This window comes from Pinus tabuliformis, chromosome 6, assembly GCF_031772625.1.
Source record: "Pinus tabuliformis cultivar Carrire ecotype Pingquan chromosome 6, CPIR1, whole genome shotgun sequence".
Lineage (NCBI taxonomy): Eukaryota > Viridiplantae > Streptophyta > Pinopsida > Pinales > Pinaceae > Pinus > Pinus tabuliformis.
Genome location: NC_142292.1, coordinates 1629892167 through 1629964255, shown reverse-complemented (window position 1 = coordinate 1629964255; position 72089 = coordinate 1629892167). Strand labels below are relative to the sequence as shown.

General features: G+C 34.4%; 2 pseudogenes; both read left to right on the top strand.

Moving 5' to 3' along the window:
• Positions 1 to 24897: 24897 nt before the first annotated feature.
• LOC149265155 (uncharacterized) lies at positions 24898 to 26037 on the top strand (annotated as a pseudogene).
• Positions 26038 to 39208: 13171 nt separating this feature from the next.
• LOC149265154 (uncharacterized) lies at positions 39209 to 55255 on the top strand (annotated as a pseudogene).
• Positions 55256 to 72089: the final 16834 nt, after the last annotated feature.

Below are 72089 nucleotides of genomic sequence, written 5' to 3'. Positions count from 1 at the left end.
TAAGAAAGACCACAGGGAAGACAAAGGTGACCACTCCACTAAAAATCCACAAGGAAAAAAGGAGAAGGACCAAAAATCACCCTGTTGTTCAAAACCCTGTTGAAAATTCAGCTGTTGTTCCAAATGATGCTGAAGAACAGACTGTTGTTCCATTTGAAAAGGAACAACAACAAACTGATATTCATGTTAAAATAGAAATGATGATATGATGACTTGTGACAAGGAAATCTAGGCGGAGGCACCACCCTCAGGGGCTGATAAGGGTTTTGAACTCAAAGAAACGCAATAATAAAGTTCAGGTAAAACTCCCGGCCTCCAATGCTACATGGAGAAGAGATCCAAAGACAGTAACCTTGCACAAGGGGTTGAAACAGGCTCAGCAAGAAGTAGAAAATCTTAGAGAGCAAATGGTCCTTCTCGAGAAGTATGAAGAACTACAGCAGCAACTTAGGAACGTCAACCAATCTGAAAGCCAGGCCTTTGAAGGTTAGCGGAAGGAACAAGAGAAAGTTGCAAAGGTAACTCGTAGACTAGATACTGTTATCAAGCAGATGGATACCTTGTGTTCTTTATACAATGACGTTTTAGCATGTAGGGCCCCTGCCAAAAATTATGCTCTGTTTTTACTAGAACGATATTTACAATTAAAAATAAAAGTTGTTAAAGCAGGCACCCCCATTCAAATTAACACTGTCAATGACTTTATAGACTGCTGTAAACACTACGGGGTGAAGGTCCAAAGATTGCTCTGCGAATTCTATTTGCATAACCTTGTTCTAGATCAGGAGACTAAGCTAAACCCTGGCCCTTTTGTTGGAGACATCCAATTGCAAGCATTCATCTCATTCGGGGTTAATAAGATTAAATGGCTCAAAGCCTATAATACTTTCCGGAGGCAGGAAAATGGCCTAGATTTGTGGGTAAGGGCTGAGCCTAGGAACCCAGTGCAGTTATGGAAAGCACATAGAAACCTCATGAGGACTCTGGGTGTCATTGAAACATTAGGACCCATGCATGAGGCACTCATTCGACAAGGTTTAGAATATTTTCTTGCTATCAAAGACCTTTTCATTGATGCAACCAAATTTTGGTACCAAATCTCTAATCCGAATATCCAACTTAGGGAACCGTTTAAGTATGAGAATTTTGAATTAGCTGCCAACCGTTTGAACCTCTATGGCGAAAGCATTTTGAGAGCAGGGCCATCCTGGTTAGGATATAGATTCCGCAGTCCAATTGTTTGGCACCTTGCACCCGGATACCAAGCCATGTATGAGATGCCTAAGGGTCAAACAAGCCAGTTCTTTGACTACCTAATTACTCATCATGGCTGTAGGCCTCCACATGAGATTCCTTCTCGAGCCTATTCTCTCACTGCCTTGCATGTCAACTACAACGGTTTCATGAGGGAATGAAACAGGGTAAGTAGGGGGGTGTGTGGAGTACTAAAAAGGTATGTTTTTGATGATCATTTCAGTGGCTTTTCAGTAGAACTTGTAAAACTTTTTGCATCATGAACTTGGAAAATAATAAAGAATTATAACAAAGCATGTGAGATTAATATGCAAGACTTAACCGCTAATAATTGTCATTCTCTCGTGCAGGAAAGGGTGAAAACAAGGAGTTTCTGTTCCAAAGAAAAAGACAAGGACAAGGTAACTGTTGTCCCTTTGACGAGAGACCGAGTGCAAACAAGGCTAAGCAAATCAAAGCAAATCGGCCTTGAAAAGGAGGAGAAGACACCAGCTCGGTGCAGGAGGAAAGAGATGATTAAGAATTAATGGTTTGGCAAATCCCTCAAGATCCTTGATCCTGAGGGATCGCTGCTTTATCTATCTTGTTACTTAGACATCTCCGACATCACCCTTATATAAAGGGACAACACTGTTAGCTTTAGGGGATTATGCTTTTATGTAATTTCTGCTAAGATACAAACTTTGATCATCGAGTCTCGATAAGAACTGGTTCATTGTACTTTTGTTTCATGCATTAATACAAACTTGGTGATTATCTTATCTCTACGTCTGGATTAACCTAAAGCGGTGTACCCTTGGAGGCTAAGGGCCCAGCCCCAGAGGACACTTGCTTCTGTATTACTACGATTTGATTTCTGCGTGATTTGTTTATCGACGTTATTTGGTAATCTGATATGCTTTATAAGTTTACATCACATGCTCTGTTAAGATTAATTCATTAATATTTTTACAGATAAGATTGTTGTATTGACTCTGCATTATATTACTGATCATTTCAGAGTTGATTGAATATTATTAGTCTTGACCGAATATTGTTACTATTTCGTTACAGAGCTTTGGTGCTGTACATTCATGTTATAGAATTCATCTGAAAGTTCTGTTCCTTAGGATTGTTGGATTCAGAAGTAATGTTGTTCTATTTTGAAACGCAGTCATATTCCTGTTAATTAAGATTGATGCTAGATCATATTACTATTCAAGCGTGTTGTGTGCGTATATGATTTCCAAGCGCCGTTCCATAACTTATCAGTAGTTAGTGCTGTTCTATTAGTGTGTGCTGCTTGAATTGCCTTAAGAGTGAAAGATTGTCGTTTGATTACGATGAGTGCATTTGAGTTAGTAGATTAAGTTTGATTACTGCTCGCGAGACTTAGTTGTTTAGTTGCTATTCCATTTCAGAATTTCCGTTCCATTTTAGAATTGTTGTTCCATCCCAGATTTGCTGTTTGATTTCTTATTTGTTGTTCCATTTTTCTATCTGACGTTCCATTTACTAGCATTTGTTGTTTTGGTGTGAGAGACGATCTAAGGCTGTAGTGAGCCCCGACATTTACTGTCTAGCTCCCAAACCCGTGGTCCATGCTCTAATTTCCTTTCCATCAGTTTCCAAAGGGATGGGTTATCGTTGTCGAACCCTTGACTGATAAGTTGCCTAGTTTTCTGAGTGTGTGATTTATTCCTTTGAAGTAACTTAGTTATAGACAAGCATCCATTTAATCTTGTATTTTTGAATGCTGTACTACTAGCATTACTCTGACAAATGATAACCTCAGACTGAGACACTCTTTGAAATAACAAAACACTCCTAGATTGACATATTAATGTGAGGTAATTAGAGGTGAAAGAGACCTTTTTTATAGCTCTACAAAACCTACATTTACCATAATTATTTACCATTTGGTCAACTATATATTGATAAAATTACATTTCCATTTATGCATTTAAATTATTCTTTATGCTTTTAAAGTCACTAACAATGACGTTTTTCCACAGTAAATTGTTTCACTATTCGTGACCATGTTTAACTATAGGAAACTATGGTTCAAATTAGTGTTACTGCATCAATGATTGATGCTACTAAATCATTAATTTCCTAACCCATAACCTAATAACATTGTTTTTTATTCTTAGCTCTGAAACCTTAGCCACTGATTGGAATGCCCTGACCATGATCCCACACTTAACCAAGGGTGTGGTTGGTAGATATGATTTCTTGCAGGGGTTTTATCTCCATTATAATGTCTTAGATACGAAATATGGAACCATAGATCCAAGTAAATACCCTTTGCACTATCATGGGATCATCTTAGCTATCTATAGGTATGATGAGATAACTCACCCCATCACGAATCATGATGGATTTTCCTTCCATCTTAATTTTTACTTCTAGCTAATAGGGGAGCATGAGGCCTTGAACTTTCTTCTAAGGAGTGCCACCACCATGGATGGTTACAATAAGGTTTGAAATCTTGATATTCAGATAGTTTTGAAACAATGTCACTTCTTCCAATTTATTATGGATAAGACTCTGGAAGTAGACGTCATGGCTTAGGCAAGTCAGTGTCATGAACCTACTTACATACACATTTTTTTTCCTTTACTACAAGGGTGATAAAAGTGAGTTAGACCCTTTTATTAATTTCTTACATGGAGTTTCCCTTCGTCCTCTTTTAACATTAAGGTGACCCCTATTAAGAAATGGTTATGACTAAATGATCAACCTCCCAACACATGAGTTGCTATAGGTATCATTCCAACTATATAGTTTTGTGCATTATCATTTTAATTTGCATTATATATATATATATATATATATAGGAATTCATACTATATTAATTCTATTACCACCATGGATATAAGTGATGGCCATTAATAAAATCGTTTTGTATCACTATTTGAAATCCCCAATCGATGGTTTAATTATTGATAGGCTAAAACTTTATGTTACCTTGCGCATTTTTGGCTAGCTATTATGGTGATTTAACTTATATTATGTCTCAAGGGATTAAGTATTAACGCCTTCATTAATGACCATTTACTACCCAGTAGGCATTGGTACCCACCAGGTCTTCACTGGATGCTGCTTCTTGTGACACTTGTACCCTCGTCGTCACCACCTACCTCCAGCGTGCTCCACGTACCCTGTTCTGTATGCCACTGCACTTAGGTACATGGATATTTTGCTTGCCAGGGAGATGGGATTTCAATGGTTCTGATTTAGTTTACGAGATCTACTGTGCTCCTCATCTCACTCGAACCCTAAGCACAACCAACACCGCTAGAGTATGGAAGCTTGATCTTGATGGTTTATGACATACCACAAGTTTTATGTGACCTAAACGTGACCATTGTCACTCCATCCTTTGTCAGCTACGGTTTCCCATGTCCACATCAGAGTTTATGAACCCTTATGGCATTTTTCTCTAGGGAAATGGATGAGTTAACAAGTATGTTGATGAGCCATGTTGCTTCCTCCCAGGGAAAAGCCTACAAGAAGCAACACAACAACACAACAAGTCCTTCCTATCCGGTTCAGGTATCCCTTGCTTAGAATATAAATCTTTCTTCTCTTTTTATTTGTATTATTGCGTATATATTAACCCTACAAGGTTGACTCTGCCATGAATATGTAGGGATCTGGACACATTTTTGTTAAAGGCGTAGGCAGGGGCTTCAAAAGTTCTTTTCATGGCTACGGTCCTCTCTCTGAAACCCACATTATGTGTCTTTCTAGGCACCTAGGGGATTTTAGTAGTGGTTCTCTATAACAGTACCAAACTTTCTTCCCTCATTAACCCTTTTTCTCATGATCTGTAATGCACAATTTCATTCATATCCAACCAACTTCTGTCATGTGCCCTAGTGCAGTATGGTGAGTCTTCCCGTGACTTTATTTCTAGAGGTAAGAGGTATTATCTAATGATTATTATCAAACACTAGTTTTTTCTAATTTATTTATTTGTATCTCGATTTGGAGTGGTACATGTACAGCTCAACCTCCTATCCCTCCTATGTACCGCTCATCCCCACTACTTATGTCTTAAACTCACACTCGACTTCTTCCAAGTTCGTTCTATGGCTCAAACCCCTTTCCTCTTCGTGTCTCCATTAAACAATACGGTTGGAAAAAGGATGTTCTTATGCTTGATGAACTTATTCGAGGTTTAATGGTTTTGTTTTTCTTTGTCTGTTATGAAACCAGCTCAAGAAAAGATAGAAAAGATAGATCAACACCTTAGAATTCAGCCTCTTTGAGGGGGGAACCTCCTTTACATTACATAAATGAACAATTCTTGGATGATACAAATGAAAAGACCTCCTTTCTATATATAGGAGTCTAAGGGGTCATAACATAATCAGAGCCGACATAACAATAATAATGTAAGGGCACAATAATAACAATAGTGGGCTTCCATGGGGCACAATAGTAACAATATGGGCACTACATGGGTACATCAATATAATAAGTGGGTTATACTAATACCAATAAGGGGTTACACTAGTAGTATAGGGGCCTAACATGCCCCTCTCCTTCAAAAAGCGTTGTCCTCAACGCTTGAGTAGTTCTTGATGCTTCTGTATAAAATTCTTGTCCTCCCATGTGGAATATTCAGTGGGTAAGTTCTTCCACTTGATGAGATACTTTGAAATTGATCTATTTCGTAGCTGTCGGGTTCTTGTTTCTATTACTGCTCCAGGTTGCAATATGATTTTTCCTTCATCTTTAATGTCTGCAAATATTGTTCGACTTGGGATCTTTTGCAACTTTTGAATAAGTGGCCATACTTCTTCGTCCTTCTTCCATTCATCCCTTGCTTCATTTATCCAATCTGGTTGGATAATATAAATAGCACAAAACAATGCTTCCACATCCTCATCCTTGAAGAGTCTTCCCATTCGGTAAGGTCGCCATTTTTTAAGTGCTTGTTGTTTCGCTTGATTTTGCACCGAAGTGGCGCTTTCCTTTAAAAGTTGGAGAACTTGTTGTTGATGCTCGATGTGATCTTTCACTGCTTGTACCTTTTTATTCTTGATATGTCCTTCTATCTCTAGAGTTTGAGGAGTGGTAATTTCTTGCAATCCTTTACAAGCTATGGTCGGATTTATTTGTTGATACTCGATGTGATCTTTCACTTCTTGAACATTTTTCTTCTTTATATGTCCTTCTATCTTGATAGTTTGAGGAGTGGTAATTTCGAACAATGAATTACAAGATATGGTTGGATTCATTTCTTCTTTCTCAATGTGATCCTTCACTTCTTGCAGCTTTTTCTTCTTGATATGTCCTTCTATCTTGAGAGTTTGAGGAGTGGTAATTCTTGCCAATGCTTTACAAGATATGGTCTAATTCATTTCTTCTTTCTCTAGGGTGGGCTCCTGACGTATATCTTCTTCTTTTGTTGTTTCTTGATCATTTTCTTCCTCCTCTTCATATTCTATGTACAATAATTTCTTCTCAACACACTTATGACCTTTAGTGCATTTGCTCTCACAATTGTAACAAAGCCCTCTTTCTCTTTTTTCTTCCAATTGTTGTGGTGTAACCCTTGTAGGTTGTGGAAGGCTAGGAAAAACAACACTTCCATCTTTATAGTTGTGAGGGGTACACTACATGGTTTCCATAGTTTCGCTTTCCGCTATGTCACAAAGCCCTTTTACTCTTTCCAATTGTTGTGGTGTTGCTCTAAAGAAGGTGTTGCTCTTTGTATCCTCATAATGTGCTATCATTTCCTCCGTAAAAATTGACCACATAACAAGTTGTTTACGAGAACAAATCCCTTTGCACCATAAAAATTGATCTGGTTGTAAATATGAAGATGAAATACATACCTTTTGTAAAAATTGTACACCATGTATATCAAAATATTGCTCCATCTGAAGTATCCAATTTACGGGATCCTTGCCATCAAACTTCCTCATCTTTCTTTTTCTTGATTTTAGGAGCTCTACCTTGAAACGACTGTAACTATGTACTTTCGGATCTTTAAGTTCTGAAATTGCGACCTATAGTAGCCCTCTGTGTCCTCTTTCCAATGCCACCAGTCTGATCCAAATTGGATTCTCCAAGAAATATTTATGCACAATCTCCCAAGATGACATGATTATAGACTAGTTCAGTAGAGCAAACTTGTACGATGTGCCACGAGTCACTGTTTCAACCTTTGGATCTAAAAAATGCATACACGAAACTACAGTCTGTCCTCTTTCTATACCTTCTTACACAATTTCAATCCGATCCCTAGAGAGAAAGTTATGACGATTTTCCCCAGGTCACCTGTTTTGAATGTAATTCAGGAGTCTGCAAAAATACCAACTTCCTTAGATCATATCTCCGCAAATATCGTGTGAAACGCTCTGAAATTCGAACAAAAAGTTCAAAGTGATTTCTTCTCAAATGGGTTTGTTTTGTGACTTCTGAAACGTCGCAGAAAAAAAGTTATAGTGAAAATTCCACGATGACCTGTTTGGAGCAGCGAAACCATAGAATCCAAAGCTCTGATACCAAATGTTATGAAACCAGCTCAAGAAAAGATGGAAAAGATAGCTCAACGCCTTAGAATTCAACCTCTTCGAGGGGGCAACCTCCTTTACCTTACATAAATGAACAATTCTTGGATGATACAAATGAAAAGACCTCCTTTCTATATATAGGAGTCTAAGGGGTCATAACATAATCAGAGTCGACATAACAATAATAATGTAAGGGCACAATAATAACAATTGTGGGCTTCTATGGGGCACAATAGTAACAATATGGGCACTACATGGGTACATCAATATAATAAGTGGGTTATACTAATAACAATAAGGGGTTACACTAGTAGTATAGGGGCCTAACATTGTCGTTGATACAAGATTTTTCGTGACATGTTACTGGCTTCCTAAGGGGATAAAATCTTGACCCCATCAAATTTTTTACTTTGCCTCTAGGACTTGAGTCTCCCCTTATCTTCATGCGTCTTCTAATTTAACAGGTCTCCATTTAAGGAGTTATAGTTCTGTTGGCCTGGCTTTATCTTGACAATGGTTTACTTTTGTTCCCTTGGAATATTGTTTGCAGCACACTACTTAATTTATGAATTTATAATTTATTCATATGCTCCAGAGGACATATTTATCTTTGTTATGATATCTATACTATTTAGGACATCTAACTCATGCTCTAGTCGTGACTGTGTTGCTGTATTTGACTTTTTGATTCATTATGCTGAAACAATCTTGTGTAAATGATTTGGGGTTATTACTTCTCATTGATGGGAATATTTTTATATCAACACTCTAGATAATCGATCATGTTTAGTTTTAGTGAGATGATCATTATATTTAAGGCAAATTCTGCCGAAATTTTCTTTTCTTATTACAGTATTTCAGATTTTAATGTATAATTTGAGCTCATGATGAATGATTTCCACAGGTGGTCCTCTATAACCATGTTCATCCCAAATACTTCTATTAACATCATTTTATTTTTGCATTTCTTTACTCAGGGCTTATCATGCTTCTTGGCCTTTGTTCCTATTTTTTTCTATCACATCTTCAGGGAAATCAATTTTTGAAATGCTAGGAAACTGCCATTAGCATGAACAATTTCTACTCTTGTCATATGCCCTTCTAGATGTTAAATAGTTTACATTTCCCCTAATTTTGAATTTAGTATGATCATTTCTGATTTGGTTATGGTACTACTTGAGCCATAATGATTAAATACATTGTTAACTAAGTGTTTAGAGAAACATCATTTATTGCTTCCTTTCATAAAGATTTACTTTGTATAATTTACTTGTTTTTGTTAACTGAACATGTGCAATTTGTAGTGAAACTTAATAGCACCATTATCTACCCAGACTTAGAGGATTTATGTGTAAGATCATAATATACTGGAAAGGCTACATTCTTGGAACTCAATTGAGTGCACAATTTCAAAAATAAAACTACATGCATGGTGCTTTGATTACATATTATACCTTGATTTGATGACTTGGCTTCTAGATACAGTTTTTCTATGACTTCCTAGGTTACGAGGCATGAAAATTATCCTATTTCCTTTCCCCAAGGCTACATCTGAGAAGCGATATGCAGGATTTCACTTACCTTCACCTACAAAACACTTCTCTGATTCAATTCGCTATTTCTTTCTTACATTCTTTGATGTAATTAAATTTAACTATCGTACTCATCTCGAAATTCTAATCAATCCAACCAAAAGGCGTGATTTGACAGTCATGTTTTCCACATCAACCTTTTGTTTTTTAAAAACTCTGCATTATAACTATTTATAATTGTTAGATAATTTACTATAGTCAAATAATTTACATTTGCATAAAAAAAACAAGTATATAAAGAGTGCATCCACACAGTACCCATTTTTCACCTAGATGTGAATACATGCAACCAGGTATATATATATTCTGATACAATAATTAATGTATTATGTATTTCCATGGTACAAGTCATACATCAAGAAATATTTGAGTAATTGGAGTACATTCCAGGATGAATTTTCCTCATAGAAAATTTTCATATTTCTTCTTCAAAACTCAAACTTTTACATCTACTGTCACAAAAATAATTTAATATTCATTGATATTTCCATTACTATAATCATATCATTCAATTTTGAAAAATAAAGATAATTGATTAAGATCCACTGATACTCCATTTATTTTAAGCATATCAATAAGCTGTACAAAACACAGGGGATTCATTGAGTAAGCAATACCATACCACGTGGGTTCATATTGGGGGATGTATATTGAGGAAGAAATGACACAATATATTGGGGGATATATAGGGGGTAAAGGGTTTTTATATTGGCAGGTATAAAAAATGGACCTCCAAGTTAATGGAAAAATATAAAGGGGTATAGAAAATATTAATGAAAAAATGGATACCTATAATATCTAGTGTAATTAGGGGTTTTTTAAATTGGGAAGGTGTATTTGGTTTGTATTGCTAGGGGGTTAAATAATGTGATTTTTAGGTGTATTTTCCAATATGTAGTCAAATAAGGGTATTGTTTAATATGCCACAAATGTACGTGATAGGTCAGAGTTTCATTGAGTGAAGCCCCCATGGTACAAAATAATGGCAGGAATAACTTCAAACCAACAATTTAGTCTGAAGAATTAACTTTGAAAGCATGAATTTCCTCCCAAGCATGAACCTCCTCCTCTAGTTCTCCCCCCGGCTAAGATCTTTCTTTTCCCCAGAATCAACAACCTCTGCTATTCTGGTAAAGGCATTTTTATGCCCCACTTTCCTTAGTATACTTTATATAATGGAATCCCGTTTTTTTTGGGTTATGCCAATCCCCATAGCCTAGGATTTTCCTATTTTTTTTTTAAATTATTCTTTTTCTTCCTTTAAAACCTGCCTTTTCCACTACGATGCTTCTTCACACATTCTACTGTTGTTTCCCCCATGGTGATTTTCCTAGATTTTCCTCTCCTCATCTAGTCAATCACATAATTTGCTCCAAGGTTTTTTTGGATTGATTTGGGAAATTTTTCTTTTTTTTCTCCATCAATCCATCCACCTTGGATAATGGATTAGAATAATGATCTCATTCATTCATTTTTTATTTTCCAAGTTAGTTCTTCAAATGATATACTTATTTATTTCCAAACAATTAATTACATTATTATATTTTTCCCACAAAGTAAATCTCGGCTTCCATGCCATTTGTAACAGTAATTTGACTACTAAAACAATAACAATAATTTGACTACAATATTTTCTCGAACATAGGGGGCATTACATATCCTTCCCCAATAGAAAATAACATTATCCTCAAATTTTATTATTCAGCCATTTCTTCGTCAAACGAAGTTGGATAAGTTGTTTCATGCTATCTACCAGTTCCCTGGTAGCCTCCTCTCGAGTAAAGTGCCTCCACTACACTTTAATCTGAGAAACAACCCGATTACAAAGCATGATCTCTTTCCGCTCCAAGATATGAAGTGACTCTCTTAAAAAGTATCCTATGGGTCCCACCTGTAACACATTCCATTAAAATATATGAGAAGAATCATGAACATATTTTTTTAATAATGATACAAGAAACACATTATGAACTTTGACATCTCCAGGTACAACCAACTAGTGTGCTACTAGACCTACTCGATCCAGAATTTCATATGTTCTGCAAAATTTTGGTGCTAATTTAGCACACCCTGTCATTCTGAGAATACTTTTCTAGGTCTTAACCCTCAAATATACATTCTCTCCCATTTTGAGCTCTTTGTGTGACCTCTTTATGTCTGCATAGCATTTTTTCGGTCTCGGGCATTTTAATAGTCTGTTGATTTTTCCACACCATGTGCTCCATTTCCTACAAAACATCTGGTCCAAGAATCAACCTATCCTCAGGTTGGATATAATTGAGTGATGTATGGCATTTCCTACCATACAAGGCTTCAAAGGGGCTCATTTTGATAGACGTTTGATAGTTGTTGTTGTAGGCAAATGTAGCTAGATACAGAAAGTATTCCCACTTTGTGGGCCTATCCATCACATATATCTGGAGCATATCCTCCTAAATATGATTAGTCCTCTAGTTTTCCCGTCCTTCTATGGATGGTATGTAGTATTGAAGTTCAACTTAGTTCCCAAGCCCTTGAACAAGGCCTTTCAAAATATGGAGGTAAATTTCACATCTCTATCTGAAACTATCAATTTTCGTATGCCATGAAGTCTGAAAATTTCCTTCAAGAAGATATTAGAAATTTGTGGAGTGCCAAAAGTAGATTGTACTAACACAAACTGTAGTTCTTGAGTAAATGTACCAACTACCACCATAATGGAGTCATACTGATACTTGGTCTTCTGTAAACCTGTTATAAAATCCATAGAGATTACCTCCTACTTCCATTCTGGTATGGGTAGCGGGTTCAATAATCCCTGCCTAATGTTGGTGCTCCACTTTCACCTGTTGACACTCCAAGGATTTGGCTAGATAATCTACAACCGGTTTCTTCATACACAACAATTTTTTTTCTTAAGGAATTTATCATTTTATGGTATCCTGAATAACCAACATATGGTCTCTTGCAGTGCTCATCCATAATCATTTGGTTTAGTACTGTAAAATTTGGAATATACAACCTATTCTGATAAGTAATTAAACCTTTTGAGTTTAAAGCATATCCAAAAATTTCTTCCTACTGCATTTTCATTTGCATTTCTCAATATCCAAGGTCTTGTTACACTGCTAGCTGCACCTGTGCTTCAAAATTTGTATTTACACTACTTCCTGCACTTGCTATCAAAGAATGACTATGTCTACATAACGGTTCAGCAATTTTGTTTTCCTTTCCCTTAATGTGCTTTATTTCAATTTCAAATTCACTAAGGAATGATAACCATCTTTCTTGTCTTGCATTTAGATCATGCTAACTAAAGAAATACTTTAGGCTGATATGGTCAGTTACTAAAATGAACTTCTTTCCCAGTAAATAATGCCTCTACATTTTCAAGCCATGGATCACCGGAACTACAAATCATACACAGCATAATTTTGTTCATGGTTTTTTAGTTTTCTTGACACATAGGCTATGACAACATTGTTTTGCATTAGAACACCCCCAATCCTTCTAAAAAGCCATCTGTGCACACTGTAAACTACTTATTTGGGTCTGTTATCTTGAGAATAAGAGTTGTTGTCAACATCTGTTTCATTTTTTTGAAACAATCCTGACATTTTTTTTGTCCATTCAAAATTTACTCCTTTCTTCTGTAGGGAGGTAATGCAGTAAGATAATTTTGAAAATATCTCCACGGATCTTAGATAATACCCAATAATCCCCATAAAGGAGCAGATTTTTGATACATATTTTGGTGTTTCCTTTTAAATTGGCATGGGGTGGATATCAGTTTAGCCTCGGAACTTTGGTGGAGTACCTCGGCAGTGGACACACCTAGGAATCTCCCACTTCTTGTTTCTTGGCACATATGGATCAAGAGGAATATCATTATTTTTGAAGATTGACAGGTTAACTGGAACCTTATCCCTCCACTTATCTGTGCTGCATATGCAGAACTTCCAAATTACAATAGCCATGCAAGACCTAGGAACATTCGGCAGGAACAGATAAACAAAACAATTCCGTGGGCCTATTTTGATGGGGCTACCCAATAGCGTGGCTGTGGGGGTGGCATTTGTTTCTACCTATCTAAAACTCATTACTTTCAGATTAGTATGGGTTTGGGACCGGGTACAAATAACCATGCTAAATTGTTATCGCTTTGACATCTTTTATACTTTGCAATTAAGAAACAATGCCGAAATTTACAATATTCGGAGATTCAAAGAATGTGACTGATTGGTTTAACAACATAGTTGTTTGTTATACATACTGTTTGAGAAATATTTTGGAAGAAATTGTTTTTTTCAAAACATTCTTTAACCAGATATCTGTTTCTCACATCTACAAGGAAAGAAATGAAACTGCTAACAGGATATCGAAAGAAGTGATGCATCGTTCTCTAGGGGAGTGGATGATCGCTGAATATACACCAGCAAAGACATACCAATATTTTCACAGGTCTTATATATATGAGGCAATACAGAGAGGCAAAAGCTAATTTTGCAATTTCATGTTTTTGAACTTTTTTACTTATGCTATGTATATAACAGTATATAAATGCATGTAAATATGGACGTCTTCTTATGTATAGGAGATCCTTTTTGAACAATATTTTATGGTCTTAGTACTAGCACTGTACACCCTCTGGGCTATTTACTGTTACTAGTCTTTTGACAATGGACGAGTGCCACAGTTACAGCATATGCTTTCGGGCATCTACAGTATGTAATTTCTCCTTTGAAATTATGAATTTTCTTCTTTAGAAAAATGTTTTGGTGTTTCCCAATTCATAATGGCTCTAACTTTCTCAAGATCACCACGAGAACTTCTATGGAAATAATATGTCCCAAATACTGGATTTTGTGTTTGTAGAATTCGCACTTACTTCTCTTTGCATAAATTTGAAGCTCCCTTAATTTTTGCAACACAAATATGAGATTATCTTAGTGTTCTTCTTCATGTTTAGAATACACTAAGATGTCATCAATGAAAATTAATACAAATTGGTCAAGGTACTGAAGGAACACAGTGTTCATGAGACACATGAAGGTTGCATGTGCATTGGTGAGTCCAAAAGGTAGTACCACAAATTCATAATGACTATACTGAGTTCTAAAAGCTTTCTTATCTATATCCTCATATTTTATGTGCAACAGATGATATCCAGTTCACGAATCAATCTTTAAAAATATAATTTCCCCCCTCACTTGATCAAACAGATCATAGATTCGAGGTAGGGGATATCTGTTTTTTATGGCTAAATTATTTAGTTTCCTATAGTTAATGCACATTCTAAAGTGTCATCATTTTTCTTAAAAAAAAGTATTGGGGCTCCCCACAGTGACACACTCGGTCTGATGTAACCCTTATATAACAGCTCGTGTAGCTACATTTTCAATTCTAAGAGTTCTAGGGTACTCCTTTGGTACAGGGGCCTGGATACAGGTGTAGCACTTGGCACTAATTCAATTTAGAAATGTATGTCTCTATGAGGGGGTAACTTGGAAATTTGTTCATGAAACGCATCCCAGAAATCTCTTAATATAGGTAATTGTTCTACCCTTTCGGTTTATGCTTGTTTTTCATCTTTTTACACATGAACCATATAAACTTGAAATACTTTCCTTGGTCTTATTTTCAATTGTAACATTTTTCATTTTATTCCAGAGACTTGTTTTGGTTTTCCTCTTATCAAGAATGATTTCCCCTCTGAGTTAAAGCAACATAGGGTCTTTTCTAAACAAATTTTAACAACATGTTGTTGTTCCAACCAAGCCATACGAATTAATAGGTCATACGACCCTAAGGGAAGGGTGTTTAATTTTGTTTCTATAGAGTATGAATTTAGATCCACTATACATTGTTCTAACACATGATTCACTTTCCATTTGGTACCAGTGGCTTGTTATACTAGCTGAGAACTTTGAAATTTTTCTGATTTTAACTTACACTTTTCCACAATTTGAGGATTAATATAACTTAAACTAGTCCGAGGGTTGATTAAAACATACATAGGTTGGTTTTTGATAATACTTTCAATGTCAATCATTGTAGATTCATGTTCTACTTGTCGTTCCTCTAATTCCATGTTAATCCTAAGAATGTTTTTGGACACATCATTCACTGTAGATGCCTTATGTGCCACTTGAAAAATATGAATTGATCTAGGGCTGTAGGGGAAATCTTGCAACATATGTGGTTTGCCATAACACCAACATTTCAGTGGCTCTCTTTCTTTACCTCCTCTACCCTTTTTGCTTCCCAAATCCATGGGTTTTTACCCCGTGTAAGATTCAGTTGGTTTACTTTGATCCCCTTTGTTAAATTTCTTCCATTGGTGGTCTTTCCCAAAACTTTTCAAATAAGAAGGCTTCTGTCGTGTCACATTCATCCCAATTTTATTTTATCCTTGTTCTACCATGGTCTGGAATCTTCATTTTTATTTTTGAACTATTTGTAGAAAAGTTTGGCCTTCCTGACTGCTTCATGCATATTCCCTCAATTAGCAAATTCAATTCTTTCCTTATACACTCCTAGTAAACAGTTTAAAAATCTATGCACCATGGCTTTTTCTTATCTAATGTAGGGTACATACCGAAGTAAGTTGGTGAATTTTGTCACAAATTCATCCATGGTAAGTTTCCCCAACCTTAGCTCATGCAATTCCTTTGCGTGAACATCATAATACCTCTTGCTCAAATAGAAAGATTTAAGTTTTTGCTCAAAGTCTTCCTACGAAACAATTTTATCATCCATCAAGCATTTAATTTTTGTCTCCTCCCACCATAGTGTGGCCTTTCCCTATAGTTGGTAAACAACCAATCTTTATTTAAAGTTGATTTCATACTCATACACTTGAAATTACTTTACCATATTCAAGAGCCAAGCTTCCACATCCTCCTTCATTTCCCCGTCAAAGGTAGGAGGTTTTGTCTTTCAACATTCTCCCTGTAATTCCCTCTGTCTCATATCCTTATGGGATTTAGAATTTTTTTTCAGCATCATCCCTACCTGTTTCCATTTCAACCCTTCTAGCTCTACACTCTTGTGACTAGATTTCTCAGTTCATTCTCTAAACCGTTTTTCCTGTTCATCACTAGCTTTTATTAATATATTATTACTACTTTAAAGTTGTGATAATTCCTGTTGAAAATTCTTGACTATATCCAAAATGTGAGTGGGCATTTGGTTACTACCTTCCCCTAGTTCCACATATAAATCATCCCCTCTCGTATTAGTTTGGGGCGACTCTTCCATATTTCAATGCAGTCTTCTTCCTATCAAAGAAACCCAACTAATATCATAATATTTCCATCTAATGATAATGTTGTGAAAACAGTAACTAGTAATGCGACCTATATTCAAGCCCTGTGTAGAAATCCAAGCTTTGATACCATATGTCATGAACCTACTCACATAAACATTTTTTTAATTTTTTTTCTTTACTACAGGGTTGATAAAAGTGACTTTGACCCTTTTATTAATTGCTTACATGGAGTTTCCCTGCGTCCTCGTTTAACATCAAGGTGACCACTATTAAGCAATGGTTGTGACTAACTAATCAACCTCCCAACACATGAGTTTCTATAGGTATCGTTCCAACTATATAGTTATGTACACTATCATTTTAATTTGCATATATATATATATATATATATATATATATATATATATATATATATATATATATATATATATATATATATATATATATGTATGTATGTATACATATGTGTGTGTGCATGTGTGTTTGTAGGAGTTCATAATGTCTCAATTCTATTACCACCATGGATATAACTAATGCCCATTAATAAAATCATTTTGTATCACTATTTGAAATCCCCAATCGGTGGTTTAATTATTGATAGGCTAAACCTTTATGTTACCTCATGTGCTTCTATCTAGTTGTTATGGTGATTCAACTTATACACCTTCATTGATGACCATTTACTACATCTTAAACGTCAGTATCCACTAAGTCATGTCTGGATACTACATCAAGTGACAATTGTACCCTCACCCTCACCCCCTACGTCCATCGTTCCCCACATACCCTATTATGTATGCCACTGCACTTAGTCACATGGATATTGTCCTCACTAGGGAAATGGTAATTCGATGGTTCTGATTTAGTTTACTAGATCTACGCTGCTCCTCATCTCACTCGAATGCTAACCACACCCCACGCTGGTTATGCCCACACTCTATTAGGAACTCTGCCGCTAGAGTATAGAATCTTGCACTTGATGGTTTATTCCATAACACTAGTTTTATATGCACTAAACATCATCATTGTAGCTCCATCCTCTACCCTACTATAGTTGCCCACTTCCACAACATACTTTATGGACCCTCATGGGATTTTTCTCTGTGGAAATGGATGAGTTAACAAATATGCCGATGAAGCATGTTTCTTCTTACCAGGGAAAATCATAAAAGAAGTAACATTGAAGCACAAGATGTGCCTCCATTTCATTTGAGCTAACCCTTTCATAGAATCTCAAACTTTCTTCTTTTTATATTTGCATTCCTCTGTATATATAATCCCTACAAGGTTGATTGTTCTATAAATATGAAGGGATTTGGTCACTTTTCCATTGAAGATGCATGAAGGGTTAGGATTTATTTTTGTGGATATAGTCCTCCCTCTGGAACCCACGATATGTGTCTTTCTGGGCAACTATGGGGCTTTAGCAGTAGTTCTCTACATCAATACCCAACTTGCTACCCTCACTTACCTTATTCCTCATGATCTGGAATGCCCAGTTTCATTCATATCCAACCCACCTCCGTCGTGCACCTTGGTGCAAGTATGGCAAGCCTTGCCATGACTTTATTTCTATAGTTAAGACGTATTGTCTAATGATTCTTATCGAATGCTGTTTTTTTCTAATTTATTCCTCTGTCTCTAGATTTGGATAGGTACATGTACCTCTCAACCTCCTATCCCTCCTGTGTACCACTCGTCCCTTCTACTTATGTGCTAAAATCACACTTGGCTTCTTCCATTTTCATTCTATGGCTCTAACTCCTTTCCTTTGGGTGCCTCACTCCAACAGTAGGGTTGGAAAATAGATTTTATCATGCTTGACGAACTCATTCGAGGTTGAATGGTTGTAGTTTTCTTTGTTGTTTATACAATATTTGTCAAGACGTGTTATTGCATTCCTGATGGGATACAATCCTGGCCACATATGGTTTTTACTCTACCTCCAGGACTTGAGGCTCACTTTTTCTTCACGTGTCTTGTAATTTAGGAGGTCTCCACTTAAGGAGTTACATTTCTACTCATTTGGGTGTATCTTGACAAGGGTTTACTTTTGTTCCCTTAAAACATTGTTTGTAGCATGTTGCTTAATTTATGAAGTTATATATTATTCATATGTTCTAGAGGACATATTTATCTTTTTGTTGATAGCTCTACTATTTAGAACATCTGACTTACGCTCTAGTCATGACTATTCTACTAAATTTATATTCTTTATTCTCTATGCTGATACAAACTTCTGTAAATTGTTTGGAGTTCTTCCTTCTCCTTTTTGGGAATCTTTTTATATCAACAAACTCGATAATTTATCATTTTTAGTGTTAATGAGGTGATCGTTGTATTTAAGGAAAAATCTGCCAAATTTTTCTTTGATTTTTACAGTATTTCAAATTTTAATGTATAAGCTAAGCTCATGATGAATGATTTCCACAAGTGTTCTTGTAGAACCATGTTCATCACAAATACTTATGTTATCACCATTTTCTTTTTGCACTACTTTACTCAAGGACTGTCATGCTTCTTGGCCTTTGTTCTTATTTTTTTTCCTATCACACCTTCATGGAAATTGGTTTTTGAAATGCTAGGAAAGTTTACGATTATCATGCACAAATTTTGCTCTTGCCATATGCCCTTCTAGATATTAAATAGTTTAAATTTCCCCTTCCTGTGAATTTAGCACAGACCTATATGATTTTTTTATGCTACTACTTGAGCCAGAATGATTAAATAAATTGTTAATTCTGTGTTTATAGAAACATCATTTATTGCTTCCTTTCTTAAGGATTTACTGTGTATAATTTACCTCTTTCTGTTAACTATACGTGTGAAAATTGTAGCACAACTTAATATCATCATTATCTACCTAGTCTCATAGGATTTGTGTGTAAGATCATAATATATTGGAAAGGCTACTTTTTGGTAACTCGATTGAGACGACAGTTTCAAAGATAAAACTAAAATAATGGTATTGTGGTTGCATATTATATCTTGATTTGATGACTCAGTTGCTAGATAAAGTTTCACTATGGCTTCCTAGGTTACTGGGCATGAATATTATCCTATTTCCTTTTCTTGAAGCTACATCCGAGAAGCAACATGAAGGATTTCTCTTGCATTCACCTATGAAATGCTTCTTCGATTCACTTCGCTATTCCTTTCTTCAATGATTTCATGTAGTTAAATTTAATTACCATACTCATCCCGAAATTCTAATCCATCCACCACCAGGTGTGATTTGGCAATCATGTTTTCAACATCAACCTTTTCTTGTTTGAAAACTCAATGTTATCACTATTTCTAACTTGTTAACTAATTTACTACAGTCCTATAATTTACATTTGTAGAAAACAAAAGAGTATATAAGGAGTGCATCCACACAGTACCCATCTTTCACCTACATATGAATACATGCCACTAGGTATATATATATTCCGATACAAAAATTAATGTCTTCTTTATTTCCATGATACAAGTCATACGTAAAGAAATATTTGAGTAATTGGAGTACATCCAAGGAGGATTTTTCCTCAGAAACTTTTCATATTTCTTCCTCATAACTCAAACTCTTACATCTAATGTCAAATAAATAATTTAATATAAACTGAGATTTCCGTTACTATAATCAAATGATTCAGTTGTGAAAAATAAATATAACTAATCAAGATGCACTCATACTCTGTTTAATTTAAACATACTAATTAGTTGTACAAAATAATGATAGAAATAACCTCAAACCAGTAGTTTAGTCTGAATAGTTGACTTGGAAAGAATGATTTCCCCCCCAACCATGAGCCTCCTCCTCTATTTCTCCCCCATGTTGATATCTTTCTTTTCCCTAGAATAAAAAACCTTTGCTATTCTAGTAAAGGCATTTTATCCCTCACTTTCCCTAGCAAATGTTCTATAATGATGTCCCATTTTTTATGGGTTATGCCAATTGCCATATCCTAGGCTTTTCCTATAGATTTTTTTGAAAATGATTATTTTTCTTCCTTTAAAGGTTGTCTTTCCCACTACAATGCTTATTCACCCATTCCAGTGTTGTTTCCCCCACACTGGGTGATTTTCCTATATTTTTCATTCCTCATCTCAACAATCACATAATTTCGCTCCAGGTATTTTTTTGGAGTGATTTGGGAAAGTTTTTTCTTTTATCCATCCAATCCATCCACCCTGGATCATGGACTGGAATAATGAACTCATTAATTCACTTTTTCTTTTCCAAGTTAGTTATTCAAATGATATATTTATTTGTTTCCAAATATTAACTACATTATCATTGGTTTTCCCACAAAGTAAATCTTGGCTTTCATACAATTTCCAACAATAATTTGACTACTAAAACAATAACAATAGTTTGACTACAATAGTTTCTGAAACATAGGGGGCATTGCACCGAGACTCACTTAAAGTGGTCGGTCGAGATAGTAATATGTCATTCCTTACTAATGTGAATATGGGGTTTGTCAATATGGGTAGAGTTATTGAAGGCCTTTAGTTGCCATTAATGAAAATTTTAATCTCAAGGCTCTTCCTTCTACTGGTCTCTTTCTTCCCATATGGTGATTTTCCTCCCTTAGATCCTTAGAAATTTCTGAGTTTTGTCAAACCAATCATAGGGGTTTCCCTTTCGTCTGATCAAAGACACAAATATCATACCCTCTCGTGTAGATAATATACAAAATAGGATAATAATTTCATATGGTTGTATTCCAATCTTATATGTATTTCAGCATGTGCTCAAGGATTAAAAATTCCCTCAATGATTATGGCATTGGAAATTATACCTTTATTTACATTCGATTGAGGGTAAGAGGTGGAGACAAATGGTTGGCTAACCAAAACCTTTGAGGATGTGCAAAAACCAAAACCTTCACTACAAAATCCTAAATATCACTCTAGAACTTATTTCATGGCAGAACATGCAACATTAAGCCCCTCTCTTGAAGTGGAGAACTTTATATGTAGATTCACAATTGTATATTACGAATGACAAGTGATTATTTTCCCTTTCAATGGAATTTTTCCTATAGCATCTACTCTTAAGGATGGGTACTGTTCTGAAACCAGCTCACAAAAAGATAGAAAATATAGATCAATTCCTTAGAATTTAGCCTCTTCGAGGGGGAAACCTCCTTTACATTACATAAATGAACAATTCTTTGATGATACAAATGACAAGATTTCCTTTCTATATATAGGAGTCGAAGGGGTCATAATATAATAAGAGCTGACATAACAATAATAATGTTAGGGCACAATAATAACAATAGTGGGATTCTATGGGGCAAAATAATAAGAGTATGGGGACTACATGGGTACAAAAATATAATAAGGGGGTTGTACTAACAAAAATAAGGGGTTACACTAGTAGTATAGGGGCCTAACATGCCCCTCTCCTTCAAAAAGTATTGTCCTCAACGCCTGAGAAGTTCTTGATGCTTCTATATAAAATTCTTGTCCTCCCATGTGGAATATTCAGTATGTAAGTTGTTCTACTTGACGAGATACTCTGAAATTGATCGATTTCATAGTTGTCGTGCTCTTGTTTCTGTGACTGCTCTAGGTTCCAATATGATTTTTCCTTCATCTTCAAGTTTTGGCAATATTTTCTGAATTGGGATATTCTGCAAATTTTGAATGAGTGGCCACACTTCTTTGTCTTTCTTCCATTCATCCCTTGCTTCGTTTATCCAATCTAGTTGGATAATAGGAATAGCACAAAATAATGCTTCCACATCCTCATCCTTTCTTGAAAGTGCATCTGCAACAAAAATTTTCTTCCCTTTTTTGTAGATGATGTCAAAGTCATAACCCAACATATTTGTGACCCATTTTTCTATTCTTCTAAAGATAATATTTTTTCTAAAAATTATTTAAGACTATCATGATCCACTTTTACCTTGAAGTGTCTTACCATTGGGTAAGGTCGCCATTTCTAAAGTGCATGTAGTATTGCCAACGTTTCCTTCTCATAAATGTCTTCCTTCAGATGTAGCCATAAAAATACCCAACCACCTACATCAAAACATTTTTCACTGCGATGTTGATCTACCCGTAGTTTCATTAGATTTTGCACCAAAGTGGCATTATCCTTTAAAAGTTGGAGAACTTGTTGTTGATGCTCGATGTGATCTTTCACTGCTTGAACCATTTTCTTCTTGATATGTCCTTATATCCTGAGAGTTTGAGGAGTGGTAATTTCCTCCAATGCTTTACAAGATATGGTCAGATTCATTTCTTAATGCTCGATGTGATCTTTCACTTCTTGAACATTTTTCTTCTTGATATGTCATTCTATCTTGATATTTTGAGGAGTGGTAATTCCGGCCAATGCATTACAAGATATGGTTGGATTCATTTCTTCATTATCGATGTGATCTTTCACTTCTTGAACCTTTTTCTTCTTGATATGTCCTTCTACCTTGAGAGTTTGAAGAGTGGTAATTCTTGCCAACACTTTACAAGATATGGTCGGATTCATTTCTTCTTTCTATGGGGTTGGGTCTTGGCATATATCCTCTTCTTTTATGTCTTTTGATCCTTTTCTTCCTCCTCTTCATAATCTATGTAAAATAGTTTCTTCCCCAATTGTAACAAAGCCCTTGTTCTCTTTTTTCTTCAAATTGTTGTGGTGTAAACCTTGTAGGTTGTGGAAGGCTAGGAGAAGAAAAACTTCCATAATTATAGTCGTGAGTGGTGGGATTCCTTGTTTCCATAATTTCACTTTCAATTTTTCTTGCCCACCTGAATTCCTTCTCCAGTGAATCAGGTTCCCAAAGACGAACCTCATGTTGAATGTTATCCTTTAAAGTACCTATGAAGACATCAAACCTTTGCTTCTCTGGAATATCATTTATCCTTATATTTAATTCTTAAAAGTCCTCAATTTGCTTTGACATTGAACACTTTTCTTTGAGATTTATCAATTGGCTAAAGAAGTTGTTTCTCTTTGTATCCTCATAATGTGCTAGCATTTCCTCTGTGAAAATTGACCACGTAACAAGTGGTTTACGAGAACAAATCCTTTATGCCATAAAAATTGATCCAGTTCTAAATATGAAGATGCAATACGTACCTTTTGTAACAGTTGCACCTCATGTAGATCAAAATATTTCTCCATCTGTAGTATCCAATTTATCGGATCCTTGCCATCAAAATTGCTGATATCGTCTCTTCTTGATTTTAGGAGCTCGACCTTGAAAGAACTATAACTTTGTAATTTCATCTCTTCCAGTTCTAAAATTGCAACCTGCAATAGCCCTCTGTGTCCTCTTTCCAATGCCACCACTTTGATCAAAATTGGATTCTCCAAGAAAGAGCTATGCACAATTTCCCAGGATGACCTAATTATATACCTTTTCAGAAGAGCGAACTTCTATGAAGTGCCATGGGTCCCTCTTTTTACCTTTCGTTCTAAAAAATATACACAAGAAACTACAGTCCATCCTCTTTTTGTAATTTCTTACGAAATTTCATTTTGATGCTCAGAGTGACAATTATGATGATTTTCCCAAGGTGACCTATTTGAAATGTAATTCAGGGGTCTACAAAAACCCTAACTTCCTCAGACTATATCTTTGAAACTATAGTGAGACAAGATCTGAAATTAGGAGTCGAGGTTCAAACCTATATGTTCTCAAATTAGTTTTTGTTTTAGCTTTTGAAACTTGATAGTGAAAGAGTTATAGTGAAAATTCCACGATGACCTGTTTTAGTTGAAATTCTGGAGCTTGCAAAAACCCTAACTTCCTCAAATCATATCTCCGAAAATATAGCGATACAAGTGTTAGATGATCCAAAAATAATTTATTATCATAGGTTATAAAATTGAAATAAAATAATTATTAATTTAAGAAATTAAATTAATAATTATTATTCTAGAATGATTAATTATTTAATGGAGACAATTAGAATTAGTATATTGTTGTAACAAGATATGACTCTCCAAATGTGTCATATCTTAGGCTCTATTTTAGGAGATTAGTTAGCTAGTTGGTTTGAATAGCATTTAATGTAAATGGACACTTGTTATTTAATAAGTGATCCATAATTAGAGGTAGTTAGGACATGGAGCTTATAAATAGCTCATTGCAAGAGTGTTTGGTTGTTCGGGTGTAAACTCTTGCAAAATCAATTATGTAATTGTTTTTCTGATTAATAAAATTATGTGTCTGAGGAAACTTCTGCCATTATTGTGGTATCAGAGCTCCAGTAATGTTGCAGTGGAAGTGAGGAGGATATTCCAGCTCAACAAAGTCCTGGAAAACTCCATTCAATTGACCGGCAAATGATTGAAGCGGCCATGATATTGTTGTTTCTGCTTGTATTGTTGTCCACAATTGCGGTGTCATCAGTTCTGCCATTACTGAACATTGTACGTTGCATCTGATTTCTCTGCACGCAGCACAACTAATTGGAATACAATCTCCTGAAGATATGTTTGTTTCTGTAAGCTGGACAGGAAACAGTGGGTCAAAAAGGCCATCCTAGTGTCGAGATGTGAATTAAATGAAATAAATTTTGTTGGTCAAAGAGATATATTTATTTAGGTTGAGTGAGATAAATTTTGTGGTTGGCCAAGCCAAAGTTGGTATATAAGACTGTTCTTGTGCCCTAGGTTAATGGGCTACCATTTTGACTGCCTAGTTATTTAAACTTAGTTCAGCCGACAACCTCTCTGGTACTGTATTATAATGTTTAGTAAAGAATTTCACTGCAACGTGTGGGCCTTTGTTTGCACAAATTATTCTAGTATGCGTGTTGCAGGGCCTTGGACTATCTGATGTCTTGCAGCGAGGAACATTAGATAGTGGGAAAAGATTGCATTGATACTGTGAGAGTATCTACACAGATCACAATTTCAAATAACCGCTTCACTGACCACGACTGTAGCTCTGAATGGTCTCTTTACAAGAACATTGACACGCCCCATGTTTTTGCATTAAATGAATCTGTGGTAGGAAGTGTAAAGTCTATTTTCAAAAGCTGGGAACAACGTTTGGATAATTCATCTGAGTTTTTGGAGAGCAATGATGGTGATCTAGAGCTAATTGCTTTTATACCATTCACGTCTGATGTAAAGATAAAAAGTATTTTTGTTATTGGTGGTACTGGAGGAACGAGTCCTTTAAGAATGCAAGCGTTCATAAATTGGGATGGAATTGATTTTTAAGTTTCTCAAGAAATAGCACCAGTTCAGGAATGGGAATTGTCAGAAAACACTCAAGGAGAACTTGAATATCAAACAAAGTATTCTCGATTTTAGGGTGTGGCAAGTCTCACTTTGCACTTTCCTGAAAATTTTGGAGCTGAAACAACCCAAATATATTATATCTGCTTAAGGGGCGAAGCTACTCAAATAAAGAGGGATACTGTAGCCAATATTGTCTATGAAGCTAGAGTGAAGACTATTAGCCTGTCAATGTAAAGCCAGAAGAATTCAGAGTGAAGCCTGTCAGCTTGGATCATAAAGTTTTTTTTTGTAATACAATGCATATTGTAGTTTGAAGAAATCTCATGATTTTTTAAATTTTGGAGTTTATGTTTTGTGGAGTAATAAGGGATATTTGTAAATGTTAAGGATTGTAAAATTTGGAGTAATAAGGAGACTTTAGTTGTAATTTGTTTTCAGAGAGATTGTAACTCAAAGTAATTTTACTTTGAGGGGGGGTAGTTTTTTTTTACCATATTGTACAAAAGCACCATTGTAAAAAGTCAAATTTTGAAAGTTGCCTTGTAAAAATTTGAGAAATTAACTAGAGCCAAGTGCAAAGCTCAGTCAATTGTCTCATGTTTTGCCGACTATTCGAGGGTCAAAGCCAAGCCCCGATAGATCGTGTTTTTTGCGTGTTGTGTTGACTATCTTGTCATTTCTGTTCTGATTCTTGGTGCGACGCTACAACGCTAAAATGTCTAAGTTGATTAATTTGTTTTCTGATTCCGACAAACTAGAAGGCACCAAATCTTATAAAACATGGCATCGTCTCATCAAAAGAACACTCATTTACAATGAATTATGGTAGGGAATATGTGATGGAGATGTTAAACCAAATAAACCCACAGATGCAGCTGCACTAGCAAAATGGGAAATCAAGAATGCTAAAGCCTTAGCTCTTATTAAATCTTCTGTGAATGATGAAATGTATGTCCATATGGAAAATGCTACAGATGCATGGTCTGCCTCGAAAACTTTTAAAGACCTCTTTGATACTCAGCCTGAATCAAAGAAAGTTGATCTACAATTAAAATTGTTGCAACAAAAATTAACTGAAGGCAGTGATGTTCTTGAATATCTCTCAAGACTTAAGAATATCAGGCAAGAAATTATTAATGCTGGTTTTCCCGCAATTGATGATAGCTTTATGGTCACAATTGTAATTGCTGGACTTCCTTCTTCCTACACACATTTTTTGGAGACTCTACAAGTAACTGGGAAATTAGAAAAACTAAAGTTTGATGAAATTTGTGAAATGTTGAGTCAAAATGATAAAAATTTTGGGAAGAAGAAGAAAGTTGGTGAAGATGTTTTTCTCATAAAGGCTAGCACTAGTAAGTCATCAGCAAATAGTTCTCGAGTAAGAGGAAGAGGGAATCAGAATCAAGCAGCACATAATCGAGGTCGAAGCCAAAGCATAGGCAACAATTTTAACAGAGGAGGAAGAAATAATTTTCAAGGTAGAGGAAACAACCAAGGAAGAGGCAATTTTCAAGGACAATGATATAATAATCAAGGTAGAGGACAATCTCAAAATAGAGGTCAAAGCAGAGGCAGAGGACAATCTTCAGGAAGAGGAAGAGACTTAAGTCAACTTGTGTGTCGAATATGTAACAAAGTTGGCCATTATGCTGAAGATTGTCGAACATCACTTAATAAAATTCCCAAGTTTCAGCAGCATTCAACACAATTTGCAAATGATCAAGATGAAGATAACTCAGAATATGTTTTTACTTCCTCACTAGCATCACAAATTTCATCCCATCTTAGAAGTGACTATGAAGATGCTTGGATCTTGGATTCCGGGGCAACTCAGCACATGACTTGTCGACGTGTTCTTTTCTGGAATTTTCAAGATTGCCAACTTAATTCCATTTTTCTTGCTGATGATACAAAACATACTCCTTATGGAAAAGGAGTAGTAAAATTTTTTCTCCCTGGTATTGGAGAAAAAATGATTTGCAATGTATGGTATGTACCCAGTTTCAAGAAAAAATTTCTCTCTTTAGTCAGGATTCGACAAGCAGGACATCAGGTGATTATGGAAGATGGTTTAGTGAAGATTAATTCAGTGAAACAGAACTTGAAAACAGTCATGACAGGTTATGAAGATGGAAAACTGTTACGGATGAAAGGGACAGTTATTCCAAGGCATTCTGACTTTGCAGGGGCAGTGACTACAGGTATTTCACCTATAAGACTATGGCATGTAAGATATGGACATTTGAATTTTGAGAGTCTTTCTCAATTGTAGAAACAAGGAATGGTTAAAGGACTTCCCACATTCAAAAGGGAAAATGCAAAATGTGAAGCTTGCATTTATGGCAAACAAAATCGAGAAAGTTTTCCAACAAGTTCATGGCGTGCAAACATGCGGCTACAACTAGTTCACAGTGATGTTTTTGGTCCACTACAAACTTCATTTGGCGGTTGTAAATATTTCTTACTATTCATTGATGATTTCAGCAGAATGATTTGGGTTTACTTCTTGAAGAGCAAGTCAGAAGCATTTGATAAGTTTAAAATTTTACGCCAACTTGTTGAAAATGAAGTCAGAGAAAAGATAGGTACTCTCCAGACATATAATGGGGGGGAATTCACTTCGAATGAATTCAAAACTTATTGCAATGAAAATGGCATAAGATGACATCTTACTAATGTTTACACTCCACAAAAAAATGGAGTAGTCGAAAGAATGAATCGCACTTTGTTAGGAATGGCGAGATCCATGTTAACCTTCAAGAGGTTAAGTCTAACATATTGGGTGGAAGCAATTCATACAACTGTCTACTTAAGAAACAGATCTCCAATTGCTTCTTTAGACGGAATCACACCTTATGAAGCTTGGTTTGGTTTCAAACCTCGAGTTAAACATCTTAGAGTTTTTGGTTCAGTGTGTTATGCCTTAGTTCCGAAATAAAAACGAACTAAGCTTGACTCAAGAAGTTTAAAATGCATAATGATTGGCTATTCTGATGAGAAGAAAGGGTATCGTCTTTTGACCAATGGAAAATTCATTGTGAGCAGGGATGTCATTTTTGATGAAACAGAGAGTAAGAGTGCTGAAGAAATTGAAAATCTTCTTCACAAGTTAGAAACCAAAGGAAGTAAAAGAAATGGAAAAATGCAAAGTCAACCAACTTCACCAAATTGGTATGAACTTGATTTTCCTTCCTCTGAAGATGAGTCATCAAGTCCATCTACATCAACAACATCATCTGGGTCTTCTAGTAGTTCATCCGCATCTCCAAGCAGCAGCAGTTCTTCTGACAGTGATTCTCCACATTCTTCACCTGAACGACGAACATCAGTTTATATTAATCCTCTTTACAATGATGGGGACTTTACAGAAGCGCAAACAAGTGAGCATCAACTTCCGAAATGGGCAGTTCAACTTTTGAAAGATGTAAAGCCTGATGAACATAATAAAACTGGCACTAGAAGGACACATAGAAGTGAAGGCAATTTTGCCTTGATAGCAAATGATTTTACTGAACCTTCCACATACAAAGAAGCAGTAAAACATAAAGAATGGCAACAGGCTATGGTTGAAGAATATCAAGCAGTAATTGATAACAACTCTTGGAAACTTGTTGATTGTTCTTAAATGGGTATCTTGTTTTTCTTCTGAAATGTCGCAGAAAAAAGTTACAGTGAAAATGCCACGATGGCCTATTTGGAGCATCGAAACCCTAGAATCCAAAGCTTTGATACCAAATGTTATGAAACCAGCTCACAAAAACATAGAAATAATAGATCAATATGTTAGAATTCAACCTCTTCGAGGGGGTAACCTCCTTTAGATTACATAAATGAACAATTCTTCGATAATACAAATGACAAGACCTCCTTTCTATATATAGGAGTCTAAGGGATCATAATATAATCAGAGCCGACATAAAAATAATAATGTAAGGCCAAAATAAGAAAAATATGGGGACTACACGGGTACAAAAATATAATAAGGAGGTTGTAATAATAACAATAAGGGGTTACAGTAGTAGTATAGGGGCTTAACAGGTACACAAGAATTGGTCTCAGAATACTATGTTACATTTATGCTCGAAAATATTCTATTTTGTGCTCTTCATTAAGTTAGAAGAATGACATAAGGTTTTCGATTAGAGACCCTAATATTGGGGCTACTCTAGCCTTTTCCTTCAACCTTAATTTCTATATTTTAACAATTTCACTATGTTGGCTTTGGAAACTTCGGTCAGAGTAATACTCCCCAATCCTCCCATCCATTTGACAAACCTAGATATATTTAAATATGTGGGAACTTACTAGGCTACTTCATCAAAATCAACGCTAATAATATTGCAAAAGGAATGTTCACGATTGTTCACATATGTGTCGATGTGGACATTACTAAAACACTTCTAAAAAAATCATTTCTTAAATGTAGAGGCAGGGTTTATTCACAACCAATCGATTCTGAAAACATTACTTTTCGATGTAGGAATTGTCGGCAAATGAGTCACCTTCAAAATGCCTACCCCTACATGCAATGACCCTGTTTGCACCAGGAAGACAAGAAAATGATCCATGAATGGAAATATCGAAAATGATCTATAGTATGTAAGACCACTGCAGCTTAAGAGCACAATAACACATAGAAATAGAAGTTGCCTAATGCTAGGTCTCCACCTTCCAACTCAACGAAGTTGCAGGTTGAACCATCTCAACCCTTAGTAGACGAAGCTTATCCTTTAATCAATATGGAAAGAGACTCAAACATAATTTTTTCAACATCCATGAGTGGGCACAAATGTACCCATGAATCAGATCACTTAGGTAATGACAAGCAAATGGAAAATATGCTAGAGAATTTAGCAATGGACATATCTCAGGGAAATTTCATAATTGCCTCAAGTACATTTATTCATAATAACCCCTCAAAATGGATAGACATTTGAAAGAGAAAAGGAAAGGAGGAAAAACTCATGAAAAATATTGGGAATTGAATTCAAGGAGTAAAATGTATCATTATGTGGTGTGTTTACTAAAATATTGATGTTAAAAGGTAATAAAAATTGATTTACAAAGAAAAAATATGGTTTATTAATCTTATAGTTTATTAACGTTGGATACACTTTTCAATAACTGATGTTATGTTACTAACGACTAACCATGTTTGACATAATATATACTAAAAAATATAGTTAAATATAATTTGGTAACATTGTGTATAGGTATAAATTGTAGAATGCCGCCTTATTATTACAATAATTGATTCTACTAACCCATTAACCCAAAAACCCTAACCTTATTAAATTTAAATATGGTTGAGTATGATTACATATTATTGTCCACATTTAACACTACAATATTTAACAACTATTAAAAACTAATATAATATCTCGACCTAAATATAGTTGAACATTATTGAAAATGTATGTCTATGATTGAGTTCAATTCTACTATATCAACCCCTTGAATACATAAAAATTAATATGGATATCCTGAAATTTAGGCTAATAAACATGATGTCTCAAAATAAAATATTTTGTATGACACTCTATTTAGTTTTTGATGGTGATTAAACTCTTATGTATTAGCTTTTTTAATATTATCGTGTAGAGTAATTGATCAATATAAATTATAATAAAAACACGAGTTATTGGGTTTAAGAGAAAGTTTTAAATTTTATAAACTTAAAAAAATATCAAAAGAACTTTGCAAAACCCTTTATTAATGAAAGCACATGGTTTTATGTTGGCTTCAACATGCGTTTATTGTACTTACTAAAATTTAGGTCATCCAAGGATTTGGTAAAGGCTTTTTAAATTGTGTGCAAATTATGGATTCACTTAATATTGACATGTCAGGTCACTATGGGCTTAAGAGAAAGTTTTAAATTTTATAAACTTAAAAAATTATCAAAAGAACTTTGCAAAACCCTTTATTAATGAAAGCAAATGGTTTTATGTGGGCTTCAACATGCGTTTATTGTACTTATTAAAATTTAGGTCATCCAAGGATTTGGTAAAGGTTTTTTAAATTGTGTGCAAATTACGGATTCACTTAATATTGACATGTTAGGTCACTATTGCATACGATTTTTAATGGAGCTTCAGTTCTTTAAAAGGTTCAAAACACATGCATTTATTGATTAATAAAAATCATCCTTATGCTGAATATTTATTGCAAATTTTTTATTTTTATTTTTATTTTATAATAGTAAATCAATTCATAATCATTAATATTTCATTTAAATTTTACTATTTTGTTCCAAATTTTTTTTATTTAAATAATTTAAAAAACTTTTCCATATATTTTAAAAGTCTTTTACCTTAAACTATTTAAAATTATAATTTAAAAAACTTTTCCATATATTTTAAAAGTCTTTTACATTAAACTATTTAAAATTATATTGAGAAAATTATATATAGAAATTATTTTTTATATTTTTAAGTCACATTTATGATAGTTTAAAATTATATTGAGAAAATTATATATGGAAAATATTTTTTATACTTTTAAGTCATATTTATGATAGTTTTCTATGGTATATTGGAATATTATAGGTGAATATAGGAGGATATTATTAAATTTGACTTTATTGTCTTAATTGTTGATATTAATGAACAATTAATTTTATTATGTATAAGACTATTTTTATTATAGTTAGCTAAGGTTGAATATAGTTGTGAATGGTTGATAATATGCCACCAATTGATAACCATGTTTCAGATAATGTTTATTTGAACATTGAGATGAGAGGTGAATCCATATTTCATATATTTTAAACCATTTAAATATCACTCAACATTAATATAATTACACTACAAAAATAGTACACAAGATTTATCAATTGTTTTTTATCTTCAACAAAGCTAAAACTTCTAGTTTTACCATCCACGACCTAGTAGCTGCAACCCCTAATTATTTACTAGCCACTACTGGAAGGAGGTAATGACCCCCTTATTTTTAGGCTGCCACCTAAAGAAATAACAACTCCCTAAAATAAAATAAAAAAATTGTAATTATAAACTAGCATCCTAGGATCGAGTACAACAAATCAATAATTCAAACTATTTTTTATTAATTAATTCTTTGTATTTACTGATTGTAAATATGAACATAAGATAATGTTAATATAATTGTGTTGACTTTACATATCTTTATTATATGTTAAAAATTAGTAACTATGTATAAATAAAACATTTTTAATAAAATTGTGGAAAAATGCTCACAAGATTCCAAAAATGAATAGATAGTTGTCATAATAGTTATTAATCATAAAATATACATATGAATATGAGAAATTTAACAAAGTTAAAAAAGAAAATCTTAAGAGATCCTAAAAATTAGTAACTATAATAAAATTATTTTAACAAAATTAGGAAAAAAAAATGCTCCTACCATTCTAAAAATTAATGAGTAAATAATAAAATAATGAATATAAAACTAAATAAATACAAGAATTTAACTCTTTAACTCTTCATATTAATTAATGTGAATATAGTTTTGTTGAGTTAACATATCTTTATTATTTAGAAATTCACATGTTAAAAAAATATAACTTTTATATATATATATATATATATATATATATATATATATATATATATATATATTATTTATTAAAAATATATATATTATTTATTTAAATTAAATTATTTTGTACTATTTCTAAAGTTAAATTAGATAAAGATATACTAAAAAACATATTATAATTATAAACTCACATTTTGTAGTGAAATAAAACAAATCAATAATTCAAACTAATGTTTATTAATTAACTCTTTGTCTTCACTAATTGTATATAAAATAATAACATAAGGTTAATATGGTTGTGTTGAGTCAATATAGCTTTATTAGATCCTAAAAATTAGTAATTATATATAAATAAAACTTTTTTCCTAAAACTAGGAAAGAATGCTCACAAGATTCTAAAAACTAATAACTAATTATCATAATAGTTATTATTTCTATCCTTAAAATGATTGAAATTCAAAATAGTTATTATTTCTATCTTTAAAATACTTGAAATTGAAAATATTTTAGGTCATGATTATTGCCATATAAAATCTTAGGGAACAAAAAGTCAATAATTTTTAAAATATAGAAAAAATGTGCCCAATAAACCTATGACTAACTTATTTAATATCTTCATAATGATCCAACTCATATAATCCCTTTAATGGTATCCCAAACCTATGGTCAAGTAGTCGAAAACAATATATGTACCATGAGGAACTATTTAGATGTCCTCAAAGACATCTTCACCATTAATAAATCCAGGCTCTCTTTTTCTTCAAAGTTTTTGGGTTAGTTTATCTGGTTAGTATGTAGTTGACAGTTAGTTTTCAATAGTCTCTTGTGCTCAATGTGTGTTTGAATATAAATAACTACATTTTTCTTTGTTATTTTTCTTGTGCAAGAAAGTTGCATTGGATTTTGAATACCTACCAATTTCTCTCCTTTGCATCCATTTTCATGATTGTTTTATAAAGGCAAGCATATAATTCTCTAATCTCGTCTAAATAGAAAATGTATAAATTCAATGTCACAACTTTTAATGTCTATCCACTCAGACTTTCCAAGCACTACATTAATGCAATTTACAATGGCAGACAATCCAAACAATTCTTTGATAAGATTTTATAAATTGAAGAATAAAAGCAAGAAAGAGTCAAGATAACTAGATGTCTTCATAAAAAAATGTTGGAAGATAATATTTTATGTGAGTTAGAGCAACTCATAGATAATATTTTATGTTATTAAAGACTACTATTTATAAAACATGGCGATTTTGTGTATTTTTTTAGTTTTTTTTAGAAGTTAGAACTGCATAGAAAATATGAGATGGATTTAACTAGACTACACATTTGGTTGTGAATAGCATTTCATTCATCTAGAGACAAATAAATACAATTCATAGTCTCACAATTTCAACACATAATTCTAAATTAAAAATTATAGATATGATTGCATAGTAATTAACATTCTCTTTTTTCACTTACATGATACACAAAAGTCTTTATATAATATATATATAAAAATCCAAAACTCCATAGTTATTACTCCAAAGCCAAAACCAATATCTTCTCAAATAATTATCATCTCTTGCAGTTCATCTCGCAATAAAGAACAGCTGGGCACTTACTCACTCTCTCCATTTTTATCAATACTCAGTCGCCAACGTGACAGTAAAGAAAGCAAGTTCGTAGATTATAACGTGAAGGAAAAAAGACTTGGCTGTGATTTCAAATAAAGTGTTACTTCCAAAGATGCTAAGAACTAGCTTCACAAGATCTGTGGTTTTATAACCTTGTCAAGTATGATCTGTTGCCGTTCATCTCGCAAGAAAGAGCAACTTGGGCACTTACTCTCTCCATTATTATCAATACTCAGTCCCCAACGGGACAGAGTAAGGAAAGCAAGTTCGTAGATTATAAAGTGAAGGAAAAAGGCCTTACGTGTGATTCCAAATAAAGTGTGTTACTTCCAAAGATGCTAAGACCTAGCTTGACAATATCTGTGGTTTTATAACCTTGTAAAAATAATGTTAAGTGAACGCCCACTCTCTCCATTTTTATCAATACTCAGTCCCCAACGTGACAGAGTAAAGAAAACAAGTTCGTAGATTATAAAGTGAAGGAAAAAATCCTTAGGTGTGATTTCAAAAAAATGTGTTACTTCCAAAGATGCTAAGAGCTAGCTTGACAAGATCTGTGGTTTTATAACCACAGATGATAATTAAGTGAACGTAAGTGAGATGTATTGCCTTTATATTTAAATTAATTCCCAGATGTCAGTCTCACATGAATTGGTTAAGGTTTTCGTTTAATGTATTTTTTTATTAGCATGTAATAAAATAATTTTATCTAATTAAAAATAGTAAATATAAATTTGGTTTATTTTTGGAAAATATATATATATATATATATATATATATATATATATATATATATATATATATATATATATATATATAGTTATTAATATATTATATAAATTTTGGAAATTTGAATATATTTTTTATTATTTCTAATATAATTATTTTATTTTATTTAAAATAATGCATATAAGAAGTGAATTTTGTTATGTATTATTTTTTAAATAAAATTTATTATGTTTATATGTAAATTTATTTTGGAATATATTTTTTAGAATTTTAATTTAATTACCTACAATTATTAGATACATGGTAGGTGGAACCTCTTATAAAATATTTTAAAAAGCATTGTATAGTTAATTGAAGAAATGAATTTTTTAAGGCATTTTTTTGTCACTTTTAATCAAGTCCAACAAAGATTATAGAAAACATTGACTTTTAGTTGGTTAATATCAAGATTCAATTGGAACAACACACGATTGATTATTTAAGTTGGTTAATATCAAGATTCAATTGGAACAACACAGGATTGATTATTAGATACATGGTAGGTGGAACCTCTTATAAAATATTTTAAAAACCATTGTATAGTTAATAGAAGAAATAATTTTTTTTAAGGCATTTTTTGTCACTTTTAATCAAATCCAACAAAGATTATAAAAAACATTGACTTTAAGTTGGTTAATATACAAGATTCAATTGGAACAACACAGGATTTTCAAGACACTAAATTCATTAATGCAATAAAAGATATATTTTAAATAACAAAAAATAACATTTTTGCTTGAAATTATATAGTATAAAAAAATATTTTATTTACTAGTTAGACCACCATTTTAAAATATTCTTAATAATAGTGAAAAATCAAAGATTAAATTTTATATCAAACCTCATAGTTTCAAAACAGAATTTGAGATTAATGGTTTTCGATATGATTGAATAGTAGTGAACATTGTTTGCCTTCACTTACATGTTACTCCTCCAAAACTCAAACAAGAAAGGTTTTTATTTTAATTCATTAATATTTTCTCAAAATATATTGTATAATATATATGTTATTTTTTTATAAAATAACATTCAATTTTGTAATCAAGATCCATGTTTTTTATTGATAAAATATATGTATTAATATGAATATATATATATATATATATATATTTTATTTATTTATTTATTTATTTTTATGTAGAGTTTTGATTCACTATTTGAGCAATCAAAGAATTTCAACAAACTAATTATTTATCAATTAATCTATTCACTTCAGATCTCAATTTCATAGCTCTTGTTCAAGTACGACTATAGGATTAGATTTGTTGATCAATATAGAATTAACCAATGTAAATTATAATTGTTTATCCAATTTTCACAAAACATAATTTCTAAATTTAGTAATAGGGACTACCATGCCCTATATAACACTTATTTAAAATGTATTTCTATCTCTTAAAAGAGTTTATAAATGATGGATAATATAGATGTCATACTATTGTTTTAAATAAAATAATAAATAAAATTTTAAATTTAATTGTTTATAAAAAAAATTATCTATAAAAGTTATTATGAGATTAGTTGACCCTCTAATGCCTAAATACTTATACACACATTTTAAAAACACTAATTAATTAGAAACACTAACACTATAACTAGCTATTTAATTTATATATTTACAATAGTTGATAATTAAATTAAAATTCTGGAAGCTTTATTTCCAAATAAACACATCTATCAATATAATTATTAAACTACTATTTAAAAAATTAATTAATTTTTTTGTAAGTCTATTTTCTTTTTTAAGCTTTTTGCTAGAGTTTTTTCAAATTAATTTTATTTTAAATATAATTACAGATTTTTATAATTATAAATTTAAGTCGTTAATCTATACATTTCAAATTTCCTATTGTAGATTCCCTATACATTCCATTTATATATTCAAAACTGAATTTTAATCAACAAAAGAATTGTACTATGGAAATGTGAATTTCTATGTTTTTTTTCGTTTAGTTTAAAGTGTATTTTTATCTCCTAAAGAGTTTATATGAAATGTGAATTTCTATTTTTTTTTGTTTAGTTTAAAGTGTAATTTTTATATCCTAAAGCGTTTGTAGATAATAGATAACATAGATGTAATATTATTATTATTTTTAATGTAATAATAATTTAAATTTTAAATTTGATTATTTATAATTTTATATTTGAACTCTTGATTACACTTACTAGCAGTATAACTTCTACATACTTATATGTACCTTTCAAAAACACCAATTAATTGGAAACACTAATATATTAATACATTAGAAATTTAACCTCGAATCTCTTAAAATACATATAGAGAAAATCGTTTCTATAGTTTCCCTCGTAATTATTTTCAGTACACTTTCTTCTCCTCAAGTCTGTAATTCATGTTTGATAAGTATTCAACGTGTGAACAAAACAAACTAATTTCCAAACCCAATTGTTGCCTCAATCATGGATAAAACAAGGGAGCCACTACCGTAGCAGTAGTCCCTGCCGGGGTTGAGAAATCCCTGACGCCCGTCCTCGCCCCGTCAGCCAGCAGTCCCTCCCTGAGCCCTCTCTCCTCCCTTAGTGCTCAAATCATTAAGGCAGAACAATCTTTCTGCACAAACCTCCATCGCTTAGTTATAGTTTCAAATTTATCATTTGTTTTTAGTTCATAGTTATTTTTAACAACATCCATTTGGTGTTCCTCACATATGGATCCTAACTTTTCTGGAAATTTATTGTATGAACAACTATTCCCTATTCGCAATGGATCCCAACTTTTCTGAAAATTTAGTGTATCAACAATTGTTCCCATACAACTTAGATCTGCGCACATTTAAAAGTCAATGTCAAAATAGAAATATGAAAAAAAACACTATTTTGAAAATTTAGTGTATTAACAACTATTCCCATGCAACTTAGATTTACGCATATTTAAATGTTAATGTCAAAATAGAAATATGAACAAGGAACGCTAGTGAGGACAACCATGAGAGAGCACTGAGACATTTGTCGCCAAGAAGGACAAGAGACATACAAGTGCCTGACTGGGTGGCTAAGTGTCAAATGAGAATATACAAGTGTCAAGCCGTCTTCCCTACATGCGCCAAACTTTACTTTTTACTACCCTTCCATCAATGCACTTGCTCCTGTAATTTTCATTTTTCACCATTTCATAAAGACTTCTTTCTTATTGATAGCGACAAGGAACGGAGATGTAACCACGGTCCCAAAATTACTGATAACTTAATCAAACCCTCCCCCTTTCCTTTCTATCTTTTCCAAAATGATTAGTCAAGTAGACAAATGACTTCCATCGTGGGAGATATTGTCACCTTATCCCTTTGCTATGTAGGGTACAAGCCGAGAAACCAGTAACTCGATCTTGTTAACATCAAAACAAAGCTTACCGTAAGCCACGTCACCGACTAACTATAACCGCAATTAATTCATGGCCCACGTGCTTGACTTATGCATAACACACAATACCACTGGCTAAGAAACAAGACAAACAAAACTCGACATCATGCTTGCATGCAACCCACGTTGCCTCTCACTGATGTCACGCACGTCTTCTGGGTGATCGCAAATGCCCGCCGAGGAATCGAAGAGGCCGATTTGAACAGCAAAATGCTTGCAAATGTCTTGGATTGTCTTATTCCCAATGCCCCCAATCTGGAACATGTGTGTCTGCAAACGGGAATGGAGCATTATACAAGCACTCATGATATTTCCACCATGGATTTGATTATTGATGCTGACGAGGTTCCGGATCAGGAGAGACTTCCCAGGCTGACTAATGGCTCGAAATTCAGCCACCATGATAAGTTGCAGGACGTACTGTTTGAAAATTAGGAGTAGAGAATGATATTAAGATCAGCTGTTCCATCAATTGGTTTGGCCAGTCATTCATTCCCATGGAGTGGATCATATAGCTTTTGGGCTTGGATTGATTTTGTACTGGAAAAAGATTGGTGCACATCTCAGGGAATGAGGGATGAACAACATTCTTGCTAGTAGAATAAAGGTACTATCTTCTAAAATTCATGATGAACTGAAGCCTTAATTCTGTTGTTTGTTGTTATATCCAAGGTTACTGCAGAAATCATTCTACATGAAATTCAAACCGCAAACTATGTGCTTTTCATTTCAACAATAAATTGCTGAGCAAAAGGAAACCATTTAACAAAAAGTTTCGATAATCACCTCAAGTCACATGTAAGTCTTGAAACCTATGTAGTAACTGGTACTCATTTGAATCCTACTCTGTTGTAATTTACCTTAACTGACGCTTGCCTACAGTAACCAAACATGTGAGTTTTGCCCATTAATACCTCAATTCTCAAAAGAAATGCGAAGTGTCTTTGGAGGATAAAGTCAGTTATAAGTTATGATGAATCTGCGCTTCAAGAAATCACTGGAGGCTGCTTCAGCGTGATTTTCCAAATTTCAATTTACGGTATTTCAAAACTTTATGTCTCCTACCTCTAAGTCTCCTTTCTCTTTCTAGTCCTCTATTTGTTCAGAGCCCAATTATTTTTAACTGTTCTTGTTCTTGCCAGTATTAAACAATTTCTACCCACCATGTCTCCATTAGACAGACATGGAGACGGATTGCATAAGAAATGGTAGATGAATTCTTGCCTCTTGAGCCTTCTCCTCTTCCTGTTCAATATTATTTATATTGTCTGCAGTAAATAAACACGGTTAAACCACAAAATATGGATTCATTTAAAGGCGAGGAAATTAAAAAATGAAATGGCTGCATTTTTTCTGTTCTACAATGTTCGATGTGACCGCCAAGCTGGACATACCCACTTACTTATTTTTCACTTGACCTGCTTATGGGCTTTCTGTCATGTTATGTCTTCCCAAACTGGTGTCGGAGATGCAGGTCAAGGAAAATTTTAAAAATTAAACATGTAAAATTAGCTAGCTTATGTGTGAATAAACCCCAGAAATTTTCTTTTTCTATGAAAAGCTTCTGCGCTTTCTGTCATGTTATGTCTTCCCAAACTGGTGTCGGAGATGCAGGTTAAGGAAAATTTTAAAAATTAAACATGTAAAATTAGCTAGCCTATGTGTGAATAAACCCCTGAAATTTTCCTTTTCTATGATACAGGTTTCATTTAAAGACGCAGATTTTAGCAGATTTTAGCATAGAAATACCAGGGGTTATGCCGATTCCAGCCAAGGATGTGCCGACTCCCATTCAAGACAGGTTTGACGATGCCTTTCACTGGTTCGTGAAGCATTCCTCGAACCTGCCGAAATCCACAAGGATTTTGGTAAACACCTTTTAGGAACTAGAGGGTGAACAGATCAAAGCACTGAGGGATGGAAAGGTTGATCCCACCGATGCTAGGCAAATGCCCCAAATTTATCCCGTCGGCCTGCTCATATCATCCTCGCCCGTTGAATACGAAGCAGATTGCCTCAAGTGGTTGGACTCTTCGGTTCTGAACAAACAAGCGCCCTCTTCGGTTCTGAGATCATTTCAATGAATGTTCATCTCAGCAGCCTAAACAAACCCATCTCGGCAGCTATAAACAACCCTGGTAGCTAGAAATGACGACAAGTGTAAGATTGTAAGCTTTGTAAGCTGCCCCAACCGCCAGTTTAAAAACTTAGGATAAAATCGCTTCCCCTCGCGAAAAACGGCATTGGGGCACGTGAAGCTTGCAATAAGAGGCTAAATTCAAAAGTTTGGTTAAAATTTTCATAATGAAAATTTTTTCCCAATACACTTTGGTTAAAATAGAAGTAACAAAAAAAAATGGGTCAACTGGTGAATTAATAGACGGTCAACGCCATATCGAATGCTATAGTCCCTACTATGCCGGAGGCAAGGACTAATAAGACGAGTTTCCAAACCCAACTATTGAGTGAATCATGGATAAAATAAGTCCAAGAACATGAATGCAAGTCTCCCTGGAATTTAGGTGCGAGTGCTCCACACAGTTTTTCTGCGAGAATGTTTTATCCACGATGACAAACTAGTTTATTAAGGGAATTGCATTCTAACAAAACCACATTTTAATCAATAATTTTTTTTTAATATCGAGCTGTGGACTTCAATATGTTTTATTTTTTCCTTCTATTTATTTAAAATGTATTTTTTTTTCTCTTAGAACGATTTACAGAAATAGTTAATGAGATTGGTTTTGTAATTGCACCCTAGTTACAATTGCTAATACTTTAACTTCTACATACCTATATAAATCATTTAAAAACAGTAATTAATTGGAAACCATGAAATATGTTTGATGATCCAAAATAAATATTATCATAGGTTATTAAGTTAGAATAAAATAATTATTAATTTAAGATATTAAATTATTAATTATTAATCTAGAATATTTACTTATTAAATGAAGACATTTAGAATTAGTATATTGTTTTAAAAAGATATGACTCTACAAATGTGTCGTATCTTAGGCTTTATTTTAGTAGAATTGTTAGTAAGTTGTTTGAATAGATCTTATTGTAAATGGACACTTGTTATTTTATAAGTGATCCATAATTAGAGGTAGTTAGGAAAATAAGCTTATAAATAGCTCATTGCAAGAGTGTTTTGTTGTTCGGGTGTAAACTCTTGAAAAATTTCAGATGTAATTGTTTTTCTTATTAATAAAATTACGTGTCTGAGGACACTTCTGCCATTATTGTGGTATCAGAGCTCCAGTAATGCTGCAGCTGATGTGAGGAGGAGATTCCAGCTCTACAGGCACATGGAAAACTATATTTATTTGGTCAATTAATAAAATTGTTCTTTTATCTGTACCTCTGTTGTTAATGGAATTAGCTATAAACTGATGGCAGATTTGATTTGATATGAGCATCCACTGACCCTGACATCTACGCCCATTATTAAATTGTCGACCAATCTATAGAGATTAAAATCTGATATTTGCAACGTTAATTGTCTGTAATTGATATTAATCCATTACAGAGCTTTGCGTGGAATCTTGTGTTGTGTTAGAGGAGGAGTTCTGAGCATGTATCCCTCACCAGTGAGCTCAGGCGGATGAAAGAGATATGAGATTTAATGTTTTGTACATAGAGTAGTAGGGTGTTTGTTTTATGTTCTGTATGACTGCGTGTGGAAATAATTTCTACGCGAGTGTGAGAGCCTTTATGCTAAGATCCGCGATCAATTCATATGAAATAATATGGAGATTGAAGAGCAAATAAATTAGCTCCTTTGTGGTTAAATCCGAGTATAATCCCTCTGCAAATTTGAATTTGGGGATGGCGGCGGTATTATTCCGTGCATTAATGGTTTCTCCCTGACGAATTTCAGGAGCCGTTGATGCAGCGGCAGAATCATAGTGCAGGAGTTTTGAAGACAAATTTAGGTTACGAGTAGTCGTGTGATAGAATTCATGGCACTTTATTAAAACTCTGCCAATGTTCCTTTGTCTCAGGACGAGGCAGAGTAAGGTTGCCATGCAAACTTGGGAATCTTGACTTACAGATATCGTCTCCCAGCAAAATATTTGCAAGGCTCCAAAGATATTCAAAGGCTACTTGGGAATATTTACTTACAGATGGATATATCACCTTCCAGCAAATCTATTCGCATATCCAAATTCATGTGAGATAAGATTTTTTTTTTGTAACTCGGAGAAATAAGGAAGTTTCTATTATTTGTAATATGGAGATATAAGGAATTTACTATTATTTGTAATATTTTTGGAGAAATAAGGTGTGAGAAGGTGTAAAGGTTATTTGTAAATGTTAGGGATAGTAAATTTTGTAAATTTTGGAGTAATAAGGAGTTTTTATTTGTAATTTTTTATTTGGAGAGATAAGTGTGACATTGTAACTCAAAGTAATTTTACTTTGGGGGGGGTTTGGGTAACATTTTCTTTTACAGGATTTGCAAGATTATTGTAAAAGTCAAATTTTTAAAGTTACCTTGTAAATTTTTGAGAAATTGACTAGAGCCAAGTGCAAAGCTCAGTATTTTTTCTCCTATTTCAACGACTATACAAGGGTCAAGGCCAAGCCCCGATAGATCGTTTTTTGCGTAGTGTGTTGCATGTTATGTTGCCCATCTTGATATTTTTTGCTTTTGAGCTTGATTCTTGGTGTGAAGCTTGAACACTAAAATGTCAAAGTTGATTAATTTGTTTTCTGATTCCGAAAAACTTGAAGGCACAAAATCTTACAAAACATGGCAATGCCTCATTGAAAGCGCTCTCATTTATAATGAACTGTGGCATGATATATGTGATGGTGATATTAAGCCAAATAAACCCACAGATGCAACTGAACTAGCGAAATGGGAAGTTAAGAATGCCAAAGCATTAGCTCTCATTAAATCTTCTGTTAATGATGAAATGTGTGTCCATATGGCCAATGCTATAGATGCATGGTCTGCTTTAAGAATTTTTAAAGACTTCTTTGATACTTAACCTATATCAAAGAAAGTTGATCTACAATTAAAATTGTTGCAAAAAAAATTGACTAAAGGTGGTGATGTTCTTGAATATATATCCAAACTTAAGAATATTAAGCAAGAAATCATTAATGCTGGTTTTCAAGCAGTAGATGATAGTTTTATGGTCACAATTTTAATTGCTGGACTTCCTTCTTCCTACACACATTTCTTGGAAACTCTACAATTAACTGAAAAGTTAGAGAAACTAAAGTTTGACGAGCTCTGCGAAATGTTGACCCAACATGATAAAACCTTTGGGAAGAAAAAGAAATTTGGTGAAGGTGTCTTTTTCACAGAGGCCAACACTAGTAAATCATCTAAAACTAACAGTTCTAGAAACAGAGGCAGAGGGAATTTCAATCAGAATCAAGCAACACATAATGTACAAAGTAGAGTTCGAAGCCAAAGTAGAGGAAATAACTTTAATAGTGGAAAAAATTCAAACAAGAGTAATTTTCAAGGTAGAGGAAACAGTCAAAGAAGATGCTATTTTCAAGGAAGAGGAAATAATAATCAAGGTAGAGGACAACCTCAAAATACAAGTCAAAGTAGAGGCAGAGGAGAGTCTCCAGGAAGAGGAAGAGATTTAAGTCAAATTGTGTGTTGAAGGTGTAACAAAGTTGGATATTATGTTGAAGATTGTCGAACTTCTATTGACAAAATCCCCAAGTTTCATCAACACTCAGCCCAATTTGAAAATGATCAGGATGATGATAGTTCAGAATATGTCTTTACTTCTTCGTCGGCATTAAAACTTTCATCCCATCTTAAAAGTGATTATGAAGATGCTTGGATCTTGGATTCATGGGCAACTCAGCACATGACTTGTCGATGTGACTTTTTTCAGAATTTTCAAGATTGCAAACTTAATTCCATCTTTCTTGTAGATGATAAAAAACATACTCCTTATGGAAAAGGTGCATTTAAAGTTTCTCTCCATGGCATTGGAGAGAAAATGATTTCAAATGTATGGTATGTACCAACCTTTAAGAAAAATTTATTATCTTTAATCACAATTCGACAAGTAGGACATCAGGTAATTATGGAAGATGGACTAGTTAAGATTAATTCAGTCAAAAAGAACTTGCAAATTTTGATGACAGGTTATGAAGATGGAAAATTGTTAAGGATGAAAGGGACAGTTATTCCAAGATGTTCTGATTTTGCAGGGGCAGTGACTACAGGAATTTCACCTATAAGATTATGGCATGTAAGATATGGAAATTAAAATTTTGATAGTCTTTCTCAATTGCAAAAACAAGGGATGGTTAAGGGACTTCCAAATTTCAAAAAGGAAAATTCAAAATGTGAAGCTTGCATTTATGGAAAACAAAGTCGAGAAAGTTTTCCAACAAGTTCATGGGGCACAAACAGGTTGTTGCAACTAGTTCACAGTGATGTTTGTGGACCACTACAAACTTCATTCAGTGATTACAAATATTTCTTACTATTCATTGATTATTTCAGTAGAATGACTTGGGTTTATTTCTTGAAGCAAAAGTCATAAGCATTTGAAAAGTTTAAAATTTTTCGCCAACTTGTTAAAAATGAAGTCAAAGAAAAGATAGGCACTCTCACGACAGATAATGGGGGAGAATTCACTTCAAATAAATTCAAAACTTATTGCAGTGATAATGGCATAAGAAGACATCTTACAAATGTTTACACTCCACAAAAAATGGAGTAATAGAAAGAATGAATCACACCTTGTTCGGAATGGAGAGATCTATGTTAACTTTCAAAAAGATAATTTCAACATATTGGGCAGAAGCAATTCATACCACTGTCTACTTAAGAAATAGATCTCCATCTGCTTCTTTAGATGGAATCACACCTTATGAAGCATGGTTTGGTTTCAAACCTCGAGCTAAACATCTTAGATTTTTTGGATCATTATGTTATGCCTTAGTTTCGAAAGAAAAAAGAACTAAGCTTGACTAAAGAAGTTTGAAATGCACAATGATTGGGTATTCTGGTTAGAAGAAAGGGTACCATCTTTTGACGAATGGAAAATTTATTGTAAGCAAGGATGTAATTTTTAATGAAACAGAGAGTAAGAGTGTTGAAGAAATCAAAAGTCTTGTTCAAAAGTTAGAAACTAAAGGCAGTCAAAGAAAAGGAAATTACAAAAGTCAACAAAATTCACCAAATTGGTATGAACTTGATTTTCCTTCATCTGAATAAGATTCATCCAGTCCATCTACCTCAACAACACCATCAGGATCTTCTAGCAATTGATCCGCATCTCTAAGCAACAACAGTTCTTTAGACAATGATTCTCCACTTCCAGAATCTTCAACTGATTGACAAGCATCAGTTTACATTAATCCTCTTTACAATGATGGTGACTTTTCAGAATCTCAAACAAGTGAGCATCAACTACCAAAATGGTTCGTTCAACTTTTGAAAGATGTAAGCCATGATGAGCAGAATAAAAGAGGAACAAGGCAGTCACACAAAAGTAAAGGAAATTTTGCCTTTTTAGCAAATGCTTTTACTGAATCTTCCACATACAAAGAAGTAGTAAATCATAAAGAATGGCAACAGGCTATGATTGAAGAATATCGATCAATAATTGATAACAACACTTGGAAACTTGCTGATTGTCCTCAAAATGTTAAACCCATAGGATGCAAATGGGTATACAGAATTAAGTACAACCAAAATGGAGAACTTGAAAAGTATAAAGCAAGACTTGTGGATAAAGGATTTGCATAGCAAGAAGGCATTAATTATGAGGAAACTTTTGCTCCTATATCTAAATGGAGCACCATCTGATTAACACTTGCATTGGTCGCTCAGAAAGGATGGAAAGTTCATCAAATGGATGTAAAAAGTGTTTTTCTCAATGGGAATTTACAGGAAGAAGTATATATTACACAACCACTAGGTTTTGAAGTTGAAGGGCAAGAACATAAATTATGCAAATTGATCAAGGCTTTATATGGGTTTAAACAAGCTCCCCGAGCTTGGTATGCAAAAATGGATGAATACCTTAGGAAAGTTGGTTTTCAACGAAGTGAATCTGATGATACTTTATATGTGCAATAACAGGGTAAATATCCGGTGAATCTTGTTATGTATGTAGATGATTTGATCATTACTAGAAACAATGATGATCATATTGAATAGGTGAAAATGAAGTTACATGCAGGTTTTAAGATGACAGATTTGAGATTACTTCACTACTATCTTGGAGTTGAAGTCTTCCAATGTCCACATCATATTTCCATTTCCCAGAGTAAGTATGCAGAAGAGGTTCTTCAACGATTTGGAATGTATGATTGCATGCTCATTCTTACCCCCATGGAGCAAAACTTGAAACTTTCAAAATTTTAAGGTGGAGAAATGGTGGATAGCACTACTTACAGACAGTTGATTGGTAGCTTGATTTGTTTGACAAACACTCACCCTGATCTATCTTATGCAGTCAGTATTCTTTCATGTTTTATGCAAGAACCATGAGACAACCACTAGAATGCAGCCAAAAGAGTTCTTCATTTAATCCAAGGAACAAAAGATTTTGGTCTTCATTACACAAAGACTAAAAACTTTGTACTTGGCGGTTCTTCAGATGCTGACTTTGTTGGAAATATTGATGATCGAGCATCAACATCAGGTTATTTAATGAGCATGTGGTCAACAACAATGTCTTGGAGTTGTAAGAAACAAGCTACAATGGCCACTTCTCTAGCCGAAGAAAAGTACATTTCAGCATGGGAAGCAACATGTGAAATTGTTTGGTTGCACAGAATTTTGCAGGACTTGGGCATTTCTCAGGCAGAAGCTACATCATTTTATTGACAGTCAGTCAGCCATTAAGCTTGCTAAGAACTTAGTTTTTCATTAAAAGACAAAGCATGTGGACACCAAGTATCATCACATCAGATCTCTCATTGCCAAAGATGTCCCCAAGCTAATTTATTGTCCTTCAAAAGATCAGATCTCTGACATTTTCACGAAACCTCTTGGCAGAATAAAATTTACTAAGTTCACCGATGAACTTGGTATTTGTTGTAATGTATCTTTGGATCATAGTGAGGAATGTTAGATGATCCAAAATAAATATTATCATAGGTTATTAAGATAGAATAAAATAATTATTAATTTAAGATATTAAATTAATGATTATTAATCTAGAATATTTAATTATTAAATGAAGAAATTTAAAATTAGTATATTGTTGTAAAAAGATATGACTCTACAGATGTTTCGTATCTTAGGCTCTAATTTAGGAGAATTGTTAGTAAGTTGTTTGAATACCTTTTATTGTAAATGGAAACTTGTTATTTTATAAGTAATCCATAATTAAAGGTAGTTAGGAAATTGAGCTTATAAATAGCTCATTGCAAGAGTGTTTTGATGTTCGGGTGTAAACTCTTGCAAAATTTTAGATGTAATTGTTTTTCTTACCAATAAAATTACGTGTCTGAGGACACTTCTGCCATTAAGATATTAGAAATTTAATCTTGAATCTCCTAGAATACCTATGGCTACAGAAACACTTTCTATTGTTCCCCTCATAATTATTTTGGACTAAACTTTCTTCTCTCCTCGAGTCTGAATTTCATGTTTGATAGGTGTTTAATGTGTGAACAAAACAAATGAGTGCCAAACCCAAATGTTGCATGAATCCCAGACAAAATAAGTCCCTAACCCTGGATGCAAGTCTCCCCAAAACTTAGATACGAGTGCTCCACGAAGCGTTTCTCAGGGAAGTTTCCTCCAGGATGAAATTTATAGGCGACGAACACATTTATTAAGGGAATTGCAATGTAACAAAACTACATTTTAGTCCCAAAAAAAATTATATTTTTTAATGTGTAATTTTATTTATTAAATGTTATATTATTATTTTTTAAATGTAATAATAAGTTAAATTTGAAATTTTATTACTTATAGATTTTTTATTTGGTTTTATATTTGCACCATATTTACTATTAAACTTCTAAACACTTTTATAAACCATTTAAAAACACTAATTAATTGGAAACAATGATATATTAGAAATTTAACCTGGAATTTCCTAAAATACATATGGCTACATAAAATCTTTCTATTGTTCCTCTCATAATTATTTTGGAGTAAACTTACTTCTCTCCTTGAGTCTAAATTTCATGTTTGATAAGTGTTCAATCTGTGAACAAAACAAATGGGTTTCCAAACCCAAATGTTGTGTGAATTTGAAATAAAATAAGTCCCAAAACCGTGGATGCAAGTCTCCCCAGTACTTAGGTACGAGTGCTATACGAGGTTTTTCTCTAGGAAGGTTTCCTTTGGGATGAAATTTATACGCAACAAACACATTTATTAAGGGAATTGCACTGTAACAAAACTGCATTTTAATTAGTAAACAATTTGTAATATGGGTTTTTTCTCTAGGAAGGTTTCCTCCAGGTTGAAATTTATACGCAACAAACACATTTATTAAGGGAGTTGCATTGTAACAAAACAACATTTTAATTAGTAAAAAAATTGTAATGTTGACTTCTCAACATTTTTTTTATTTTTTTTTGTTATTTTTAATTTATTTTTATCTTTCAAAGGCGTTTATAAATAATCGATAAGATGGACGTGATATTCAAATTTTAAATTTAATTATTTATAATTTTTTTAAACATATTTATGATATATCCTTTTAGGTCATCAAACACCTCGAGACGTGTGTGAGATCTTTGCGAAGGGAAAATATGACTCCATAGACTTGGTTTTGGTAATTCAATCTCCCTCATCATCCATTGTGAAGAGAGACACCATCCTTTAGCTGAGATGAGATCTATTGAGCAACCAAAAGAATACTTCCCTCACTAAGAGGGAGCATTGAAATTGGATAGTGATACTATTTTCTTTCCTTATGATGAAAGAAAATGAAAATACATGCCTAGTTAAGAGGGAGTTTTGAAATATTACATACATTAGTTTATATTTTCATCACGTGATAAAATTATGAAATTGAAATTTTATTTCCCTCTAAAATATTTTTAAATTCAATCTCATTATATTTCATGTCGGCTAGATCTAATAAGACACCCATTTGACTACCCTCAAGACTCTAGATAAAGGATCCCTTCATCCTCATTTGGATCATAGAACTTGTCTTTTGGATCTGTGATCCAAAAAAGGAGGATGAAGAATAGAGGGTTGACTTTCATAAGTAAGGATTGGAAGGTCTTTTATTATTCTTCATTACTAGTCCAGTTATTATCTTCATTAGTGAAATTTTGAGGTATAAAATGGGCCTTAAAACAAAAACGTACAACCAAAATCAAATTTATAAGAACCAAAAGGATTCAAGATGATGATTTCAACAATGGGGAATGATTCACCATTTTTTTAGTTAAAAAGGAAAAAGATATATATATATATATATATATATATATATATATATATATATATATATATATATATATATATATATATATATATATATATATATATATATATATATATATATATATATATATAGATTTTCAACTTATCTCCCTAAGATTTTACTCAAATTTTTAGCAGGAGAATTTGTTGGATGTAAAATTTAATTCCTCTTCCAATGAGTACCCATGTTGTACACTTTCAATGGAATCTACTATACAAAAAAGACAAATACATGAAAAGTGTGATTGTAATCTCATTTTTCCATATATATTTTAATTTTAGTATAGAAAGGTCCATTGAAAGTATGTAAGACGGGCACTCCTTGGATGAGGAATTCAATTCTACATCCAACAAGCGATCCTGTTCAAAATTTGAGTAAAATAGTATCGAGATAAGTTGAAAAATAGTTTTTTCCTTTTTCCCTCTAAAATTTGATGATGTAATGTGATCTTATTTTAATATTTCTACTATTATTTTATAATATTCCTTAGGAAGCCAATTTTAGACCTTAAATTTTCTCTAATGGATGTTGTTTCTCATTTATTGGTGTAGTATGAACTCTCTCTCTCTCTCTCTCATATACAAAAGAATTTTTTGGGTTTCCCCTTATGGGTGTTTCCTTTGACTAGGGCATAATTTATGTGTCACTCGCCTCATGGTATCTTGTCATTTCTACTATCAGTTTCTTATTACTGCTCCATGATGAAAAAATTTAATGCTAATATTGATGTTGTTAATTGTGTAAGAAGATTTCTCTAATTCTTCTCTTGTCGAATAACTAAAATATTTACAAGTTATTATTATTATTATTATTCTAATTTCATATGACAGGGACTATACTTTAGGAATCACTTATTATTCTTTGGTATAACACTTCACATTAAGGGAACTACAACATCACCCCTATACTCCATTACAGAGCACCTATTGGCGTCAATAATAAAAAATCACAATAAAAAATGCTACAATATGATAATTAAAATTCTTATCAAAATTATTTTGAACTCTTCATCAAACAAACAAGGGATGCAAGCAGCCGGTAGTCCCATCTGGTATATAATTTTGTTTTTATGTGTTTACTTCCTAAATGTGGTGTTTAAACTAATCATATCCTAAAATTTTGAAAAAAAGAAAAATCTAAAACATAAACTAGTTAAACACCACCCTCATATAAATCTCTATTATAGAACCTCATGAATAGATCAGAATTGTTGCACGAAACCCAGGGCTAGTCTTGGAAATTTTAGTTAAGATTCTCATAAGATTTTCCATACTTTGGAATATTTTGAGGTGGATTTTGACAAACTAATAGATTTATCTTTTATCAAGAGGATAGGTATTTGCTTTTGAGCTTATGTAGATCTCAAAAACTTACATAATAAGGATTGATATTGTTTTAGGGGATATTTTTCCTCTTTTCTTTTCCTGAGAAGTTGAAAGCATCTAAATTAACAAATTGGTATATGCCAAGAGTTCTAATATCTTATAATCTCTAATGATTGAATGGATAATATCTAAGCCAATATAGACTTCAAGAGTTAGTACATATTGCTTTAAAGAAGAATATTTTGTGAGGTTTGAGGTAGAGACAGTAAAGTTAGTTCTCTCCTGCAATGGTGCCTCATTTTGCTGCTTTAGACTGATAACAAAATAATTTAGATTTTCTTTCTCATTTTACAAGATAATATTACAGGTTTTTTGTCTCATGACTACACCCAAATTAGATGCTACTGCATCTCTGCTACCATCACTGATTGGCTCAATTATTGTTGATAAATAAAAGAAATTATACATGTCTGATTGTTGATGGCCTGACTAAACCAAATGCAAGAGCAGGTCATTGAGATTTGGTTGCACCCAGTTTCAAGGTTTGCATACCATCCAAATGCAATTGTACATTGTTTTATGTGTGAAGAATTTGAGCCCATGTTTATATAGAAATCTATAGGAGGAGATAATCTTCTTCAATTTTGTCCACAGTTTAGTTGATGGAGATCATTGTGCAGGGAAATACTCTGTGAAATCCTGCTCTTGGAATAGAAAACAATGGGGTTGAATCTAGAAGTCCAAGTAGACATTGAATGGCACCAAAGGATCAATACTGAGTACATGGAATCCTCAAGACAAAAATCCATGCAAATGGAGTGGCATCACATGTTCTTCCCAAGACTTGGTTACTAGTAACTTTCTAGATTCCATAGAACTTTTAGGTATCGTTCCCTCACAGTTTGCAACTCTTAAATCATCACTTGTAATGTCTGCAACCAACCTAGATAGTACACATCAAAAAGAGATTGGAGATTACAAAAACTTATTTTTGTTAGATCTGAGTGGAAATGGATTAACAAGAAGTATACCCTCTGATATTGGTAAGCTCAAGAATCTCTAGAGCCTTATTCTCAACTCCAACAAACTTAATGGAACCATCCCTTTAGATCTTGGCAATTGCTCCAGTTTGGTCAATATACTCATATTTGATAACCAACTGAGTAGCATGATACCACTAGAGCTTGGCAAGCTGTTGAACTTGAAAGTTATTCGTGGACATGGGATGAATCCAAATATTGAAGGTGAATTGCCTCATGAACATGGAAACTATGAGAATCTTAGTTTTTTGGGGCTTGCAAAAATGAGGATTTCTACAACAAATCCTCCTTCATTTGAATAATTAAGAAAACTACAATCAATTTCACTTTATGCAACTCTGCTATCAGGACCAATCCCACCTGGGCTAGGCAATTGTTCTAAACTTGTATAGCTATATCTCTATGCAAACATTCTATCAAGTTCTCTACCCAAGGAGCTTGGTAGGCTACAGAAGCTCGAAAATCTTCTTCTATGCAAAAATTATTTGGTAGGAAATATACCATGACATGTTGGCAACTTCGCAAGTTTGGAGGAGATAGACCCATCACCTAATGCTTTGTCTAGAAGCATTCCTAACACAATAGGCTACTTGAAGAATTTATCTGAGCTTCAATTCAATGTTATCATTTTTTGTGGTTCAATACCTTCTTCCCTTGTTAATTGCATTAGTCTTTCTCAACTCCAACTTGATAGTAGCCAGATATCTAGAGAAACACCTGACATAATAGGATAACTAAAAAATCTGATACTACTGTTTGCTTGGCAGAATAGGTTGGAAGGAATAATTCCTCCTGATATATGTAACTGCAAAGAACTTTAGTTTTTATATCTTACTGACAATAGGCTAATTGGAAGCATTCCTCCAAGCATATTCCAATTAAAAAACCTCACAAAGTTGCTTCTTCTGTCAAATGATCTCATTGGCTCTATTTCTCCTAATATAGGCGATTACAAATATTTGATTAACAATAAGCTCAGTGGGTAAATTCCAAAAGAGGTTGGGAAACTAGAAAATCTAGACTTCCTTGACATGGTAGATAATTAGTTTACAGGAGCCCTTTCTCCAGATATCGGAGGATGCACTGCACTTCAAATGTTGGATCTTCATGGCAAGATACTTACATGTAATCTACCCAACACGCTTGGTTTTATGCAAAATCTTCAAGTATTAGATTTATCATGAATATGTTTGTGGGTTCCATACCCTCTAAATTGGGAAATCGTGTTTCATTGGACAAGCTGGCAATGAATGGACATGATATGTCTGGAGAGATACCAAGCGATATTTCATTGTGCACTAGGTTACAATACCTAGACTTGAGCAACGATAAATTGACTGGTAGCATTCCTTTTGAGATTGGAAGCATAGAAATATTGGATATTGCAACTAATCTCAGTTGGAATTATCTCTGAGGCCTCCTTCCTTTTAAGTTTTCTAGACTCACAAACCTGGCAGCCTTGGATATATCTCATGATATGCTAGTTGGAAATTCGAGTATTCTTCGCCAGCACAAAATTTAGTGTCTCTAAATGTTTCATACAATAATTTATCTAGGTATCTGCCAGACACGAATTTTTCAATAACTGATAATTATTTTGAGCAATTAGGGGCTGAGTCCCCTGGATTTTTGATGTTCAGATAATCATAGGCCTTTTGTTTAGTTCCATAGGAATGATGTTGTTTCTGGGGATATGTGTGCTAATTAAAACCAAGAAAATGCCTTAACAAGAGCTTGAATATTTAGAAATTCAGTGGTCATGGCAGATGACCCTATTCCAGAAACTCAATTTGTTTGTAGAGAATGTTGTTAGTTGTCTGGTTGAGAGAAATATCATAGGAAAAGGTTGTTGAGATGTTTTTTACATATCTAAAATTCCTAATAGAGATGGCATAGCAGTAAAGAAGCTAAAAGGAAGGAAGGGAAATAGATCAGAGACTCATTTGGTGCATAAGTGAAGACATTGGGCTCTATGAGGCACATAAACATTTTGAGACTTCCTGGTTATTGTTCCAATAACACAACCAAGCTTTTGATGTATGATTACATGCCCAATGGAAGCTTGAGTGGTTTAATGCACGAGATGAGAGGATCATTGGATTGCGAACACAAATACAACTTCATTTGGGGAGAAAGACAAGGGCTTGAGTATCTACATCATCATTGTGTCCCAGGGATCATTCATCGTGATGTCAAAGCTAACAATAAATCATTGGGCCGTCATTTCGAACCTTACCTTACAGATTTAAGCCTCACCAGGCTTATGGATTCCTCTGACAATTACACCATGTCTTCAAAAATGTGGCTGGATCCTAGGGATATATTGCTTTCAGTGTCCTTTGTTCCATTCATGTGTTTTTACAAACTATTTATAAGATGTGTTTCAGTAAAGCATAAGGAGCTTAAAAATATTTGTTATGTCAAAACAAGGCATGACAACTATATGTACATAGTTCACCAAGCATTTCACAATGTATCATCTTGAGTGTGAATGACTCTGGGGGAGATGGAAAAATAGAGGGCAGTTACACAAACTAGCCCTAGTTGGGTAGTTTCACCAACTAAACCTAGTTGGTAGAGATCATTATACAAAATCCCTTTGAGCTTGATGTGATTGCTAGAAATAAGGTCTTTTCTGCTTTTGAAAAATGAATGGTATATTATAGAACAATAAAAGAATACATCAGGGTGCATATAAATTAAAGAGCCAGATTGTGATTGTGCAGTTTACCTATGTTAAATAGGAAAGGAGTTCCCCCATATCTGCCTTGCCTCCAATATTAAGATGATAAATATGAATATAAGACAATGAAGAGTCGGACTTAATCTATAGCTAAATATGTATATACTGAATACATATACAAACAAATAGTAAGAGATGTTGTAGATAATTTAGGAAGCTCATAGACTAATAATCACTCCACGCAAGAGGGCTTCTGACAAATATAAGATAGGAAAAGGGTCACAAAGACAAAATATACACGTGGCAACCTAACACAACATAAATAAAAATCTGGTGACCAAATCACCATGATATGATGTTTGTGGCACAACCTACAATACAAATACTTTGTTACAATGTCAATGTAGAGGTAATTGCAAAGCAATAAAAAGCAACAGATGACACTCCTTACGTACTATTTTGAAATCTAAAGGTCGATTGATTAGTCACCTCTGTTATAGAGATATTTGGGCACTACAACCTCAATCATATATGTCGATAAACCAAGGGCTCTTTAAACCATGAAGTGTTATTTCATACCCTAAAAGATCATGGTCAACTGATTATATCATTTCCCAGAAGTTCCACCTGAAAAACCACTCAGAACTGGCCAAAACTAGACCATACTGAGTGTTCCTTGGTCAAGGTGCAACGCATAGTGACTCCTACACTAGCGAGGTGCGATGCATACCAAAGAGGCCTTCTGTGGGGTGTGATGAGAGAGAATGGACAAATGTTTGAGGCAGTTTGCTAAGTGGATGCTCATGGAATCTTCTAGAAACTTCCTCTATGACACTTGCCTCTCTGAATTCGCCCAGGGATGAGTAAGAGATCCAAGAAATTTCCAAGTGGAAATAAGAACTACAATTGGAATGACACTAATCCAAAACCCAGAGATGACTCACACCTCTGCAAACATCTATAAATGGATCCCCCATCTGAGAGATCTAGAGGATGGAATTTTGTAATTTGTAAAGAAGTGTTGTTAGTTTGTCTTTGAGAAGAAGCATCGTATTGTTGGGTGATCTTCCTTTTCATTGGGTGAAGAGGGATTTGATGTTGGATCAGATAGTTGGGTTGTAATCCTCTCTTCTACTATTAATAAAGCTCTTTAAGTTTTCCTCCATATAATTGTGTATTTGTGAATACAATTGTATGGTCAATGTATTTCTGATTCTGCATTGTTTATGATATTATAGATCGAGATGCTTTGATAGTTTTTTGTTGCTTTGTCTCTATACGTATTCTCTAAAGCGGGACAAGTAGGAGAGGAGTTGCAAGTCCTATCAAGGGAGAGAGAAATCAAGCAAGGAGTCAAGCGGAAAATCTAGGTTGGCCCTCTTTTCTTCTCTCTTATCTATCATACATAAATGAAATCACAAAGTGCTTTGATTGTTTGTTTCTAAGATAGCTACCAGTATTAGTGGGACTAGGAGATTGAGAAGACACTAGTTTTCTCGAAAAAAAATGGTGACTCCACTGGGGAAAAAGGGATGAAAACTTGAAGAACTTCATTGGTAGCAAGTCGCTCTTAAACATGACACTTTCACTCCATCACCGTGATTGAGTCGAGTTGGGTTATTCCATTCACCAGTCATATCACCATTGGTCCTCCACACCATCCATCTTTTGGGGTTAACACTACCAATCCATCTTAGTGTCACTGACACGTTCAAGAGAAGTCATTTAGAGAATTCACCACCCAGCTAACATCTCATCCACTGCAATACCTTCACCCTCCATTTTTCATGACTGCCATTCCTGAACCTTGTATCATCAGATCGTTTTCACCTCCAGAAAATCATTTGCTTCATTTCGTGTCGTAGATGTGGGATACATTAAGGCCATCCTACGACGGGTCACTTCTTGTCGACATCAGCTCATTATCCAAGAAGTTGACTTACAAACAACCCTTTCATTACTTTGAAGCTTGCATACCTCAATGGCAATTTTCTCACTTCCGGCGACAGGTTTACATCAATGGCCTTCGGCCGAAAGATTTTACGTGGTGTTCGACATTGGATCATATATTCACACCACGTGAATTATAATGTAGTACGTTGAGGATCGTTATCATTATCGTTGATTCCTCTCACGCCTGTTAACAGTGCACATCATTGGCCAGTAATCAGGCGATGTCTTTCCATATTTGACTTCAGGACATCTTTTCACATGGATCGACTTGTACATCGGGCAAAGATTGAACGAGTTTGAAGACCTCGGATCTAATTTCATCCATTCGGGCTGCGATATATTTAGGAATATGAAGACATAAAATGTACACTAAAGCTACACAGATGATCATCCATGCTAAGGGATGATGACTCTACATACAAAGAATCACCAATTTGTGACGGCCGATGATTATCTGTCACTATGTACATGAAAATGAATTTATAAAGCTGAGCATGGGGAATGCCCACCTCAGCTAGATCATGAAAATAATATGATGATGATGTATTGTATTGTATTTTATACATGTCACCTTCCAGTTCGAATACCTCGGATCCTCATGATAAAGAATTTCACCCGACATCAGAACATTTACGACCTCATGCTTTAGGGGGCAACTGTTATAGACATATTTGGGCACTGCAACCACAATCATATATGTCAATAAGCCAAGGGTTCTTTAACCCCTAAAAGTGTTGTTTCATACCCTAAAAGATCATGGTCAAATGATTACATCATTTCCTAGAAGTTCCACCTGAAAAACCACTCAGAAATGGCCAAAACTGGACCATATTGACTGCTACTTGGTCAAGGTGCGATGCATACTGACTCCTACACTAGACAGGTGTGATGCATACTAAAGAGGCCTTTTTTGGGTTTCAATGAAGAAGAATGGACAAATGTCTGAGGTAGTTTGCTAAGTGGATGCTCATGGAATCTTCTAGAAACTTCCTCTATGACACTTGCCTCTCTGAATTCGCTCAGGGATGAGTAAGAGATCCAAGAAATCTCCAAGTGTAAATAAGAAATACAAGTGGAATGACACTAATCAAAAACCCAAAGATGAGTCACACCTCTGCAAACATCTATAAATGGATCCCTCATTTAAGAGATCTAGAGGCTGGAATTTTGTAATTTGTAAAGAAGTGTTGTTAGTTTGTCTTTGAGAAGAAGCATTGTATTGTTGGGTGATCTTGCTTTTCATGAGGTGAAGAGGGCTTTGATGCTAGGAGGATCATGCTGGATCAGACAGTTGGGTTCTAATCCTCTCTTATACTATTAATAAATTTCTTTGAGTTTTCCTCCATATAATCATGTATTTGTGAATCTTGTTATTTTTGAATACAATTGTATGGTCAATGTATTTCTGATTCTGCATTGTTTATGATATTATAGATCGAGATTCTTTGATAGTGTTTTGATGCTTTGTCTCTACATGTATTCTCTAAAGCGGGACAAGTAGAAGAGGAGTTGCAAGTCCTATCAAGGGAGAGAGAAATCAAGCAAGGAGTCAAGCGGAAAATCCAGGTTGGCCCTCTTTGCTTGTCTCTTATCTATCATACATAAAGGAAATTGCAAAGTGCTTTGATTGTTTGTTTCTAAGATAGCTACCCGTCTTAGTGGGACTACCAGATTGAAAAGACACTAGTTTTCCCAGAAACAACCCCCCCATTTCCTATGTCAGAACGATTCCCATGTCTGAATGAGCATAGAAGTTATTCATATCAAACTTCCATTCAAGTATTGATGGGATTTGGTTCGTCCATGGACCTCGCCTTAGGAGACGGAGGATTGTGTCCCACTTCTAAGGTGCTGATGGTTGACTTCTTTATGCCTGTTGTGATGTTGTGGTGAATATGTATTGTTCCCTCTACAGATGGCCACTATAAAATAAACAATAAAAATACAATAAAGAATAAAAGTAGGCCATCCACCAGAGACGTATAAACAATATATAATAGAAGTCTATTAAATAGCTCATACAAAAAATGATGTAGGAGCATACAACTTAGCAATTTCATTAGGTTCTAGTTAACTTAGGGGGTCTTGTGTTTTCCAAAAAGTTGGATTCCTATGTATGTAATCATTAATGTTTTGAGTGATTAGAATAGGAATTAATTAGATATTGTGAGGATATTTATAAATGCTGTAGAATGTAGGAGAAAATGAGTGATTAGTGGGGATTGAGAGAGTTGGATATCAATTGTAAGTCTTAGACTAGAAAGTGGCTTCATGATTCGAGGAACTAGAGAAGATTCTTAGGGATTAACTAGAGTTAAAACTGGACTTAGAGGATATTCAGGATTTAGTCCAGCAGATTAAGGATCTGAACTAGAATTAGTTCAACAAAACCTTTTGTATAAATGTAAGCCTAAAAGGCATAGAGAGTCAGTAGTACTAGTAGATAGGAGTCAGTCAGGAATCATAGAGTAAGTCATTAGGCCTACGGGAATGAGAAGAAAGGCCACTGATATAGAAAATCGGGACAGGGAAGAAATTCCTATGTAAATTTTTATTTATTAATACAGATAACTCGATTCGAAGTCTATGTGATGTGTATTGAGTAATTGGATTATAATCTCTTTGTGAACTAGAATAATTATGCATAACATAGGTTGTAGGTGTGCAGAATATGAGAGAGAGGATATTACTCAGAGGAGTATTGTGGTGATTAGACAGTGTTGAATTCTGATCAAAACTCAAGAGTCAAGTGGAACAAAGTTCAGAAGGAGATCGAGATTAGAACAAGTGAAGATCATAAGGTGAAGAAAAAGACACAGGCAGGAAGCCAAATGGGCTATTACATAATAAGAACCAAAAGAACGTAACGATGCACATGAACTGTTGGATTAGTCATATCAACAGGTCAAGGTTGTGTGCAATAGATGGCTAAGATTAAGTCGCGCAGAATAATTCATGAAGATGAATGACGGAGATTAAGACCACATGCAGAAAAGAAGAACGATCTTAGCAGGATGGTAAGTAGTTTCTTGCGCGCCCTAAAGGTGGTAAGCGGTCTTTCAAAATTTCACGCGATTAGCTTTAGCAGCCGACACGTAGTAATCGTGGAAAGATAAAACCACATTTCTCGTGTACCTTTGGTCCGATAATAATTGTGCAAGTATCTATGTGAGCTTGTGCAATAACTTCTCGATCGAGCGGGGTTGATCAATGGTGGAGTTTCTTCGGGCTTGTTGGTGATTGGATGCACGATAGCCATTAGATTAGAGAGACAGATCAATGGTGGAGATCAGCCAAGCTTGTTGGTGATCGGGTGACACGATGACCGTTAGATTGAGGAATGAGACCAATAAAAGAGGTTGAACACAATAGAGCAAGCATCGATATACATGAAAATTTTTTGAGAATGGTGGAAATGTAAGGTTTTAAGCGCGATTATGAAATATTTCTATTATATGGAAATTATAATAGAAATAAGCGAAATTAAAGGTTTGTGGGTATATGTAGCTTAGGCTGCACCATGATGGTATTTGCAGCTTAGGCTGGCAACGTTTGGTGTCAGAGAAGAACAAGGAAATTCTGTGTATAAGAATTCTCTGAGGAAACTTAGAACAAAGTGATGTTTTGAAGATGTGTATGCAAGCAAGAGAAGATCAGATTTTTAATCTGACAAACAATAGGCACATAGAGATAAAGTATAATAGAATTTGTAGATGAAAAAGAAATAGAGAACAATCCATTCAAAGTGCAGGTGAATGGTAGAACAAGATCATGCAGAGGTCCTGAAGATAGTGGTATAATAAGGTGAGAAGATTGCAACAACCTAGAGCAAGGAGTGCTTAATTGGCTCCAGAGGAAAGAACCCGAGAGAGATGCCAAAAGCCTAAGATCAAAGGAGAGAAGCTTAGTGAGGCATGTGTAGCAAGAAGGAGACTTGTTACTGCAAAGGTTTTGTTGCAGCTCACAGAAGGATTATAAAGGCAATTCCACAGAGGATGTGGGTAGAATTGCTAAGGGATGGAGAAAGCTAGTAAGAATTTCTGAGTGAAAGAAGAGGTAGTCAGAACCTAGTATTTCATTGTGATTGAAACACAAGAGGACAATTGTTTTCTTAAATGGTGTAGATGATTCTAAGCCTAGAAGGAGCATAGAAAAATGCTCAAAGAGGTTCCAGAGATAAAGAACCAAGTGCTTGCCAAAAGACCAAGTATAGAGGAAAGATTGGTGAGGTAAGTGGCAGCAAGGAGAACTTGTTGTTGTAGAGGCTTTAATGCAGCTCATAGTAAGTGAGTAAGGAACTCATTAAGATAGAGAAGAAGATGACTACTGATAGTCATAACAAGGATAACAGAGGTTTTGAGGAAGACCACAACAGAAGAAAAGTGAAGAAGGAGAATGCCAAGGCAAATGGCAAGAGAATGAGTTAAGAGGAGCATGACAAAGATATTGTAGAGTTAAAATAACAACTCAATGTATTAAGGATGATACTAGAGGAAGACCAAAGACAAGTTTGGATCTTGAGGAAAAAGGCAGCGAAGTTGTATAAGTTATAGAGAAGGGTACAACAGAAGCAAGTGACGTGCCTGGTGGAGAAGCTCAGAGAAGCTGAGTTGGAAATGGAAGTGTCCATTTGTGAAGCAGAATAGGGTGAAGTTCAGGGTGAAGATGAAGACTGGATATCTGTGGAAGATTGTATTAATCATATGAAGGATTCAAGACAACAAGGAGATATGATCACTGAAGCATCAAGTGATACCACAAGGTCTTATGTTTTTAAAACTGATAGTTTGTCTGTGAATGCAGGTATGGTACTAAACAAGGAATTTGTTTCTATAGAGACAACTACTGACCATTGTTATGATTAAGAAGTCTTTTGTGAACCTGGAGGAAATTGGGATGATTGTTTTTCATTCAATGAAGTTGAATTTGCAGCTCAAAAAGAGATGGAAGATCAGGATCTTATTCTGATGAAGAATGAAGGAATATGGTATCAGAGAGGTAAACTAATGAATTTTATTAATGTTATTGATGAAAAAAAAATGCAAGAGAATATTCATGCAGATGATGGGGCAAGGATATCTCTTGAAGAAGGTTTGCAGAGAGACAACAAGACAAAATGCATTGAAGAAGAAGGACATCTACTAAAAGATGTTAAGGAAGAAGAAGACTATGAAAAAGATTTAGCAAAGGGAGGGACATGATTTGTCAAAAGAAAAGGAAGGTATGAAAAATTGTGTAAAATTTCCAAATTCTACTCCAATTGAAATTATTGAGTTATACAAAAAATTAGACTTTCAAAGAAGGGAGTTGGAAAAGAAGAGGAAGTATACTCAAGATAAATTGTTGAAAAAGGAAGACAAAGAAATTGTCATGAATGACAATCATAAGGAAAACGGGATGGTAATAAAAGTTCAACAAATTGACATTACAGAAGAAGGAGTTCATTACTGTGAAAAAGAGCAGAGAGATATCATTGAAAGAGATGATATGGAGGACAGTTTAAATCGACATACTGATTTGTTGACAAAGGGATTGAAGGAAAAGTCAGAGCAACATACTGAGATGTTGTCAGAAAGGGAAAAGGTAATGAGGCCTTATATTCTTAATTCTGATAATTGTTTTATGATTACAGGATTTGATGAAGACGAGACAATCATGTTTCAAAGTGAAGAGTTAGTTTTAGAACTGAAGAAGACTGGAAGTTGTCAGGACAGACATGTTGAAGAGGAAGAAGAAAGCATGAAGATACCACGATTGAAGAAGTTAAACTAATTGACAGAATCAGTCAAGGAAATGAAGGACAATTACTGAGGGTTCTCAAGGAAAAGGACAGAGAATATGTAGGAATTGATCAAAAGCATAGTGATGTACTTGAGAGGAATCAAGTACAAAGGAAATTGGACGACTATTTACTTTTTGAAAGTTAATTTAAATATATTGAACAGAGGTTGGTTGGAGAGTCACAAGAGGGTAAGGATGAAAGGGCACTAGTAAGAATCGAACAACTTCAATGAGAAGACAGTAAACAATAGTTTGAAGATGAATGGATAGAATACAACAACAAATGGCAGCATATGTACTGGACCAAGGATGTGTTGGAGATAGATATTGAAGAACTATGGCAATTAACGATGAATCAATCTAGATGGAGGAGAGTGACAACAATAGGAAGAATGATCAATCAGAATTTGAAACCGATTGACAAGGAGAGGAAGATTTACCAGAAGCTAGCAGACATATAGTAGCAGTAAAGATGCAGAGCGTTTGGATAGTTACACTTAAAATTTGGGACCCTGGAGGTTTTCTATCAACTTATGGAAGCACATGATCACGAGATCTTGATTATTTTAACCTTGGGAGTCTAATGCAGGAGCATACAGCTAAGAAATTTCATAAGGTTCTATTTAAATTAGGGGGTCTTGTGTTTTCAAGGAAGTTGGATTCTCATATATAATCATTAATGTTTTGAGCGATTAGAATAGGAATTAACTAGATATTATGAGGATATTTGTAAATTCTCTCGAATGTAGGAGAACATGAGTGATTAGTGGGCATTGAGAGAGTTGGAAATCAAGTGTAAGTCTTAGACTAGAAAGTGGTTTCATGATTCGAGGAACTAAAGAATATTCTTAGGGATTAACTAGAGTTAAAAGTGGACTTAGAAGATGTTAGAACTCAATATTTTCCCTAGAAGTTATTTTGAAAGAAGGAAAAGGCTGAGGTAACTACAAACCAACTTTGGAGCATAGGTTCTAGCCCACCTAGGCTCAGAGAGGGCTCTCTCTTTATGATTTAGCTATGTTTGCTAAGATTTTAGGCTAGTTGTGATTGCTTGAAGGGTTTTGGTCTTGTTTGAAATTGGGTGGTGGAATCTCTTTAAATAGATGGGTAAGTCGATGTCTTTTAGGCCATTGGGCTATGGAGTCAAGTGATAAGAAAACAGGGTTGAATGAACTCAACAAAGGAGATGTTCCAAGGGCAAGGTAGCAAAGTGTACTTCAAATGTTCAGCACAGAGTGGTGGAAGGTGTTCACTTGGGGAAAAAGAGAAATCAAGGATCCTCAAACCTAGATAATGAATGAGGAGACAAAGTGAATTCGAAACTAAAGGGAAACTAAGGATCCTTTGATCTCATTTTCTTAATGAATTGATGTAAATTAAAGAGCAATTAAGAATTCTTTAATTTAAGTACTAGAAGAAAACATAATAATTCTTAACTATTAAGACAAAGTGTTTGTTGAAACAAATTCTGAAACATGTTTCCAAATTAAAGCATTTAGATTGATATACATGCAAGATTATGAATAACTGTAAGAAGATAACAAAAACACATGAGAAATACTTATATGGAATACGTTGAACACATGAATCCTTGGAACAATCTACTCTTTATTGATTAGTCCAGCTTGTTGGCTCACCAAAATGATACAATAGCCTTTTATTTCCTCAAGATCAAGAAATTTACATAAATGTATAATAGAGTCCACCCTCAATACTTTGAATTGTGAAGTACTTATACATGAATTATTACAAAATATCTCAAAACAAACTTGAGATTTATTCTAGGAAATACAAATATCTTCTTCCAAGAAGATAGACACAGTTATTGAACTGTTTCAAGATATCCATTTTATTGTGGTATTGTTGGCTTTTTTTGCTGAACTTTTAACCCTTTGTGCTAGATTACTGTTGTGGTCTTATATGCTGGAGTTTTGTTTAACTTCTTTACTTTGACCTGATACTCTTTAACCCTCATACTCTTTGACCTGCTAACCTGTTTTGACCTTTTTATCTGGCTTTTCCTTTCTTATTCCATAGTAACCCTTTTACTGTAAATTTATTACAGTAAATCGGTCATATTTTCCCACCATTCATCATCCTTCGATATATCTCATCAGCCTATGTATACTTGGCAAAATTGGGCTTGGTGATGAATACGTGTTTTACCTCATGCTAGAGGAAAAACAGGTTCTCAAAGGTGTTATACAAAACCTTGCCTATTAGCAGGGATTTCATTGCTGAAGTGCTAGCTTGATCTTTAGCCAACTATGCGAGTCTTCTGTCATAGTCCTGTTGTGTCGTAAGTTTGTCATTGATGACCAATGGACTAAGAAATCCTTTCTCCCTCAGGATTTGGAATTTGGCCATGAATCTATCAATGGCCACCTGCATGTTCTGGCACTTTTCCTCCAAGTTCAGCATTAGGTTTCTTTTGGAAAGGACCTTCCTTATTTCCAAAATGGTCCCAGTCCTGTCTTCTATATCCAGCTCATGGAGTTCATACATGTTTTTTTTGTTGAGGAAGTGGATGAGTCTATTGGCATCCTCAGGCATGTCTCCCAGATCCTCCTTTAGTTTCTGGATAGCTTCTTTAGCTATCTTGATTAATTACGTTTGTTCAAAATAACTTGAATTGATGGCCAAATATCATTGACAGAGTCAATGATATTGGCCCATAGTAGTTCTTTGGCCTGTCTAAGGGGTTTCTCTAATGTCAAATCTTTTTCCATATCCATAACATTTTCACTCATTCTATTAGCCTTTTGTGCTTCCTCCCTTTGCATAATCTGAGCAAATTTGTAGTCAGTTTCTAAACTTGCCACCTTTTCTTTCAGTTTTTTCACTCCTGTGGTCTGGATTGACATTTCATTCATGGCTCTGATTAGCTTGTCAGCCTCTTCTCCTGATGTAGTTGTTGTTGTGGATTGTGTTGTTACTGGAAGTGAGGTGGCAGGTGGAGCTATAGGTGCTAGTGAAGCTGCTAATGTGGAAAGGACTGTTGTAGACATTGTAGGGATGACATTTGCAGAAGCCGCGACAATGTTAATTTGTATTAATTGGATCAAATTATCCAATTCTTTCTTTGTTTCCCTTAGTTGATAATTGAGTTGGAGGACCAAGTGCATCAACTCCTCATGCTTATGTTGGGTTTCCAAAACTTCCAGCGTTTGAGGATGTTGCAGCTGGGGTATTTTTAATTGCTTCCTAAGGGCATCAATATCATTGTTCTTCTTCTTTACGATCTTCTCCGTACCCTTAATATCTTTGGGATCATGTCCCAATTCAATGAATAAGTCTTCCAAATACTTAATCCTGGTATCCTTGGCCTATGAGGAGGCCTTTTCCAACTGAAACTATGTTGAGATATTATTTACTGAACTTTGTAAATTCTAGGCAACTGTGGCTTTACTTGTAAGTGTGGAGTATACCATCCCTCCAGCCTATTTATGCAGTTATATTTGATCTATGGGATGAATATCCCTTTCCAGTACTTTGAGGTCGACCCTCTTAAAGTCTGAAAATGTCTTGGGCTGTTGTGTTGTAGGCTTAACAAAGGACATCTTCAGTTTCCCCTCCTTGATCTCAAAAGCTGACATCAGCCTTGTTTGATTTTTGGGAGTGAGCTTTAGGTAATGAGCATAAGTTTGAGCTTTGAGCTTCTCATTCCTCATTTTCATGTCTTTATACTTGTCCTTCAAGTCTTTGTCCCTATCAATAGGCCTGTTGAATGAGGACAATTCCAAACTTATCTACCTATCCAACAACTGAGTCTGTGATGTGGACAGGTCTTGCATGTCTGTAGAAGGAGTTATGGACCTGCTTTTGTCTGCTTCAGTGGTGGTCACCTATAATGATTCTTCTGTATCATCCTATTCACTAACATGATTGAGTCTTTGCCTCTTTCTGTGACTAGTTTCACATTGTACCTCAGATGTATCCATAGGTTAGGTGGAGGTTTCTTCTTTTGGGATTTTTCTCCTCATTCTCAGTAGTCTGCATCACTAGAGGGGTGCTCATGGCTCGTTCTTGTTGTTCTGGTACGTGCATAAAAGAGCTCTCATCAAGCTACTTTTCCAAATCAATCAGATCATTTTCTACATCTACCCTTCTCCTGTTTCTGTCTACCAAGGTATTTTCCACCCAGTCTGTCTGATTGGCATATGCCTCTATCTCTGGTATGGGGTGGTGGATAAAAGGTCCTAGCTTGACCTTTTAACTTTTCATGGTAATGAATTCTAAAGGATCATATCTCCATACAAAATTCCTTTGGAATTTCATGCCTTGTAGAATGAGATATGCCTCTTTCCCTGCCTCTCTGTAATTTCATATGAAGGGGCCTAACTTGTCTTTGATTTTTAAATGGGCCTTCTTCCTAGCAGTGAAAAAGTTGACTTCGTCTGCATTGATAATTTGTCTATAATACTCTAAGGAAAACAACCTCATAGGGAGGTATCTTGGCAACTTATATGGTAGAAGGAGGCAACCATATATTCTTATTTCTGTGTGGTTTTGGATTATTGTTATTATCCGGTTAAAACCATTTATGGAGTTTTAGGGATAAAAATTTGGATTTTAGAAGAGTAGGAATAATTGGTCTTTTTTTTCCAATCTGCCCGATCATGGATCATCAATTCTATCAGATCGAATATAAATTAGATTTACCATTTTCGAACCGTTCTATGCTTAGTGTACGACTCGTTGGAATCGAGCTTTTCATTCTTTTCCGAATATATGTTATGGATAACTCGAAATAAGAATGGATTGGTCTCTATAAATAAACTAGAGACTAACTCATTGCTTCATATTGCCAAGATCCAATAACTATGGGTAGATACTATCACCTCGTAAATACTTTCTATCCTGCTTTGGTTTTCTTGGAAAATTGGAGGACTTTTCTTATCTCTGGGCTAATCCTAGGTGGAGGATTTCTAGTCAGCATAGTCATGATTGGATACACAAAAGAATCTATGAAGTCTGAGTATGTATATGGTGATCCAAACTTATGGAACAGTGGGGTCCAAAGGATGACAGATACAGGCTGACCTCTTGTATCAAGCTTCTGGAGAGTGAAAGGAAAGCTTTCTGACAGATAATACAAAAATTGGTGGTACAATACAAATGAGTATTTGAGTACTCTCTCAGTGCTCATTCTTTTGAACTACTCATGCATTCTGCCAGCTATGAATTTGGCATAGTCATATGTGGTTTCAGGAGGCCGTCTTGGGATATAAATGGGCATAAGGGCAGGTATAAGTTCATCAATGTATTCACTGGTATTGTAACCCAAAGCACATGATATCATGGTCACAATGTACTAGCCCCATTTAGAGAAAATAGTAGCAATATATGGAGGGGGGTCCTTAGGAATGTTTTTTTCCTCTACAATGAAGGTTTGGAAAGATTGGGCCAATCTTGATGGGGTTAGCTTGGGATACTAGTCCAACAGGCCTCAAATTGAAAGTGGGGTTAGGTTTGGTCCTGGTTGGAAGTGCAACATTTCATTTATAGACTCAGTTGTGATAGTGAATAGAACCTTCTCGTCATGAGACATTACGGCTATATGGCTGGGGACATAGAATGCATATCACGTACGAAAAACTTCTGGAAAGATATGTACTTGGAGGAACTGGTATATGGGTAAATTGGACTCTGAAAGGTCAATGTCATCTGCATGGTTCAGGTGTCTGTCTTTTATTAAGCAATGGATTTTGAGCAGGAGCTCTGTTGCACTAGTATCTTTGATTTGGAAATCCCTGTGTCAGCTAGGGGAAGGTGGTCCAGGTCCAAGTGAGGTGTAGAGATAGGCCTTACAGCCATTGCGATTCGGGTAGCCATACTCAGTTCTTATGGATTTGAGTTTGGTTGGTATTTGGATTCGTTTTTGGGAAACATGAGGTTTTGCAGAAGGTTTAGGTTCACAATGTTGGAATTAAAGTAAAATTGATGTCTTTTACTTAATTAACATAGTATTGAGGTTGCAATTATTTGGAATTTGACAAGGGGACTGGTATTTTACGTTGAAATACCTGGAAATGGGTGAAATTGGTTGAAAATGGTGGTTGGTGGTAGTTGTAGAGATTCGTACTGTTGTGATACGGACTGAGGAGTGAGTTGGGCTATCTGCAACATTTCTGAAGCAATGGCAGAAGTTTGAGAACAATTCCTTCATTTGCAGAGGTCGCAACAAATTTCTGAGTTCTTAAGAGCAAATGAGCGAAAGGAGTGAAAAGAGGGGTGAACAAGCTTGTATAGAAAAACATTATTTTTTTGGCGGGTTCATTAATTGAACAGTGGGCAGTCTTTTCGATTACATGGGGAAGTGGTTTTATGAGGTCTTCGCACCACTTTTGAGGGGGAATTGGCTTTTATGGGGGCTCACCCGATCTACTCGAGCATGTGGCACATAACATCAAGGGGGTATGGGAAAACTACCTTATTAGGTGGGTAAAGGACAATGATCGGGTTCAGTCGATATGGCTATGAGTTGTAGGATGAGGGGAAGGGAGACCATACGGGAATCGGTGATGGAGTAGCACATAGATTAACAAAAAAAAATTCCGGGGGGGGCAGGGCGGGGGACATGGGTCTAATCACTGGATGTATGAGATTAGCTTAAGACTTAACCTCAGTCTTAACTGATCGGGGCACTTTAATAGATGTTTAGGCAATGGGGCGGGGTTTTAATATATTTTTCGGGATATGGGGGTGATTATATAGTTTATAATTAAACTAAGGGGTGGGGTTATTTACATAAAGGAATTAAATTTATACGAGATAATGGGTTTTTTGGGAATTTTTATATATTTTAAATTAGAAAGTTAATATGAGGTGAATGAGTGGAAGGGTTATGGTGCTTAAGTATATGAAATTTTATGTGCTTTACATACACTTAGCACTTAGGATAAAATGCATTTGGTGGGTTTTTATATGAAATATGTTTTGTCATGGGGTTTTCAACTTTTCCTAGGTAAATGCAGTTTAACCTTAGGAAAAGGGATTTTTGAAGGGGATGAATTAATTGTAGGGGATTTTAACACCTTATATCCTTAAGTCATCAAGCCGAGGGTCCGGTCCCACCAGAAGTCAGAGAAATTCTCTGAGCCTTTTTGACTTAAAGGATTCTAGGTATTAGAATTTTTGTTATGGAAGGGAAATTAGTAAGTTTTCTAGGGGTGAAAAGGAATGATGGGGAATTAATCATTTTGAACTTGTAAACCATTGCTTATGCTTTGTAAAGTGCTCATGTACATTTGAAATATATCATTTAAGCATAAAAGGTGTGCTTTCATCAAGTGATCTTTGTAATTGTGCAACCTTTCTACTACTTACCCATTCACCTACCCTACCATTTTTCTTCTTTTATTTGGGTGCATTTAGGCTAGCAAACCCTTATTACTCATTTTTCTTTTACAAATCAAACTATCTAATTCTAACCTTATATCATCCAAGGGCTCAGATTAAACTATTGAGCTCCTTTTATTATCTCTACCTATCTAATGATCTGCCAAGATTAAACTGTTTGGTCAGATTTTATTCTCTAACTATAGACATTAAAATTGAAAGAATGAATAGCCAAGATTAAACAATTTGACTATCATGGATTGTGGCATAAATTACAAGTTGCACACAATCATTATTATGCATAAAAGTAAATAGTAGTGGCATTTAAGCTTGCTCACTTTCATGGTCTCTTTTTTATTTTTATTTTTTGGGGTTCATTTATTCTCATTTTTTGACCTTCCTTCATTCTTTTTGTCCTTTGATTTTTCTTTTAGGACATACCCTCTTTACATTTTTTAATCTACTAATATGAACTACATTTGCAAAAAGCAAAGGTATGTACAATATTACAAGGTTTTAATACCACCAAGTCAATAGTATGAAACCTATCACTATAGGAATCTAACAGTGGATCCACTTGGGGATGGCATTTACTAGTGAAATGTCAAGAACTTTGAAGATAAGTAACCTATGAATTTATGATGTTATCACCCTGCAAATGGTCCTTCTGTAAATCTGCATTATTTGATACTTATGAAAATAAATCTTTAAAGCTTAGGGCCTTCTCTCCAGGCTTCAACCTTAAAGGATTACCATCCAATCCAATATACACACTGCAATGTTATTTACAATGATTGAAAACAAAGTGAACTACTGCCAGTCAGTGGAAATGTAGTGCTTCATCATCCTACCATTAACAGGTCCTCCTAGTAGGTCTGATTCATCAATGTTTCTCAAGAAAAGGCATTGTTGCCTCTGTAGCCACAAATAAGATAAGGTCCTTTCCATAGAAAATAAAATTTTCCATGCTTGCCTTTATCTTCTCTCTTTGAATCCCACTTTAAAACTTTGTCTCCTATGTGAAAATAATCTTCTTTAGTCCTCTTGTCAAATACTTTCTTTATTTTTTCTTGGTGTATCTGTGCTTTTACATACACCTCTTCTCTGGTCTCTTGGAGGTGTATAGTTTGATTTATTGTCCTCTGGATATCATTGGGTTCTATTTGATACTCCTTAAGGATTTTGATGACTAGCCTTCCTAAGGATGATGGAAAAATTACATCCATCCCATAAACCAATTGATAGGGTGATGTTCCAATGGAATTTTTAGTAAATGTATCCGCCCATAGGGCATTGACCAACTTCTTATTCCATGTCTTTTTATTATCCTCCTTTAACTTTTTGATAATGTTGACCAGGCTCTTGTTGGATGATTCTGCTAGTCCTTTTTGGGCAAGGGGTAGTTGTCTTTTAAATAAACCTTATTCAAGTTTCTAAAATCTACACAAAGTCTAATTTCACATGTCTTTTTCC